Source organism: Entelurus aequoreus, linkage group LG05, assembly GCF_033978785.1.
Source record: "Entelurus aequoreus isolate RoL-2023_Sb linkage group LG05, RoL_Eaeq_v1.1, whole genome shotgun sequence".
Lineage (NCBI taxonomy): Eukaryota > Metazoa > Chordata > Actinopteri > Syngnathiformes > Syngnathidae > Entelurus > Entelurus aequoreus.
The window spans coordinates 53,311,339-53,372,286 of record NC_084735.1 but is presented as its reverse complement, the minus strand read 5'-3'; the positions used below and the strand labels follow the sequence as shown (position 1 = coordinate 53,372,286).

The following is a 60,948-nucleotide window of genomic DNA, read 5'->3' as shown; positions in this document are numbered from 1 at the left end:
ATCTTAATGCAATTTATTGTGTCTGTCTCTCCACATTTTGCCATTAGGTACTTTGAGCTCTTGTTGGTCAGTCACTCTAAGGTACATTGTTGCTGCCATCATAGCTAGCAAGCTGCCTGCAGATAGCGACATTTTGGTGTCCTTTGAGAAATATTAAGAAAGAAGACAAAAGTACAAGACATTGTACGATTACTATCTTTTTAAAATTATTTGTTTCACTGTGTGATTGACCGACTTTGCCGCTAGATTTCGCGTCTTTTGGCCATACCTGGCTAGCGACTAAAAACATCATTTAGCGACTTTTTGGTTGTGAAGATAAGTGGTAAAAGCAGATCTTCCTGTTGGTCTTCCCACATTTTGCCATTTGGTACTTTGCACTCTTCTTGGTCACTCCAAGGCATTTGTCCCTGCCTTCAGCTAGTCACTTGGCTCTTTTGGAATATATTTCACTGTAATTGGCTCTCTCTCTCTCTTTCTCCTCAGTACAAATCAGCCTGTTCCCTTGCCATTCATCACTGACCACTCTGCTCTCCTGTCTGTCAGACATTATTGCTGCTTGCAGATAGCTTGGGGTCCTTAGAGAAAATATCAGAAGAGAAAAGTACACAATTATCTTAATTATCTTTTTTATTCAGTCAGTCCTTCAGTGAGTCCCAGTGTGTTGGCGATTAAGCAACGTTGGCATTCAATTAGCGACTTTTGGCCATACATGGCTGGCGACTCAAAAAACTAGAAAAAAAGTACAAAAAGTTGTACAATTAATATCTTTATTATCCTTAATTCCCCTGAATCCTAGAGTGTGTTGCAATTAAGCAACTTTGCTGCTAGGTTTAGCGACTCTTGTTTTGGGCATACCTGGCTAGCGACTACAAACATTATTCAGCAACTTTTTGGCTGTTAAGATTAACGTTAATAAATTAAATCCTAATACAATTTATTGTGTTGGTCTCGCCATCTTGCTATTAGGTACTTTGAATTCTTGTTGGTCTCTGCTAAGGTATCTGGCTGTTGTCTTTGCCTTCAGTTAGTCACTTGGCTCTGGAATATATTTAACTGTACTTGGCTCTCTCTTTCTCCTCAGTACAAATCAGTCTGTTCCCTTGCCATTTAGACATTTTCTTGATTGGATCATCACTGACCACTCTGCTCTCCTGCTGTCTATCAGACATTGTTGCTCCCATCATAGCTAGCAAGCTGCCTTGGTGTCCTTTGTGAAAATATTTAGATAGAAGACTAAAGTGCACAAAGGTGTACAATTATTATCTTTTCAAAATATTTGTTTCACTGTCAGTGTGATTGACCGACTTTGCCGCTAGATTTCGCGTCTTTTGGCCATACCTGGCTAACGACTGAAAACATCATTTAGCAACTTTTTGGTTGTAAAGATAAGAGGTAAAAGCAGATCTGCCTGTTGGTCTTTCCACATTTTGCCATTTGGTACTTTGCACTCTTGTTGGTCACTCCAAGGCATTTGTCCCTGCCTTCAGCTAGTCACTTGGCTCTTTTGGAATATATTTCACTGTAATTGGCTCTCTCTCTCTTTCTCCTCAGTACAAATCAGTCTGTTCCCTTGCCATTTAGACATTTTCTTGATTCGATCATCACTGACCACTCTGCTCTCCTGCTGTCTATCAGACGAATCAGTTGATTCTCTGCTCTCAATTGTCTATGCTAGTAAGCTGTTATTCTCTGCTTTGGAGTGTTGATGCTGGGTTGCTAGTTTTCTAAATCACCTCACACACTTGAAGGAAGCAGCACCGATCATAAACACACAAACAAACTCACACACACACACACACACACACACACACACACACACACACACACACACACACACACACACACACACATAGTTGGTTTATCTGTTGTGATAGGCAAAGAGCCAATGTGCAAAGAAAGAAGGGAAATATGGATCATAAACGTTTAAGTGGAGGAGCTAGAAAAAAAATTCAGCAAGAAAAGAAAAAAAAGGAATCAGTTTTACTTGAGAGTGTTCCAAATATCTCCAGCTTCTTCAGTACAAAGACATCTGCTGAAAGCAATTCTATAAATGCTACTGCAAATTCAGCTAAGGTTAGCAATGCACCTGAGCTAGCATGTAGCTCCCAAGATCCTGAGACCACTACAAGTGTAGACACTGAACCAAATGCTTCTGATGCTTATGATTCAACCAATTCAGCAGTAGCCAGTTGCTCGGATGAATGTGAGGTCACTGCACCTCTGGACAGCATAGAAAATGAGCTGAATCTTTCTTCAACACCATCTACAGTGACAACTCTACCTAGTGATCCCGCTAAATGGGCTGAGACCCTCACTGAGTCAATGAAGGAAGTTCTTATTCAAAGAGGTGCAAAATCATTTCACAACGGTCACAGCCATTATCCAGCTTCTGTGAGGAACAGTGGGCTAGGAGGCAAAACCCGATGCCTAAACAATGAACATTTTACTTCACACTTGCCCAATGGACAACGAGTACAAAGAGAGTGGCTGATGTACTCTCCCTCTACTGGTAATGTTTACTGCTTTGCATGCAAACTGTTTTCCCCAAAAACGCATTCTTTTGTGACAGGCTATTGTGATTGGAAACACTCAGAAAGATTTGGTGAACATGAGCGAAGTGCTGAGCACATAACCTGCATGCAAGCAGTCTTGAACCGCGCCAAAGGTGCCACAGTTGATGCAGACCTGTTCAAACAGTTTCAGGCAGAGAGCAGCTATTGGAGGCAGGTGTTACAAAGAGTTGTTGCAGTCATTAAATTCCTTGCAGAAAGGGGCCTTGCATTTAGGGGTAAAAATGAATCGTTAGGGTCTCCTCTCAATGGGAACTACCTTGGTATTCTGGAGGTCCTGGCTGAATTTGATCCCTTTCTAAAGGATCACATCAGAAAGTTTGGGCAGATGGGTCGAGGTAATACCTCATATCTGTCCTCCACCATTTGTGAGGAATTCATTGAATTGATGGGTGCAAAAACCAAACAGGCTATAGCAGATGAACTGCAAGCAAGCAAATACTACTCTATCATTGTGGATTCAACCCCAGATTTATCTCATGTGGACCAATTGACATTCATATTCCGTTTTGTTAGCAAAGAGGGCAGTGTTGTTGAACGCTTTGTGGGTTTTGAGCCCATTACTAGCCATACAGGTGAACGTTTGGCTAACTGTGTCATGTCTGTGTTGGAAAATCTAGGGTTAGAGCTGTCAAATTGCAGGGGGCAGGCTTATGATAATGCCAGCAACATGTCAGGGAGGTATAATGGGTTGCAGGCTCACTTAAAGAAAAGCAACCCATTAATACACTATATTCCATGTGCAGCTCACTCTTTGAATTTGGTGGGAGTCAACAGCATTGACAGATGTGGAAATGAAGTCTCTAAGTATTTTGACTTGATTCAGTCTATTTACAACTTCACAACTGCATCCACACACCGATGGGACAGGGTATTTGGCAATTCCAACATAGATCTCACACTTAAAGCTTTATCCAACACGCGTTGGAGTTGCCGTGCAGAATCTACCAAAGCACTGTGGCAGAACTACAGTAAAATAAAAGCAGCACTACAGGTTATTTCCACTGATGACACAGAGAAACGAGACACACGAACTGAAGCTGACAGTCTAGTGCGGAAGCTGGATTCACTTGAGATGGCCTTCATGGCAGGCTTTTGGGACACTGTTCTGTCCAGATTTCAGGCCACAAGTCTGCAACTTCAAAAAGCAGACATGGACCTTGGTACAGCAGTTAGATTGCTGGAATCTCTGCGCACCTTTGTTCTCTCCCAAAGAGATCTATTTGATCATTTTGAGCAGAAAGCCTTAAACATGTTGGGTGGCACCCCATCTTACAGGGCTGAACGGACGAGGAAACGTAAAAAGTTTGCTGATGAATCAGCATCCCCAGATGTTGTGCTTGAGGGAAGGCAACTGTTTCAAATAGAGACATTTATTGCCTCTATTGATCAACTGAGTTCAAGCCTTAATCACCGTCTGGAGGCCTACAAACATCTGAACAATTTGTTCAGTGTCCTTTTCTCTTTGGATACAGAGTCCAATGCTTCAGTCCTTCACAAGGCCAAGATTCTCACTGAATCATACCCATCTGACCTCAATGAAAGTCTTGGACAGGAGCTTATACAGTTCAAATCTTTTATACAGCTCAACAACACTGATGAGGAGAGGACCCCTTCAGGACTGCTCAAAACAATAATACATTTTGGACTACAGCCTACGTTTCCTAATACATACATTGCGCTACAGATTTTTCTCACTCTACCGGTCAGTAACTGTGAGGGAGAACGCTCATTCTCTCTTTTGTCAAGAGTAAAAAATGAGCTGCGCACAAGAATGACTCAGAAAAGATTAAATGCGTTATCTCTAATGGCAATTGAGAGTGAGCTGACAAGAGAGTTGGACTTCAATGATGTGGTGGATGATTTTGCAAAATTGAAAGCACGAAAGAAACCCCTTGCTTAAAGGTGCACTGTGTAAGATTTTTAGGTTATTTCCAGAATTCACCCATTCACTAATGTTAGGCTACCTGTTTTCATGAATACTTACCACCACCATAAAATTCTAAGTATCCATTATGACTTGGAGAATTGCACTTTTGCCATTTCTGGGAAGTGTCACCTGGATTGTGAAGATAGGATTGACTTTAGGCAGAAGCTTGGTGCTTTCTCTGGCAAACTGAACCTCAAGCTTCATTCTCTGCAGCTTTGCATTCTTGTGCAGACTTTCATCCACAAGGAACTTTTCAACTTCCCCACTATCGTGAAGGGGCCATCAAAAGATTTCAGTGTGTCCAGCATGTCTAGTCTCTTACTCTCCTTTCTTTGAGCCATCTCTTGTTTCTCATCTGCCCTACTCTCGAATTTTGCCTTCATGAATTTACTCCAGTTGAGTTCAACCTCCCTTTTTGCTTGTGCTGCTGCCTTGAAACCTCTGAAGCTCCTGGCTCTTCTGTAAAATTATTGACCTATTGACTGCGTTCAGTGTGCCCAACTTCTTCAGTTTGTAGTCCACCTTGCCACATTGTCTCTCCATCCCAATGTTGTGCACAGGGGTGCCATCAATGTTACTAGCCTGTTCACTGACAGGGTCCATTGGGAAGGTCTCCTCATCCATCCTCTGCCTGGCCAGGACAGTCTTCAGATGGGGCAGCATGAGATCTGTCAGCTGCTTCACTTCATCCAAGTATTCGGCAGCCACGTCTGACACTGAGTTCAGGACATGTCCAGTGCCTGTCCAGCCACTATAGCATTCTTGGAAATGGGCTATCTTGACCTGCATGCAGCCCTTGTACCATGAACTGGCCTACACCTTTCTTTGTGGTGCTCTCCGATGCATGTTATCATTTTACCTTTCTCCTTCTCCTCAAGCTTAACCACAAATAGATACAGACTTTGAGCCTCAATTTGCTGCACAGCTGCCGTTATGCCAAAGTGTTTTCCTAAGATATTATTTTATTTTTAATGATAGAAGGGAGGAAAAGGGGGCAAAAATCATGTCCGATTTAGTTTTTTGGGTGGGGTGGGGGGTTTATTTCATGATAGCTACCAACTTCCAATACATAATATCTCTCAAATGACCCAATGCACCATCACTGAAGTGGGCGTAATCATTTTCCAAAATGTTTATTTTTAGGCCATTTATCCCCTCCCCCTGTGTCTGTGTGAAACCTGTGCTTGTCAGTGTCTGTGTGGTATACCTAATAGTGTGTGTGCAGTATGTGCACTCTTCTGTACAGTACAGTGTGCATGTCTGTTCACAGTATACAGTATTTCTTGCATAGTGCGTGCGTGTGTGTGCGCCCACACGCGCGGGGGGTTGAGGGGCCAAGACCATGTCAGGCCCAGGGGGCCAAAATTTCTTAATCCGCCCCTGATAATAGACTGTATTTACATTATTCACATGTAAAAATACGTAAATGTTTATTGTGAGCAAACTGTGGTGCTGAATTTCCCCAAGGGACATACTTGCCAACCCTCCCGGATTTTCCGGGAGACTCCCGGAATTCAGCGCCTCTCCCGAAAACCTCCCGGAAGAAATTTTCTCCCGAAAATCTCCCGGAATTCAGCCGGAGCTGGAGGCCACGCCCCCTCCAGCTCCATGCGGACCTGAGTGGGGACAGCGGCGACAGTGTGTTTTCACGTCCGCTTTCCCGCGATATAAACAGCGTGCCTGCCCAATCACATTATAACTGTAGAATGATCGAGGGCAAGTTCTCGGTTTCTTATGTGGGTTTATTGTTAGGCAGTTTCATTAACGTCCTCCCAACGCGGGTAACAACACACAACAACAGCAGTCACGTTTTCGTCTACCGTAAAGCAGTTCGTCTGCCGTAAACAGCAATGTTGTGACACTCTTAAACAGGACAATACTGCCATCTACTGGATAGCCTCCGGAACACTGAAATTCAAGTATTTCTTTTATTTATATGTATAATAAAATAAATATATATATATATATATATATATATATATATATATATATATATATATATATATATATATATATATATATATATATATATAGCTAGAATTAACTGAAAGTCAAGTATTTCATACATATATATATATATATATATATATATATATATATATATATATATATATATATATATATATATATATATATATATATATATATATATATATATATATATATATATGTATATATATATACATATATATATGAAATACTCGAGTTGGTGAATTCTAGCTGTAAATATACTCCTCCCCTCTTAACCACACCCCTATCCACGCCCCCTTCCCCCAACCCCACCCCACCCCCGCCCCGCCCCCAACCACGCCCCACCTCCCGGAATCTGAGGTCTCAAGGTTGGCAAGTATGCCCAGGGATCAATAAAATACTTTCTATTCTATTCTATATATTACATACCCATTAATGGAATATCAATCAATCAATCAATCAAAGTTTATTTATATAGCCCTAAATCACAAGTGTCTCAAAGGGCTGCACAAGCCACAACAACATCCTCGGCTCAGATCTTACATCAGGGCAAGAAAAAATTCAACCCAATGGGATGACAATGAGAAACCTTGGAGGGGACCGGTGCAATGGACGTCGAGTGGATCTAGTTAATAGTGTGAGAGTCCAGTCCATAGTGGGGCCAGCAGGAGATCATTTTGAGTGGAGACAAGTCAGCAGCGCAGAGACGTCCCCAACTGATGCACAGATGAGTGGTCCACCTCGGGTCCCGACTTTGAACAGCTAGCCCGTCATCTGTGGTCACCTAATCTGTGTCCCCAATATACCTTTTCAAATGATTTTTTGAAACTTAAATTTAACATGGAGGTTGACGGCTGTTATATATGTGGCGCTGTAGAGGATGTCAATCATCTGTTTGTGGAATGTGAGAGTGTACATGTGTTTTGGGAGGAGATCAGAGATTGGCTGAGAAACAAGGGTGTGGAGATGTCCCCATTCTCTATAGAAGAGATCAAATTTGGTATTTTTATAAACGACTGTAACATAGTAATGTTTGTCAACATTATTATGCTCCAGGCAAAAATTGTTCTACATAAATGTCGATTTATATGACAGTAAGGCCTACATTTTCTAATTGGCTTAATAATTTCCATGATGATTAAGAGTACAAAAGCCCTTAAATTGATATCTTTGTTAAAAACATTTAAAGTGATTTAGGTAGCCCTTTTTGTCTTTCTTATTTTTTACTATTATTATTTAATACTCTGTCTGTATTTGCTTTTGTTTTCTTTCCTTGACATGTTTCGCTGATGTTGAAAGTGCCTTGAATTTTGTGTGCATTATAAAGGTATGTTTGTCGTTCAATAAAAAAATAAAAAAATAAAATTAAAATTAAAAAAAGATTTAACCCAGAAATGAGGAAGTGCTTGGGTTTTAGAGTCTTTGGTATCACCTGTTTATATACAATTTCAGAAATTATAGCTGCAAATTGGATTGTTCAACCCATAAGAAAAGAAACATTTAAAACAAAGTAATAGGGGATGTATACGAGCACGGACCAAGTGGAACACAGAATAGTATATCAATTAGGCCTATTTAAAGATTACTCGTAATTTGCTGTCAAAGATGCTACATTTATCATGGTAAATGTTTTTTTTTTTTGAAACGCAGAACATAAAGTACATTCTTTGAAAATAATTATAACAGTCTCATGCTTTCCTTAGTGATTTTAAGGCAAATAGCCTGATAGCGATATTTTCATAGCTTGTTTTATATCAAGAAGAAATATAGTAGCAAGCGGTAGAAATGGATGGATGGTAGTAAGACCAACTGAAATGTAATATGTAACAGTGACACCCTATTAAAGCTTAAAGCCTTTTTATAGATTTTTATAGATATGCATGCTGGTTCTAGCTATTGAGCTGTTTCTAGTTTTATATTTTATTTATTTTTATTATCTTTTATTATTATTATTATTGTTACTATTTTCTTTTTCTTTTTTTTAAAAACTGTGGCACTTTGAGGTTGTTTGCTCAACGTAAAGTGCCTTTTACAAATAACATCTATTATTATTATTATTAGTATGGTTTAATATTTTTGTATTGTTTTTGTTTTTGTTTCAGACATGCTTAAAAAGTTACAATTGCCAATTGTCGGGATAGGAGTAGGACGAAGCATAGCCTATTTAATCCAACTATTTGTCATTGCCTGTTACTAATAATTCAGTCATGCAACATATTTTACATGTTAACACTAACAATTTTCATTTATTTAGATTTAGTCAATTCAATTATGTTCACTTACTCCAAAAAAGAAAAAAGAAGGTTGCAAACAATATATTAAAAAGCAAATAGGAGTTAAAAAAAAAAGAAGTATGGTACTGTTTGAATACAGTAGCTTGTGTAGCGGTAAGGAAAAAGCAAAAATGTGTAAAAAAAAAAAAAAGGAATAAAAACAAAGGTAAAAATTTGACGTAATGACACAATCGTCTCATTTGCATTTTTGACTATGATGCATTTGCAAAAAGTGAGTAAAAAGCAGGAAAACAAAGTAAATGTGTTTAGATCGACAAATTAACTTTCTTCTGACGCCTATGTATTTTTTTTTCACTGTCAGAAACAGGAAGCTTGTTAAGAAGAGCAAAATGTGCTTTTCATGTCAGTCGCCGAAAGTTTCTTCAGAAGATTTGCCAGTTGCTTTTTTGGAAAAGAATATGCTAAATAAAGTGACAGTGTAGTTAAGTTAGTACCATTTAAGGATGCAACGGAAATCGATAAACCGTGGTAAAAATTTTCCATGGATAATATTACCGTTTTAAATTAAAATGATCGTAAAACCATGATTGATGACACTGATGAACACACGGATCGGTGACACTGCTCATTTACAGTAGTAGCAAGGTAGCGCTAGCTATTTTAAATGCTGACATGAAAATAAGAGACATTAATGTCTTTCTCCATTAAAAACCAACAAATGCATCTGGGATAGACTCCTGGACCCCCGTGACCTTAAAAGGGACAAGCGGTAGGGAATGGTTGGATGGATGGATGTATTACCCAATCTAAATTTATATAAACACATACCTGTCTGAGCAACTAAGATATACAATTATGCACACTGAACCTACAAGCTGTGCTCACTTAGACAGAAAGATTGATCGATACAGGAAGCAACATGGAAGTGAATTTGCGTGACGTCACATAAACCGGACGTGACGCACCCAAACCATGTTTTTTTTCTTTATCGTTAAAAAAAACCCACAAAATCTTTTACAAATAAGACCAAAGATGATAAACATATTCAAGCACTCAAATAAAAATAATAAGAACAATATTATTATACAACATATTTATTCCGCAAAGAAAGTATATTGTGTGGCTGTTTACATGTATTGTATTTATCTTTTTAAAATGATACTTGTTTATAAGTGTGTGTGAGTACTTTTGGAGCGCATTCAACAATACGGTGATACAAATGATACACATGATAATTTTGGTGACAATGACCACGATATGAATATGATTCATATTGTTACATCCCTAATAAAATCAATCCTTTCCTGCTCTATCTCCATAGAGACCTAGCAGACCAGGTGCGTTACAACGTGTTTATGAGCGAGGAAGAACGGGAAGCACTACATTTATTTGTGGCTGTCCAAAGTTATCTGTGGCGAGCCGCCACGAAAAAATGAATGAATGTGAAACAAAAATGAAATAAAGGCAAGTAAAGCAGAGAGTGCATCACTACCGTAGGTTCTAAAGACAGTGGGAGACTAAACTCCCAGGAGCTGCACTAATAATAATATAATAATGACAAGTCAGATGAATATTTAAATTCATATTCTGGTTAATTTTTATTAAATTTATTTGCACTTTTTGTAAAAAAAACAAAACAAAACAAAAAATCATAATAATGACAACTTAAAAACTATTTAAAGAGATTTATTTATATATTTTCTAGATATGTTAATCCCATCTAAAGACAATATAACATACATCCATAAACGTGGATGCATATGCAAAAGTGCAATATATTTATCTGTACAGTAATCTATTTATTTATATCTGCACCTTATTGGTTTTTTTTAAATCCTGCACTACCATGAGCTAATACAACGAAATGTTGTTCTTATCTGTACTGTAAAGTTAAAATTTTAATGACAATAAAAAGGAAGTCTAAGTCTAAGTCCAAGTCTATCTTTAGAAATCAGAAACTTAATTAAGATTTTTACATGCAATTTTAAAAGGTTTCAACCAAATCCATGCAATAATTAGGTTTTCGTGCATGTAAACATAGCATTCGGGGGTTATTTAGGGGTTAAATAGAGTGGCACGGAGTCACTCCCCTGAGGCGATGCTGTGTTCATTTGTACTCAGATGCTGCTTCACCACAACTGCAGAAGGGCTCTTCACCCTGTTTACCAATGGTTGTCCTCAGGATAAGAAACTCACACAAAAGAAAATGTGTTTTTGTCTGCGTATGCGTTGCTGTCTTCTTCATGTACAGATACCTCGGGTAAGTTGTTTGCTGTAACCAACTTTATGGTCGTGTTTCATTCATTGGAAAATTAGATAGAAATATACTGGCCTATTTGAATGTCATCATTGCACTCACTTTTAGATCATGTTTGCCGAAGGTATTATGTATTATTTTTCCCACATGAAAAATAGCAGGGATAATGTAAATGCACCATTTTATTACTCACGTGTATATTTTAATGAAATACCGACTATGGCAAACACAGGGTGTCCTTAAAGTCTGGATGTAATATACACTTATAATTCAAATACATTATACCAAAGCATTTTTATTTAATGATAGATCATTATTTAAATTCTTATAGTACAAAAATACCAATTTTAAAAATGATAACTAAAAATATGGTAGACTTAATATCAAAAACATTTATGTATACTAATAAGACAAATTAAAAAAATAAAGAATGTAGTTATATTATATATGCTCAATACAAAATATAAAACAAATGGAGGACTGGAAGAAGCCAAAGTACTTGTTTTCAGATGAAGATGACAACATCTCGACACAACTCATAACTCTACAATAGTAACATGATTATGCCAGAGTCTACAATTTTAGGTAATACTAACATGAATTTACTATCACCAACCACCAGCATCAATTATACAGCACAATTAATTAAACAATGTCAGACAGTATTTAGTCTCAATATATATATATATATATATATATATATATATATATATATATATATATATATATATATATATATATATATATATATATATATATATATATATATATATATATATATATATATATATATATATATATTAGGGCTGGGAATCTTTGGGTGTCCCACGATTCGATTCAGAATCGATTCTTGAGGTCACGATTCGATTCAAAATCGATTTTTTTTCAATTCAACACGATTCTCGATTCAAAAACGATTTTTTAAAATGTTTATTTTTTTTTTTTAAATTAAAACAATACACAACAATACCATAATAATGCAATACAATTTCAAAATCAAACCCAATTTTGGAGTTCTGAACTTGTGATTTCTTGCAGTGTTAAGTGGTAATATTTCACATTTGTCCCAATTGACTTTATACCCTGATAAACAGCCATATTCAGTGATGACATTATTGATATAGTGTAGAGAGGAGTTAACATGTGACAGGTAGAGAATTATGTCGTCACAAAACATCGATAGCTTATTATACTGAGAGCCAATTTTTATAACATGAATATTATTTTCACTTCTTATTTTTGCAGCTAAGGGTTCAATAACCAAATTAAATAATAATCCAGATAGAGGACATCCCTGTTTTACTCCTCTTTTTAACGAAAAAGGTTCTGAAATATGATTATTGGTTTTGACTGATGCCATGGGCCTTGTATAAAGCATCTTAATCCATTGTATAAAATTATCTCCAAATCCAAATTTACGTAATGTGCAAGACATAAATGACCAGTTTATGTGGTCGAATGCCTTCTCCGCATCAACAGTACATACTGCTGTGGGATAAGGGAGACTTCTAGCATAGTAAATAACATTAACCAATTTCCTTGTATTGTCTGAAGATTGTCGACCTTCCATGAAGCCAGTTTGGTCAGTATGAATTAATTTTCCTATTACATTTGATAATCGTGTGGCTAAGATTTTTTCCCCATTCAAAAGGATTTTCTTTTCTTTCAATACATAGATTTCAGCAGGATCTACCCCAGTCTGCTGACATGCAAGCAGAGTAGTAGATTATTGTAAAAAGCTTTTATAATTGTAAAGGACAATGTTTTATCAACTGATTGCAATAATGTACATTTGTTTTAACTATTAAATTAACCAAAAATATGACTTATTTTATCTTTGTGAAAATATTGGACACAGTGTGTTGTCAAGCTTATGAGATGCGATGCAAGTGTAAGCCACTGTGACACTATTGTTCTTTTTTAATTTTTTTTATAAATGTCTAATGACAATGTCAATGAGGGATTTTTAATCACTGCTATGTTGAAATTGTAACTAATATTGATACTGTTGTTGATATTATTCATTTTTGTTTCACTACTTTTGGTTTGTTCTGTGTCGTGTTTGTGTCTCCTCTCAATTGCTCTGTTTATTGTTTATTGGTTATTGTTTATTATTCTGAGTGTTTCTGGGTCGGGTTTGGTTTTGGAATTGGATTGCATTGTTATGGTATTGCTGTGTATTGTTTTGTTGGATTGATTAATTTACAAAAAAAAAAAAAAAAAAAAAAAAAAAAAAAAAAAAATCGATTAAAAAAAAATGAGAATCGATTCTGAATCGCACAACGTGAGAATCGCAATTCGAATTCGAATTGATTTTTTCCCACACCCCTAATATATATATATATATGTATATATATATATATATATATATATATATATATATATATATATATATATATATATATATATATATATATATATATATATATATATATATATATATATATATATATATATATATATATATATATATATATATATATATATATACACACACTACCGTTCAAAAGTTTGGGGTCACATTGAAATGTCCTTATTTTTGAAGGAAAAGCACTGTACTTTTCAATGAAGATAACTTTAAACTAGTCTTAACTTTAAAGAAATACACTCTATACATTGCTATTGTGGTAAATGACTATTCTAGCTGCAAATGTCTGGTTTTTGGTGCAATATCTACATAGGTGTATAGAGGCCCATTTCCAGCAACTATCACTCCAGTGTTCTAATGGTACAATACAGCGGTATAGCTCGGTTGGTAGAGCGGCCGTGCCAGCAACTTGAGAGTTGCAGGTTCAATCCCCGCTTCCGCCATCCTAGTCATTGCCGTTGTGTCCTTGGGCAAGACACTTTACCCACCTGCTCCCAGTGCCACCCACACTGGTTTAAATGTAACTTAGATATTGGGTGTCACTATGTAAAGCGCTTTGAGTCACTAGAGAAAAGCGCTATATAAATATAATTCACTTCACTTCACTTCACAAAGTGTTTGCTCATTGGCTCAGAAGGCTAATTGATGATTAGAAAACCCTTGTGCAATCATGTTCACACATCTGAAAACAGTTTAGCTCGTTACAGAAGCTACAAAACTGACCTTCCTTTGAGCAGATTGAGTTTCTGGAGCATCACATTTGTGGGGTCAATTAAACGCTCAAAATGGCCAGAAAAAGAGAACTTTCATCTGAAACTCGACAGTCTATTCTTGTTCTTAGAAATGAAGGCTATTCCACAAAATTGTTTGGGTGACCCCAAACTTTTGAACGGTAGTGTATATATATATATATATATATATATATATATATATAATTTTTTTAATCATTTATTGCGATTTATTCATACACCTTCTTTACTTTCATACAAGAAGTGAATAATTGCTTCTCCTCCTTTTTGGATAAAATTAAATGTGCAAATGTAACCACGTGATGTCCCTTAATGTAAGTTGTTAACACGTCAGAGGCCAATCAGTCATAAATATGACCAGTTTAAATGTATTGTATGCATTTTTACCTGTGTCCAGACAGGGACATCCTGTATAAAGCCGAAAATGCAATATGTTCATACAAAAAACATTGTCAATTGCCATCAAGGATATTAATGTATGTGTAAATAAACTCAAATCCTTCAGCCTGCCAAGAGGGGGACAAAGAACAATCAGAAAATTTGGACTGAGCGCCAATTCGACCCAGTTCACCTTGGAGAGGCAGCCTTTCCGCATCCTTGGGGGATCCATTCATTATTTCCGTGTGCCCAGGGCATACTGGAGGGACCGCCTGATGAAAATGAAAGCATGTGGCCTCAACACACTCACCACGTAGGAATGATTTGTTTCATCGTACCTCTCTCCTCCCGATAAACGTTGACAGAAGTTTTTATGTTTCCTTGCAGGTTTGTGCCGTGGAATCTGCATCAGCCACAGAGAGGAGTCTTCGACTTCCGTACACAGCTGGATTTAGAGTGAGAAGTATTCTTGTTTTACAAACCCTGAAAACTTTGTAGTTTTTTAGGTACAACATTCAGACAATGCTCAGATTAAACAACAGTACAAAGCATTTTGACCTTGTGCAGTACCATGTGTGAAGGTGGCCCCCCTTATCAATGCAAAGAGTATAATAACACTGCCGTTTGTTTGTGTACCTTGTTAAAATCCCTCCAAACTAGTCCTAAACTTTTGTGGTATGTTTGTGTCGGTTTGTACTATAAAAAAGAAAAAATATGTTATTGATATTTCAGTATTAATCTGCACATCACCATGGGTGTAAATATAATAAGACAACAATAACATTAAAACCAAAAGAGAAACAAATCAGCACAAACGAAGCACAAATGTTTGGGACAAGTTTGGAGAGATTTGGTTATGGTGTGGGGATGGTGGGGTTGGATGCGTGTGAATATTAATAAAACAGAAAAAACATTATAATCATAGTAGCACACATTTTTTTTGAAAGCAGAAAAAACTGCACAAATGTAGCACAAACGTCGAGGACAGGTTTGGAAAGATTTGTCCAAGGTAAGGGCGAGTTATATGTGTATAATAAAACATTAATAATACTAATCAGAATCAGAATCAGAAGTACTTTATTAATCCCCAAGGGGAAATTAAGATAGACCAGACCAGACTCAGAAGGGCCAAATTTAGAGAAACAAAATGTGTCTGGGGGCCGGTATATCTATTTTTAGAAACACTAATACAAAACATCACAATAATGTCTGATTGAATGCTAAACACGTTATGACAGACCGCCTTAAAAAAAGGAATGGAATTTAAATTTTTTTTTACTGAATGAGACACCCAGAATGTACATGAAAATAAAAAATGTGGGATTTACAATATTAACTATGAACGATAAAACACTGAATATTGACAACACATGAACGTCACACCCACTCATGCAACAAAAATGCAACAAAACAGCGAAATATGAATGCAAAGGGTACAAATAAACCCACTTACAATCTGATATATCACTATGCTTTAGAACGTTGTTGTAAAAATCTCCTTCCGTGTCGGTCCCTGACACCTGCATTTCAGGCTGACACTCTGGAAACACTCTGTGGAAACGCTCCTCCACCCACACTGCTTGGTGCCTGCTGTGACTTAGATTACCATAGTAACTAGAATATCATGCAAAAGTGCAGATTCCAACAATTTCAAGACTTACGGTAATTTGAAAACATCACTGCACATCATAATGGCAGCTACACTTTCCATCTTAAAGATCTAAAAAAAAAAGTACTTGGGAATGTCCGGCGGGCCAGTATGAAAAGCTTAACGGGCCGCATGTGGCCCCTGGGCCTTAATTTGCCCAGGTCTGAGATAGACCATATTAGCAACATAGCACAAACATAGCACACACTTTTGGGACAAGTTTGGAGAGATTTGAACAAGGTGGGGGTGATGTTTGTGAATAATAACAAAACAGTAAAAACATTGAAACCATATTTGCACAAATATATCTTTTGACAGCTCAAACGCAGCACAAACATGTAAACAAGTTAAGAGAGAGTTGGACAAGGTGGGGTGCTGCGTGTAAATATTAACAGTATAAACATGAAAACCAGAATAGCACAAATATTTTTTGACAGCGCAAATGTTTGGGACAAGTTTGATGAGATTTGGACAAGATGAGGGGGTCGGGGAGGGGCTTGGTGACATCACTGGTCAGAAAATGTATTTTTAAGAATGAATGAAAAACCTTAACAGCACAAACTAAAATTTCACAGCAAAAGCATTGCACAAACAAGAGTGTTATTTGAATATTTGCAATGACAAGCTTCACACAAATTTCAAATGTCTGTCAGTCTGCATATTGGGAATACTCAGTTTATATTTAAGTCCCTCGTGCATCGGTGGTTCGGCACCACACCTGACAACAGCAGCATCTCCACAACAGCAACAACGCCTCAAGCAATTAACCGCTGCAGTGACTTGTGAAGCGAGCTGTGACTTCACAGACCATTCCCTTTGTTGCCAAGCACATTTGATGCTCAGCAAACAGCCCTGAGTTTGTGTTGGCTGATTTTCCAATGTCCTCTCTTGTGTTGATTTCAGAGCTTATATTCGTCTTGCAGCTGAACTGGGTTTGTGGGTGATTTTACGTCCAGGGCCCTACATCTCCTCAGAGTTAGACCTAGGTGGACTGCCCAGGTAAGACACTGTAGACTTTTAATGTCATTTTAAAACAGGGGTGTGCAAAATGAGACTTGGGGGCCATTTTCAGCCCACAACTTATATTTTATTGGCCCTTGGCATTAGGGGTGTCCCAGTACTCCTTTTTAACTTCCAATACGATACCGATATTAGACCTTTGAGTATATATCACAGTATGCAATACTGTGATATTGATCTTGTACGATATCATCCCGAATTATACATACCTGTATTTGTATTATTTTGTAATGTGGAATGTTAGAAAAGGCTTGATCAAGTACAATTACTCCAAGAACAATGGTAGGTATGGATAACATTAACCTTATGACATACTTATGCCATCTTTTAGTTGAAGAGGAGTGGTCATTTTTTGGCAACACTAAGTGGTTACACTAATTGATTAAGCTAAATGAATGATGCGGACATGTTTGTTACTGGATATGTTTTAATACGTTTCTGCCTTAAAGAACTATAGTTATTGGATATTTGTTTATATTGACAAATGTGCTGTTTTAGCCTGCAATATTGTTCAATGAAGAACACTTATTATGTATGTCTAGCTTGTGTGCTATTGTGTACTTAGCTGTTGTGTAACTGCTAGCTCCTAATAGCCTTTAGCTTACTATGTTTACGTTTTGAAAATGACTTGAGTAAAATACAAGAAAAGACGAACCTTATTGGAGGACATTTAGATGTTAACTGGCTGTCCATCTTTACATAATTAAACATGCTACAAGTCTGCTTGTATCGAGCGCTTATATCGGAGATTTTATACACACGTCGATGTCATCCAATCCTTTTTTTACTTTTTTTTCCTGATATCGGACCAATATCCTATATAAATATCGACTTGAGACACTCCTACTTGGCATATTGCAAATTGTTCAGATATTTTAACATATACAGTGGTACCAATGTTTGTGTTATTTGGCTTTCACCGAAAATGTTCTCTCAGTTTTCATTTACGTCTCTGTACCTTTGATGCTTTTCAGCTTCTCAGTCACAATTGTGACAATTCCGACAAATTACAACCAATCCCTGTGAATTATTGTGCAATTTTGTCCAATGTTCGCAACTTCCCTGCACACAAACGTATGTTTGTTTCTTGTGTAGCAGGTACAACAAAGTGTAACAAGATATCAACTCTTTGTTGATCAAACAGCGTAGCTCAGATCTACTTCTGGTTCCTGTCTGCAGGGGCGCCACTAACTATTTTTAAAGGGGTATGCAAACACAACACGGTTGACAGTTACAGTTTACAAATACTGTTAACATGTTAGTGTACAGTAATTGGAACAAAAATGAATGTTTAATAGGAATTTGAATCCTACAACAACTTATGATTTCATTTGATTCTGATTCTTGGGGTTACCATACCGATTCTTGCAATATACTGAATTATTTGGTATCATAAATATAATAAAACCTTTTCAAAACAGGTTACAAAAGCTACTCCTGGCTGCTAAACTACAAAGTACAAGCACAGCGAGTCAGCCAAAGATGGCCAAAAAATTTCTTTTTAGTAGTCGATTCTTAAATGTTTTTATCTTTTTTTACATAGATTTTTTAAAATTAGGAATCAAATCAGAATCTGAATAAATTCGGTTCCGATGTGAATCGATTTTTTCTTGTAGTGTATAGTGTTTAAGCCGAACAAACACTTTTGAAGCATAAAAGTCGTCCCAAAAAGCATAAATGTCGTCCCAAAAACCCGTTTAAAATCCAGAGGTGATCGTGCATTTTCTGCTGTGGGTCCAAAACTTTTGAATAATATCCCTATTGTTATTCGAACGGCTCCCTCTTTAATGATTTTTAAATCACGTCTTAAAACATATTTTACAATACATTTTTAATTTCCCCTCGGGGATTAATTAAATATTTCTAATTCTGATTGTGATATTTTTATTCTTTGGCTTTTAAACCAGCATGATAGTTGTGTGATTTTAGTCTATTTTATTTTCTCTGATGTATTTTATGTATTTATTCTTTATAGTTAAATGTTTTATATTACTGACTCTTTGTCTTAACTTCTGTGCAGCACTTTGTGAAAATTCTATTGTTTTTTAAAATGTGCTATATAAATAAAGTGGATTTGACTTGATTGGATTGGATAAAACAAACATGGAGAATGTATGCAATTGTGGATGACAGAGCAGACAACAGACATTAAGGAAGCCTTTGGTCGTGTTTATTTCTGCAATTATAATTAATTATTACTAGTATCAGCGAGGTGGGGTGTGCCAGGACCGGCCTCGAAGTCAGCGACAGGTGCGTAGTTGGCCCACCTGGGCCTTGTTATCTAATCACCTGTTGCTCTGTATAAGCAGCAACCGGGAGGAGAGACGTTGTTGGAGCTGGGGGAGAGCGAGAGCATGACGAACAATCACGAAAAAGACGATTGCTGAAAAGCACCAAGAGACTTGTTTGAAAAAAATAAAACTGTCTTGAAACGATGAAACAGGCTCGCCTGGAGATGCTTGGTGGTCTGGAGCAGTGGTCCCCAACCACCGGGCCGCACAAGAATTAAAAAAAATAAAAACATGTATTTTTTATTTCTTTATTAAATCAACATAAAAAACACAAGATACACTTACAATTAGTGCACCAACCCAAAAATCCTCCCTCCCCCATTTACACTCATTCACACTCATTCGCACAAAAGGGTTGTTTTTTTCTGTTATTCATATTTCTGGTTCCTACATTATATATCAATATAGATCAATACAGTCTGCAGGGATACAGTCTGTAAGCACACATGATTGTATTTTATTTATGACAAAAAAAAAACAACAACACCCCCTCCCCAATCCGTGGGACAAATTTTCAAGCGTTGACCGGTCCGCAGTTACAAAAAGGTTGGGGATCACTGGTCTGGAGGACCCACTGGAAGGCAAGTTCCACAAGTACATACCCTGAGTATGTGCTTTTATTGCCATCTAGTGTCTACTTTTAAGTTTATGCGGTATAAAACAAGTAAAACACCAATACAGTATTTGTTTGTCCAATCATTGTTGAAATCCTGTGTTCTTTGAACATTTAAAACATTTATAACAAATTCATTAAATCACAAGCTGAGTTAATGTTATTGAAAAACAAAATGTGGCTGAAAACATTGCGATAATTTTATGAAAAGCTGCCGCATATTTGGGCATTTCAGGTCGCTACAAACGCAAAAAAACCCAGGGACATCCTGAAAGGACTGAAGTATGACGATGGGGTCCAGATGGTTCTCCCCTCCCCTCCTGTTTCTCAGCTCATTAGATTTACATTCATCCTGATGGGGAAATTGTTTCGGTATTGGTACGTTTAGAATTTTTCCTGACCTTTTGGAACAAAACAAAAATTAAAGTACCACTGTATTGACTTACATTGGGTTGGTTTTAGCATATATCAAAGTGGTCCCCTACCATCGTTTTTTATGAATGAATACAGTTTGGACAATCTTCCGAGGGTATTTTGTGGTAAAATGCAGACGTCCTTGCACAAATGAATTGTTACGCTCACAGTACAAAAATGAACTTGCAGTGAAACAAACCATTCTGTGTTAAATTGAATGAGAGGGGGAAAGTCACGTCTCGCTGTAAGGAGGCCAGTGAAAGAAGCTTTGTCAGGAATGGTTGGCACACTGTGGCAGCGTTGTTTTCGCTGCATTTAGTCATGAGCAAGCGTTTTGTCTTTGTCTTTGCAGCTGGCTCCTTCAAGATGGCAGCATGAGATTGAGAACAACATACCCAGGATTCACCGAGGCTGTCAACATGTATTTTGACAAACTGATGCCAAATATGGTTCCTTTGCAGGTGTGTTTTTGTGTCTCATGTCTTATTTACAAGTCTCATCACTGGCTAAATGAAGTGTTCTTGTGATTTTCAGTATAAGAAAGGAGGTCCCATCATTGCAGTCCAGCTTGAAAATGAATATGGGTCTTTTGCTAAAGATGAGCACTACATGCATTTCATTAAAGAGGTAACATACACATTCACTAACCACAACATTAGGTACAGCTGCTGATTTAATAAAATCAAATATATAAGACTAAATATAACACTGTCATTGTTTTGACGCTGTCCCGTAATTGTCATTATGGGCTTGATATACAGTACATTAGGGGTGTCCAATTTTTTTTACAGGAAAATATATTTATGTGGAATGTTGACGCTTGATGTTCTTTGCCTTTGAATGGATTATTCAACCAGCTAAAACAAGGCCAAAGTAATTTAGGGATGAAACGTTAAGCGGTTTGTTGATAAACCCTGATTTAAAATTAAAAAAAAAAAAAAAAAAAATACAAATAAATTGTAATAAAATAAAATAAATACCTAATATACATTTTAAGTACAAATTACATTTATTGAAATAAATTGGGCCATTTGACTGAATCGTTGCCATTTGGTTGTTGTAATCTCTCAAAATAAACTGAGATTTCAGGTTTTTTTTGTTAAACTTTAAATCTGATAATAAAAAAAACACTTATTGAACTACTCAAGGAACAAAACAGCAATAACCAAACAGGCGTTGACATGGAACTCACAGGGCAAACTGGGAAGATGTCGTCTTGAGAACACCTGGAGAAGAAGCACAGAGCAAGAGTTCAAGAAGGAGGGGCTGACGTTGCAACAGCTAGATAGTATATATCTGTATCATGAATCAATTTTAGTGGACGCCGACTTAAACAAGTTGAAAAACTTATTCGGGTGTTACCATTTAGTGGTCAATTGTACGGAATATGTACTTCACTGTGCAACCTATAATAAAAGTCTCAATCAATCAATCAATCAATCAAAGCTAGAGAGGACGGCCCAAGACAGACGAGGGTGGAGGCGATTCATCAATGGTCTATGTTCCGAAAGAAAAACAAAGGCCTAAGTAAAGTAAAGAATAAAGCCAATTTTAAAAAGTGACAGGCAACAAATGCTATTTTTCCAGTGTTCCAATTAGTTTAAATATATTTTTTTTAAATTATAGTTTTTAAATATGCAATCAGATCAATGTGTGCAGACACTTTGCTTCATAAAAAACACGTATTTTACAGGTAATTATATTCTATTGTACATGTATACATTTTATTTCCGGGGAATAACATCCCTGCCTAGTTTTAATACCGAGAGGCATATTTTTAATATGTGGCCAATGCTGGGTTGCTTAACAGCATAAGAAAAACGTCCTGGCAGGGTGTTGTGTAATTCTACATGACAATAAATGCTAGGTTGTATGGCACAGCTTTGTAGTTCTTCTGTAAAATGTGTCTAGTGAATTACCATTCTGTTTATCGATCTAATATATTCTCATTTGGCATTTTTTTTGGAAGGCCTTACAGTCCAGAGGGATCAGCGAGCTTTTGCTCACATCAGACAGCCACAACACTTTAAAGTCAGGCGGCGTGGATGGAGGTACAGTACTTACCATCAATCAGGGTGTCCATTGTGTGGCGCGGGGAAAATGTTATATCAGAATATTATTTAATATAATTTTAGTACAAATTAACTAATTTAACATAAAACATACATTTGCAAACCTTCCTGACACAACTTGAACCCAGTATGTTTGTCTTACAAGAACAGCACTAACGCTGTGCAGCACAGTGGGAATTAATAGGGAAATTTTGTGCACACTTTAGTACATCTAATTTTTACTGGTGTACGTACTTTTCTGTATTTGAACGTAAGTCTATTTTTGATAAGAACGGCATGCAACTGTTGTTACATCAGGCCCCTGGTTTGACATCACTGCTGGTTAAAGGCCTACTGAAATGAATTTTTTTAATTTAAATGGGGATAGCTGTAACGACGGGGTCGCATCGTGGTGCGAGGTGTTCTCCCAGGAATGCAGACGGGCTCGGACACAGCTTGCAGCGACTAACAGAAAAAACACAAGTGACTAGAAAACGTAAACAGAAATATGATCCGGGCAGCGGATCATAACAGTACCCCCCCCCTTAAGGGACAGATCCCAGATGTCCCCTGGAAAAACTAAAAAATCCCCCCCGACTACAAGGCAGTTCACAAGTCAAGGGAGGGAGGAGGGAGGAATTGGCGGAGGGTCGCCAGGCCACGTGTCCCCAAATTCACCGGGGAAGGGTCAGGTGGCGGCGGCGAATGGAACGCCGAGGCGGGCGACCACGGAAAGACCACATTCGTGGCCGCCGAGAAGGTGGGCGTGAGTGGCGCCAGAAGTTCAGCAGCCTCTGAGTCCTGCAACAAAGTCTTGGATGTCGCTGCTGTTTGCGCCACTGGCGTCCATTACCTGACCTCTGAGAGAGCTGCTTGCGCAGCCGGACCACTCGAGGTCGCTGAGACGTCGCCGTGGAAGCGGTAGGTGTCGACGTCGCCGTGGCAGCCGGAGGAGTCGACGTCGCCGTGGCAGCCGGAGGAGTCGCTGTCGTGGCAGCAGGAGTCGCTGTTGTGGCAGCCGGAGGAGTCGCTGTCGTGGCAGCCGGAGGAGTCGCTGTCGTGGCAGCCGGAGGAGTCGCTGTCGTGGCAGCCGGAGGAGTCGCTGTCGTGGCAGCCGGAGGAGTCGCTGTCGTGGCAGCAGGAGTCGCTGTCGTGGCAGCAGGAGTCGCTGTCGTGGCAGCAGGAGTCGCTGTCGTGGCAGCAGGAGTCGGTGCTGGTGCTGGTGCGAGAACCTGCCGAGGAGTGGGTGCTGGTGCTGGTGCGAGAACCAGCCGAGGAGTCGGTGCTGGTGCGAGAACCAGTCGAGGAGCCGGTGCTGGTGCGAGAACCAGTCGAGGAGCAGGTGCTGGTGCGGGAACCAGCCGAGGAGCAGGTGCTGGTGCGGGAACCAGTCGAGGAGCAGGTGCTGGTGCGGGAACCAGCCGAGGCGCAGGTGCTGGTGCGGGAACCAGCCGAGGCGCAGGTGCTGGTGCAGGAACCTGCCGAGGCGCAGGTGCTGGTGCGGGAACCAGCCGAGGCGCAGGTACTGGTGCGGGAACCAGCCGAGGCGCAGGTACTGGTGCGGGAACCAGCCGAGGCGCAGGTACTGGTGCGGGAACCAGCCGAGGCGCAGGTACTGGTGCGGGAACCAGCCGAGGTTCCCGCAAAATGTCTATTCTTACTCCCCACTTGAGACTGGGTGGGAGCACACTGTAACGACGGGGTCGCATCGTGGTGCGAGGTGTTCTCCCAGGAATGCAGACGGGCTCGGACACAGCTTGCAGCGACTAACAGAAAAAACACAAGTGACTAGAAAACGTAAACAGAAATATGATCCGGGCAGCGGATCATAACAATAGCAGATATATTCTATTTGTCATACTTGATCATTTCGCGATATTGCCATATTTTTGCTGAAAGGATTTAGTATAGAACAATGACGATAAAGTTTGCAACTTTTGGTCTCTGATAAAAAAAAGCCTTGCCCCTACCGGAAGTAGCGTGACGTAGTCAATAGTTCACCTCCTCATATTTTCCTATTGTTTTCAACGCAGCTAGAGCGATTCGGACCGAGAAAGCGACGATTACCCCATTAATTTGAGCGAGGATGAAAGATTCGTGGATGAGGTACGTTAGAGTGACGGACTAGAATGCAGCGAAAGACATATCTTTTTTCGCTCTGACCGTAACTTAGGTACAAGCTGGCTCATTGGATTCCACACCCTCTCCTTTTTCTATTGTGGATCACAGATTTGTATTTTAAACCAACTCGGATACTACATCCTCTTGAAAATGAGAATCGAGAACGCGAAATGGACATTCACAGTGACTTTTATCTCCACGACAATACATCGGCGAAGCTCTTTAGCTACTGAGCTAACGTGATAGCATCTGGCTCAAATGCAGATAGAAACAAAATAAATAAATCCCTGACTGGAAGGATAGACAGAAGATCAACAATACTATTAAACCATGGACATGTAACTACACGGTTAATAATTCTCAGCCTGGCAAAGCTTAACAATGCTGTTGCTAACGACGCTAAAGCTAACTTTGCAACTTAGCAACCGGACCTCACAGAACTATGATAAAAACATTAGCGCTCCACCTACGCCAGCCAGCCCTCATCTGCTCATCAACACCCGTGCTCACCTGCGTTCCAGCAATCGACGGCGCGACGAAGGACTTCACCCGATCACAGATGCGGTTGGCGGCTAGCATCGGCTAGCGCGTCTGCTATCCAAGTAAGTCCTCCTTGTTGTGTTGCTACAGCCAGCCGCTAATACACCGATCCTACCTACAACTTTCTTCTTTGCAATCTCCATTGTTCATTAAACAAATTGCAAAAGATTCACCAACACAGATGTCCAGAATACTGTGGAATTATGAAATGAAAACAGAGCTTTTTGTATTGGCCTCAATGGGGGAGCCATACCTCTGTTCTACTGGCTACGTCACGCGCATACGTCATATCCAAAGGAGTTTTCAACCGGAAGTTTAGAGGGAAATTTAAAATTGCACTTTATAAGTTAACCCGGTCGTATTGGCATGTGTTGCAATGTTAAGATTTCATCATTGATATATAAACTAACAGACTGCGTGGTCGGTAGTAGTGGGTTTCAGTAGGCCTTTAAACTTTGCAGCAGGCTTCTTGTTCATCTGACAATTGACTCTGATGTAGGGCTCCTCTGCAGTAAATGGATGAATATTTTACAAGGGAGCCATCTGCTGTTCAAACAGTGATACTGACTGAGCTATCATTACTTCAAACTTACTGTGGAGTTTGACATTGGCATCTAGCTGATTTTGGTTGTTATTACAGGAGATTGTTATCACATTGTTGTTTTAGCACAGATATTTACAATAATAGAACATCACACAGCCCTGCTGTTCATGTTCACTCATGCTTTTGTAAATAATGTAAATAGTTCAATGTGATTATCTTGTGTGATGACTGTATTATGATGATAGTATATATCTGATAGTATATATCTGTATCATGAATCAATTTAAGTGGACCCCGACTTAAACAAGTTGAAAAACTTATTCGGGTGTTACCATTTAGTGGTCAATTGTATGGAATATGTACTTCACTGTGCAACCTACTATTAAAAGTCTCAATCAATCAATCAATCAATCAATCAATCAATCAATGCTAGGCTCTCTCTTTCACACACACGCGCATGTAAACCACCTGGACCCCCAGGGTCCAACAAATTAGAGTTGAGCGCGCTAGGCATTGAGTGAAAAGCCCAAGCTTCAACTTGGTGTCCAGCACAATTTCTTATAGTGTTAGGGAGTAAGGTTTACCTACAAACAGTTGGCACAGCCACACTGGATGGCCTCCGTTACACTCACTGTCATAAACCTCACTCTCATCCGGGTCACGGCACCAAAGTAAATATAGGACAGAATATACTTTAATCATCCTTCCATCCATCCATCCATCTTCTTCCGCTTATCCGAGGTCGGGTCGCGGGGGCAGCAGCCTAAGCAGGGAAGCCCAGACTTCCCTCTCCCCATGACATGACATAATCATCCTGCAATGTAAAAATTATGTGCTTGTAGTGCAGTTTCAAAAAGTCCACACAAATAGGGTAAAATCACATGAAAACAAGAGGGAAACATGAAAGAACACAAAGGACATAGAAGACATTTAAAGAGCATAGAGCTGATGCAGCCAGATACAACTTCAGCGGAGCCAATTCTACAAACAGCTGCACGAGTAAAAAGCAACAACAACAACAACAACAAAATAGCAATAAATTATCATGTATTGCACACATACAATATCACCATACATAGACAAACAACAAAACAAAACAAAAACACAATTTCAACACTCGCGTACTGTACACACTGTGGTGGCCTATGCAGTGCTCCACGCAATCGTCTGCTGGGGTGGGGAGCCGCACGCCCGAAGACAGGAACAGACCCAACAAAGCAACCAAGAGAGCCGACTCCGTCCTAGGCTGCACACTATCTCTCAGCCAATATCCAGTCCATGCAGGATGAGCGAGAATCTGTCCACGGAGACCAGTGTCCGATACATATTCATTTAGCCAGGACTCCATAAAGGTTGTCCATCTTGATGCTCAACGCTGGCTCTCTTCCTCAGCATCTCTTTCAGTGTGGCAAAGAGCCAGCAGCTAGTCTCCAGTGTAAACAAGGCCACGGCCAAAAGGATCCCCCAAAGAACTTTAACACATAGGACCTAGGGCAGTGGTTCTTAACCTGGGTTCGATCGAACCCTAGGGGTTCAGTGAGTCGGCCTCAGGGGTTCGGCGGAGCCTCCGCCGCGGAGGTAAAGAGACATCCGACTTATTGTGTAAATAAAAACTTCTCCCTATCAGCGTATTATGGATACCCCCAAACAATGTTCCCTCTAATTTTCCATCTGATTTGCAGGTTTTTTGATTGATTGATTGAAACTTTTACTAGCAGATTGCAAAGGAAGAGAATACACAGCACAGTTTACACAGTACAGTACATATTCCGTACAATTGACCACTAAATGGTAACACCCGAATAAGTTTTTCAAATTGTTTAAGTCGGGGTCCACGTTATTCAATTCATGGTAATGTGTGTAAGGTGTGTAATTTTTTGTGAGTTCATGCACTGTGATGGTTTTGTTCTTTGAACAAGGTGATGTTCATGCACGGTTCATTTTGTGCACCAGTAAAAAAACATACGACTTTTTCTTGAATTTGAAAAAAAAAAATATATATATATATATATATTTTTTTTTCACTAAAGAAGGGTTTCGGTGAAGGCGCATATGCAACTAGTGGGGTTCGGTACCTCCAACAAGGTTAAGAACCACTGACCAGGGGGATGAATTAATTTTTATTAGAACCGGCCCGCAGGCCACAGCCGCCTGCTGCTGTTTTGCACGCACCAATACTCCATCAGTGATGGCGCTATGAATTTTCAAAATGGTGTCCCATGGACCCCATCAAGTCATAAAAATGGGGTCCCACAGTAAATTTTTTGGGTCCCACTTTTTTGTAACCATTTTGAAAACAAATGATAAATGTATGCATTATCCTGTTATATCTCACATTCCTTATTGTGTTTTGGAAAAAGGTTGTCATAAACGTTACTTGATTCATTAAAAAAAATGATACAAAAGAAAACACATTTTTATGCATACGTAAATTTATTAAGTTATAAACTATCATTGACTTTCTTCTTTCCTTCATGGATCTCAGCGTTGCCGCTGCCGGTATTTTCTTTAAATATTTTTATTGTAATATTTTCAGAATGTGTTTGTTCTATTTTTGGCCAAAGTAAGACAAAGAAAACAATCTGAAGTTGTCTTTATTTTTTTTGTTTTAATGCCATGATTTTAATAGTCCGGCCCGCGTGTGCACAGATTTTCCTCCAAGCGGCCCCTGAGCTAAAATGAGTTTGACACCTCTGCCGTTGGTGGATCAAAGAGTTCACAAAAAAGCACCTAAACAGAAGAAGTCACAAAAGTGCTACCGTTTGTTGTGCAGTCCCAAAAGGGCCCGAACCAAAAGGCAAAAAACACATTAAAACAAGAGGGAAACATCAAGAAAACAAAAGGATACACAAGAGCACAGAGCTCCTGCAACCAGCAGCTACTCCGCCATCTTGGGGAAAATAAGAAAACCTGCTGAATACATTGGAACTGGACTCTATGTTGTGTTGTGAGGTAACAATAATAGACAGGAGACTTGAGTGTTGTTTATGGACACTGTTTACTTCCTAATGTGTAACGGAATCTGCACTGGTCGGTCAAGTGACAATATGAAGAGGAAGAAGCGTAATAGGCTATATTCGCATCTCAGCTAAATAACCAATCATTCAATTGTAATGAGCAGCGCTCCCCTACTTACTGTACCTTGACCTTGGAGTTTATGAACTGGCAGTTATAGCCCATGTCTGAGAGAGGGCGATATTGAGCTATCACATAAAGCCTCGTTAGAACAAGTGGAATCACAAATACATACAGTAACCCTGTTACACAAACACACACACACACTTGCACACACTTGAACCTAATCTCTGCTGTCCTGTAGCCATCAGAACATTGAAGCTGCAGAAAGTAAATCAGAGAGACATTCAGGATCTGAATGTAATCCAGGTTAGTGTCATGACACACATTGGCTGCAAAGGACATCTCATCACAGGCCATGTTTTCTATTCTGTCAGCCCAACAGACCAACCATGGTGATGGACTGCAGGACAGGCTGGTATGATGTGTGGGGTAATCTCCACCACGTGCTCCCCCCAGAGGGTATGTTTCATCACATTATTTTTGGTCTTAAATATGGGTGTACCGCAACACATATTTGTTCCCACAGAGTTCGTAAAACTATCCACATTTAAAGATGCATCTGGGATAAAATAGAGAACACTTAGTAAACAGTTCCGGTTACTTTCAGGTTCCAAGTAGTACTTTCCCTGAACAGGATAAAAACAGGATAAAATCGGACCAAAAAGAAGTCTCTTTCAAACCGCCAAATTCTGAATTCTGCTCAAATTGAGCTATTTCAAAGTAGAAACTACAGTAGACCTAACTTGATTTGTTGATAATGGTTTTATCCACTCTGCAAGCTCAAACAAATTATGCCAGTAGCCCCTTTTAGAATATGTATTACACCTTCTTGTTCTGAGTAATCTTAGGCTAAAATTGTTTACAGAAGTTCAATTAATTGTAAATCTACTAGCAGTAAAGTACAGCTGCAAGTACACAATGCTGTTTTAAATTTGTTTTAAAACACTTGGAAAATAAAGTGTGAGGTCAATCACATTTCTAAAATACTGTAGGTCAGTGGTTCTTAAACGTTTTTCACCATGTACCACTTCAGAAAACACTTGGCTCTCCAAGTACCACCATAATGACCAACATTAAAATACAGTAGTGTAGTAGACATAAATATTCATTAAAACAATTCAAAGGTTTTATTTAAAACATATATTTAATATTTTGGCAACTGGAACATTACACACAGTTTGAACAGTATCACTATGTTTGAATTCAAATAAGTGATTATTTGGCATCCCACTAGATGGATCCCGCATACCACATACCACAGTTTGACAATCACTGCTCTAGCCTAACCTTCCATTGAACAGATTATTTGGTAAATTTGTTATTTGTAACTTCTCTTGTAACATCCGTGTTTTGCATGCATAGTATGTGACATTGATCACTGATGTTTATTCAGTCAGTAGAGTTCAAAATATTTAAATTGACATATGTCATTTTTGAGATGTATATGGGCTAATAATCAAATAGCACACTGCCACCTTGCGGTTGGGTATGCTTGGAACACTTGAGTATGGAGGTGTTTGTGAGTAGAGATGGGTACTGAAATTCAGTTATATAATGGCACCTGTGCCAATGGTAGTAACCAGCCCAAAAAAAATTAAATTAGCTACCGGTACCTCATTTCCAATAGCTACTGCTGGTATTTCAAGTAAGGGAAGCTCATTTCCAGCTACTCTCTCACAAGTACAGTCTCCAAAAACATATACAAAATATAAAGATGCTAGATTTTACAAAGAAAATGGCACTTAGAGGATTCTAAAATGCATTCTAGCTCATATCTAATCAATAAAATGTAAATACAAAAGTACATATTTGGCCACTTATTTTCTTCGATAATTGACATTTTAGAACAGTCGCCGCTGTTCATTTCGGTGCTAAATTTTCAGTTGACATTGTGCAAGTAACGTCTTGTACAGTAAGTAATGTAGCAATCTGACAGAAGCACACCGATTCTGATGCTCTTTTTAAACTTAACTTACGTCAACCACAGTCCTCAGGTGCAACACAGCTACAGTAGCGACAGCCACAAAAGCAAAACACCTCCTTATTATGCCGCAATCGTTGTCACAGCAATGGAGGTGCATTCATTTTAAACATCAACATTACAACACAAGCAAGTCTTCAACTGGCTCCTCTAAATGTAAAGTAGCAATGAGCCACCGTGAGCTCCTCTGGGAGGACAGAGCACCTCATCCTATCTGTAAGGGTGAGTACTATGAAGCAAACTTTTTTTGGGCCACTTGTATCTGCGATCTTGCTCTTTCTGTCACTACCTAAAGCTTGTGACCATAGGTAGGAGTAGGAACCATCCATCCATCCATTTTCTACCGCTTGTCCCTTTCGGTTTCGCGGGGGGGGTGGCGGGGGGGTGGGGGGTGGTGGTGGTGGTGGGGTGGGGGGGGGGGGGGGGGCCTATTGGCCTATCTCAGCTGCATTTGGGCGGAAGGCGGTGTACACCCTGGACAAGTCGCCACCTCATCGCAGAGCCAACACAGATAGACAGACAACATTCACACACTAGGGCCAATTTAGTGTTGACAATCAACCTATCGCCAGGTGCATGTCTTTGGAGGTGGGAGGAAGCCGCAGTACCCGGAAGGAACCCACGCAGTCACGGGGAGAACATGCAAACTCCACACACGGAATTGAAAATACAAAAAATAAAATCTGTCTGGAGCTGCAAAAAATGTACAGCCTTATGTAAGTCTTATAATGAAGGTACCACAATATTTAAGTGTCTATATTAGACATAATAGCCTACTATCAAAACGACTATGTGTCTGACGCAAATTTTCATTCACAGAAATGTTAAAGTTTTAATATTTATTCTACACATTTTTACAACATTGGAAAACTTTAGTGCAACAGAGGCTTCTCAGAGGGTGAGATAACCCCTGGGAATTACTGGCTTAGAATGGCCAAAGGTATAGATGTCTGTGTTCAAGTTAACGGAAACAGCAGGCTGTCTTCTTCACATGGATGTATTACAATCTTGGGCATGCTGGGTAACGTTTGCTGTGGTCTGGAACAACATGGCACACAAACAACTATCAGAAATGCAACCAATATTACATATAGATAATGTGTCATGAGACATGCAAATATATATTAATTACACAGAGGACATAAGCAAAGGAAATTAAATGAACTCAAATATACCTAAAAGCGAAGCATAATGATGGAACATACATATGTTTGATTGATTGAGACTTTTATTAGTAGGTTGCACAGTGAAGTACATATTCCGTACAATTGACCACTAAATGGTAACACCCGAATAAGTTTTTCAACTTGTTTAAGTCGGGGTCCACAGATAGTATACAGAAATATACTATCAGATATATACTATCATCATAATACAGTCATCACACAAGATAATCACATTGAATTATTTACATTATTTACAATCAGGGGTGTGGAGGGGGGGGGGTGTAGGATATGGACAGCAAGTAGTGGACAGAGAGAGACAGAGAGAGAGAGAGAGGGAGAGAGAGAGAGAGATCAGAAGGCATAAGAAAAACTATCTGCATTTGATTGTTTACATTTGATTATTAGCAATCCGGGGAGGGTGTTAGTTTAGGGTGGTAGCTGCCTGGAGGTGAACTTTTATTGCAGTTTTGAAGGAGGATAGAGATGCCCTTTCTTTTATACCTGTTGGGAGTGCATTCCACATTGATGTGGCATAGAAAGAGAATGAGTTAAGACCTTTGTTAGTTCGGAATCTGGGTTTAACGTGGTTAGTGGAGCTCCCCCTGGTGTTGTGGTTATGGCGGTCATTTACGTTAAGGAAGTAGTTTGACATGTACTTCGGTATCAGGGAGGTGTAGTGGCTTTTATAGACTAGGCTCAGTGCAAGTTGTTTAACTCTGTCCTCCACCTTGAGCCAGCCCACTTTGGAGAAGTGGGTAGGAGTGAGGTGAGATCTGGGGTGGAGGTCTAGAAGTAACCTGACTAGCTTGTTCTGGGATGTTTGGAGTTTAGATTTGAGGGTTTTGGAGGTGCTAGGGTACCAGGAGGTGCATGCATAATCGAAAAAGGGTTGAACGAGAGTTCCCGCCAGAATCCTCATGGTGCTTTTGTTGACCAGAGAGGAGATTCTGTAGAGAAATCTCGTTCGTTGGTTAACCTTTTTGATTACCTTGGTTGCCATTTTATCACAGGAAAGGATAGCCTCTAGAATGGAACCTAGGTAGGTGACCTCATCTTTCCTGGTGATAACAATGTCACCCACTTTTATAGTGTACAAATGTACATACAGCTATCCTAAATAGCATGTTAGCATTGATTAGCTTAAAGTCATGCACTGACAAAAAGCCTGATTAGCACTCCACACATTAAATAACATCAACAAAGCTCACCTTTGTGCATTCACGCACATCATAAAATATTTGGTGAACAAAATGAGAGTGGAGGAATGGCATAAAACACGTCTTTCTGTGGCACGTCGGAAAAAGTTATACATGTAAACAAACTGTTACGTCAGAGTCCAAGGACAGTCAAAACGGCACTTGCCAAATACTCTCATCAGTGAAGCATGAACATAAACATATTAAACAGTGGGCTAACAATTAGGAAGGTTTATGTCATGTTTGTCGTCCTACAAAAACCATATTAAAACAAGAAGAAATATATTATTCCCACGTTATTTTCCATTTCCATACGTTTTGGAAAAATCTCCAGGGAGCTACTAGGGTGGCGCTAAAGAGCCGCATTGCTGCTCTACAGCCGTGGGTTGTCGATCCCTTGTCTAGGCAGAAAACAACATTCACTATGACAATTTCCTTTGTGGAAAATATACCTTTATTTGCCTTTGTAAGAGAAAAGCACGGATTGCTGTTGATGTTTCTGTAACTTTTCCTCAGATATGGTGTCCACTGTAAGAGAAATACTGAGGCGAGGCATGTCTGTCAACCTCTACATGTTCCATGGAGGCTCGAGTTTTGGTTTTATGAGCGGAGGGCTGGCTGAACCTTCCTACAAAGCATTTGTCCCCAGCTATGGTTGGTGCCTCATCGTCGTTCACATTGTCCAATATAAACCAGTGGCTTCATTCATGCAAACGTTGAGAGCAACCTCGCTCTGCCAGTGTCAGGATGCAATAGTAATCAGGTGTTCTGCAGATTATGACGCTCCATTGTCTGAAGCTGGGGAGTACACGCAGAAATACTATCTTCTCAGAGATCTACTCTCTCAATTCAACAGTAAGTTCAACAATACATATACAGTAGATGTAAATGGTGTTCCATGTATGACTCCATTTCTCACATCAGAAGGGACCATTTCTCCAGAGATGCCAGTGTTACAACACAAGGAAGCGTACGAACCGGCAATCACATACCAGCATTTGTCCTTATGGGATGCTTTGAGCTTTACTGAGGGAGTATGTTTTTAGATGTAAGATTGCTTGAGAACATGCATGAAGCAAAGAGTTGTTTTTTTGTCATGAAGGCTAAATTATTTGTTTTCTCCACAGCCATTTAAGTCAGTCAAGCCGGTGAACATGGAGAACCTGCCGGTGAACAACAGGAATGGTCAGTCTTATGGATACACACTCTATGAGACAACCATCACCAGTGGAGGAATACTGAAGTCAGGAGACAACGTTAATGACCGTGCTCTTGTGAGTCAAAACTGTTTTGAGTATCTGGGCCTGATTCCTTTATCTGTATACTGTGTGGAGGAATGAACAGGTGTGGCATATCAAGGTGTTAATTAGACTTGAAAGATTCCAGGATTTCAAAATGTTTTCCATACACAGAAGGCATACGGAAGAATTGTGATACCGTTCCTCTCTCAGCCTGTACTCTGGAGTACATTTTCAAGCTCGGCGAAATAGTGCTTGCTGAGTCCACGCGCACATCCAAACAGTCATTTCAAAATCCAGAAAAGGAAAAATGACACATTAAAAAAAAACATTTACACTTTTGTCAGCAAAACCACTCAAGTCCAAACAGGGAAAAAAACGGCAATGAAGTCCCTTAGACCAACAAGAGTCCCTAGTCACTGGTGACCTGTCCCTGGTCCTCCTCAGCTGGCTCTGCAGAAGCTCTTTGGGCCTTCAGTCTCTCCAGCTCCCTATCCCGGAGCCTCTCCTGGGAACCCTCCACGCTCATACCCCTGGGCTCTACAGCGTGCCTCAGCCGGTTGTTCTCTTCCTCCAGGTACTCCTAGACCACCAGCTGCTTGGTCATGTTCTGCTGGCTCTCGACGTAGTGCATACCGTAGGTCTGGGAAGGCTGGCCACTATAAAAGGTCACTGCAAAATGCACGCGTTTATCACAGCATAATGCCACAGATGTTGGAAGTGTTGAGGGAGCGTACAATAGATATGATGACTGCAGTGATGCCCACCACAGCTGTTGTTCGTAAATTGAATGTTTATTTCTCTACCATAAGCCATTTCCAAAGTCATCTCAAAGAATTTGGTAGTACATCCAACCAGCCTCACAACTGCAGACCTCCACATTCAGTATCGTCACCTCCAAGATAGTTTAAGACCAGCCATCTAGATAACTGCTGCAACAATCACTTTGCGTAACCAAGGAATATCCGCACACACTGCCAGAAAAGCATCTATGGGCAAATCATCTTCATGTTCGTCATTTTCATCAGGGTCTCGACCTGATTGCAGTTTGTAGTCGTAACCGAAATAAGTGGGCAATTGCTCACATTCAAAAGTGTCTGGCATTTTCTCTTCACTGATGAATCCAGGTTTGAACTGTTTAGGTCAGTTGGCAGACAGCCTGCATGGCGTTGTTTGGGTGAGTGGTTTGCTGACGTCAACGTGGATGGAGTGGCCCATGTTGGTTTGGGGTTATGGTGTGGGCAGGCAGACATTTTAAATGTACAGAGATACTCTGATGAGATCCAAACGCCATTTAATTACGACCATCATTCCATGATGAAGCATTGCCAGTATACTCTCCTGACATGTCACCAATTGAGCATGTTTGAGATGTTCTCATGGTTTGGTGTATATGAGCGTGTTCCACTTCTTGCTGATATCCAGGAACTTTACATCACCATTTAAGAGATTTAGTTGATCATCTGTGAACAAGATGAACATATACTGCAGGTTTTATGACTCCCAGAACCTCCCCAGTGCAGTACAACTGCACCTCTTGTAGTGGCCAGTCTGAAGCACACCTGTGCAATGATCATGCTGCCTAATAATCATCTTGATATGTCACACCTGTGAGGTGAATGCTCACTAACAGTTAGATTAGAACAATATTTGAGATAATTTGTTTTTTGTGTCTATAAAAAATAACAATGAACAATGGGAGGATAAACGAAAGTGTTGTGTTTATATTTTGGTTGATTGCAAATGACACATCTTTATTTTGACTTTATGGATTAAAGATTGACTATTGCTATCGATTATGAAAGTATGCAAATTGTAACTGTGGAGGAGCGATTATATTACAGTTGGCTGCCCTGTGCGCATGCCTGTATGCATGTGATTTGTCGGTTTCATCCACCCATTTCTGAAACAAACACACACAGGCATGCACAATATACATGTACAGAAGTGCATCCAAATTGTGTCTGCAGAGGAAGGGTTTAGTTTGAGTTGACGCCTTTTTATGCATGTGTGCACCTGTTTCTGTACACTGGATGTACACAAAATGATATTTTGCAGTCCTCCAGCCATATTTGAGATTGTATTAATCGGATAACTTTGGTTCCTTTCGCAGGTCTTTGTAAACAGAAGTTACATAGGGCTTTTCATACACCAGCATACAGAACTGGCTGTTCCAGATGCCAAGGTATGGCATTGACATGGACCATGTTATTATTAAAGCTGTCAAACTATTTAAATATTTAATCGCGATTATTGCATTTTGTCCATAGTTAACTCTATAATTAATTGCAATTGATTGCAGATACATTAAAAAAAATATTTCATAAGTGTACTTTAGACTAGGGATGCAACAATTATAGATAAGAAAATGTAAATGCCTTACTTACCTATCAAAGAGGAAATTAGGAAGTTTGGCCTCAAATGAAAAAATATTCTCCGCCTTCAATCGTCTCCATCTTTCAAAGACATCCCCAATACAAATCCTCGTTTTGTTCCTGGCTTTGTCATGAATAAGTTGAAAATCGTAACGACGCCTTTTAGATTTACTAAGGTCTGACATGTAAAGTAAACTTTACCAGTGGCAATAGCTCAACAAAGGTGATGGTGCGTAACTGGCAACCTGGATGTGACACACTCACAGACTTATTAATTGGTTAAGCGGTAGAGGGCGGGGCATCGAAATGAAAACAATAACAAGATTTCAGGGCTGTAAATCAAATTTTGAAATGAGCATATCCCGGCTGAACTACCGTTATCAGTTATAAAGGTATTCGAAAAGAACATGATTTATGAATGCCTTTTGACATATCAGGGCCATTTAATTATGACTTGACATGAAATTATTACATATGGCACCTTTAAGTTTCCGGAGATAATTATAAGGCCTTATAATATCAATAGTTGTGTTTTACTAGTCTTAGGCACAACCCCAAGTTTCCCAATCAAGATGGACATTCCTCAAGGATGTTTGTTATCACCATATTTGAACCTGCCGGCACGGAAATACTAGTCAATTAGCAGATGAAACAACTCTTTTCTTAAAAAGGTGTTATTGAAAAGATTCAAGAATTCTCTAATGTATTCAGGACTTTGCCTAAATCTTAAAAAAATGAATGTGTGAAAGAAAATATTTGCAGGGTCTCTGTAAAGTCTGAAGTGAAAAATGTAGGTATCAACGTGTCCACCCCATAATTAGTGCATTAATGAAATGTCGTGTTAGATTAGTTATGGAAGTAATAATGGGCAGTGCGGCAAATTATTTTTAAGAAGAAATACAAATTGTTGTTAGAATGGGATGAGGTGACAAGTTATATGTGTACATCATCTTCCCATAAGATACATCTGCTTGAGAAAGTATGATAATTTAAAAGGAAGCTTCTACATTTGAAAGTCGCATATCATGGAACTTCAATTCTTTTGATTTATCAAATATTTTTGGGGGTATGCAGTACCAGAAAGAATCCATCCATCCATCCATCCATCTTCTTCCGCTTATCCGAGGTCGGGTCGCGGGGGCAGCAGCCTATGCAGGGAAGCCCAGACTTCCCTCTCCCCAGCCACTTTGTCCAGCTCCTCCTGGGGGATCCCGAGGCGTTCCCAGGCCAGCCGGGAGAGATAGTCTTCCCAACGTGTCCTGGGTCTTCCCCTTGGCCTCCTACCGGTCGGACGTGCCCTAAACACCTCCCTAGGGAGGCGTTCGGGTGGCATCCTGACCAGATGCCCGAACCACCTCATCCGGCTCCTCTCGATGTGGAGGAGCAGCGGCTTTACTTTGAGCATCTCCCAGATGACAGAGCTTCTCACCCTATCTCTAAGGGAGAGCCCCACCACCCGGCCGAGGAAACTCATTTCGGCCGCTTGTACCCGTGATCTTGTCCTTTCGGTCATGACCCAAAGCTCATGACCATAGGTGAGGATGGGAACGTAGATCGACCGATAAATTGAGAGCTTTGCCTTCCGACTCAGCTCCTTCTTCACCACAACGGATCGATACAGCGTCCGCATTACTGAAGACACCGCACCGATCCGCCTGTCGATCTCACGATCCACTCTTCCCTCACTCGTGAACAAGACTCCGAGGTACTTGAACTCCTCCACTTGGGGCAAGATCTCCTCCTCAACCCGGAGATGGCACTCCACCCTTTTCCGGGGAAGAACCATGGACTCGGATTTGGAGGTGCTGATTCCCATCCCAGTCGCTTCACACTCTACTGCGAACCGATCCAGTGAGAGCTGAAGATCTGGGCCAGATGAAGCCATCAGGACCACATCATCTGCAAATAGCAGAGACCTAATCCTGCAGCCACCAAACCAGATACCCTCAACGCCCTGACTGCACTTAGAAATTCTGTCCATAAAAGTTATGAACAGAATCGGTGACAAAGAGCAGCCTTGGCAGAGTCCAACCCTCACTGGAAACGGGTCCGACTTACTGCTGGCAATGCGGACCAAGCTCTGACACTGATCATACAGGGAGCGGACCGCCACAATAAGACAGTCCGTTACCCCATACTCTCTGAGCACTCCCCACAGGACTTCCCGGGGTACATGGTTGAATGCCTTCTCCAAGTCCACAAAGGACATGTAGACTGGTTGGGCAAACTCCCATGCACCCTCAAGGACCCTGCCGAGAGTATAGAGCTGGTCCACAGTTCCACGACCAGGACGAAAACCACACTGTTCCTCCTGAATCCGAGGTTCGACTATCCGGCGTAGCCTCCTCTCCAGTACACCTTGGACTGTTTTTCCGTTTTTGTTTACTGGAAATCTTCATTTTTCTCTTCAAAACAAAAAATCGCTTTGTTTTTCTATTTCCTTTTATGTATTTTAAAAACGAAATTCAAATAAACTAATCGTTTTTTGTTTTTCAATATCCCTTTATGAAAAGATAATTGAAATACCAAAACATACACCGACCATTTTACCGTTCTGTGTTGGTTTTTGATAAATTGGACCATGAGTGTGTTTGTACACTTGTGTAATGCACATGGTCAATAATACTCGCTATCGACCTCAGCCATCAGGTGGCAACACTATTGCAATGTTTTAAATTTTAAATTTTAAAAATAAAATTGGGACAATCAGCGGGCTGTAGTTTGGGTAATTAAGCAATTATTTGGCATACCACTATATAAAGCCCTGGTACCACGTACAACAGTTTGAGAAATGCTGGTTTAGGCTAATTATATATGCAAAACAACTTTGTGGCTTAGGTTTTTACAAACGCTGATTGCGCGACCAAAAAAAATAGCGCTGTTAAAGGAGATTAGCATCAACTCATTATCGTTAACTTTGACAGCCCTTGTTATTAGTACATTTTCTTAGCATTTTGTAGTGGGATGTTTGTTTCCCCAGGCTAAAATCTGCAAATGACAAGCATCATAATGTCCCTACAGGGACAGCGAACTTTAAGTTTATTGGTTGAAAACTGTGGACGAGTCCAACGGGGACGGGACCTTGACAAGCAGCGCAAAGGTAATTATTAGACATGATGCGGAACCTTGTCGTGTCTGCTCTTACATACGATGTCATTCAAATGTGTGTCCTTGCAGGCCTTGTCGGGGATATTTTACTAAACAATATCCCACTACAGGATTTCATGATATACAGCCTGGAAATGAAACCCAGTTTTATTGATAGGTTTGTACACTTTTGGTAAATAATGTGATTCTTTTTGTGTAACAGTTTTTTTAAAACATATGTTTTAGTCTCTATCAGGCTTCTTGGAAAACTCTTCCTGAAACCCCCAGTTTTCCTTCCTTTTTCATGGGCCAACTGTTTGCATACGGATACCCCAGCGATACATTTGTGAAACTGCCAGTGGGTGAAACACATAATCAGAATCAGAATCAGAATCAGCAATACTTTAATAATCCCCGCTGGGAAATTAAGATTTTCAGCAGTGTATAATGTATTTATATCATAAATACTAGGGGTGTAACGGTATTTATTTGTGATTATGAGGTACCGTTACACCCCTACTAAATTGTAGTGATGAAAAGTGATTGAATTATATTTGGGTTCACAGGGTTGGGAAAAAGGTGTTGTTTTTATCAATGGGATAAATCTGGGATGCTACTGGTCCATTGGACCCCAGCAGACTCTCTACCTCCCTGGTCCTTTTCTCAACAGTGGAATCAACCAGGTATTTATGCGCACATTTTGGAATGAACAATACCTGTATGTTTGAACATTCTGTAATATAATCAGTCCTCCCAGGGTTTTTCAGGATTTTTTGGGTGATTGTTGTGGAATAAAATGCCTGAATTTAATGCAGCTTTTTTAGAAAGTTGCAGCAAAAGTTGCAATGTTTTGAGGCTTTTTTTTTAATGACATTCAACTATCTTGTGGCAGTCTTGCCTTCTTCCAAACTTGCTTCAAACAAGCCATGTGGAATTGGAGACTCTAGTGACATGTTTTGCCTTTGTTACTGTATATCAGTGGATATCTCCATAAATGACAGAATTTTACCCGAAGAGCTTTGAACAAGTTTGCCATTTTTATTCAATTTTAGGAGTGCAACAGTGAAACACAGTGTAAGCTATTGGGACAAATTCAACATCCTAATGGCCCACGGGTAAACACTGTTTTTAACTTTGTGTGCCCTGCTCTTGTGTGATGAAAATCTCTTCCCTGATGGCAGCAAATTGATTAAGTGATGACCAGGGTAAGAGCTGTCTGCCAGGATTTTCTTTGCTCTGCCAAGGCAGCAAGAACAAACAATGTCCTCCCGGGAGGGCAGAGGGTGACCGATAATCTTCTCCGCTGTCCTTGGGCCTTCCTGTCTGCCATTACATGTTATGTAATAATAATAATAATAATAATAATAATTAGCTTTATTGTCTCCAAGGAGAAATTTGTCTTGGACATCAAGACACAGCGTTTTACATACATACTGTACATACATACAGTTCATCCGACAATACAGTGACGACAGTGAACAGTGCGCAGGTATATCAGTTAGTTATGAGATCACACATTACAAACAAAAACCGTATTGCACACCTCCCGTATTCATACTTGCCAACCTTAAGACCTCCAAATTTGGGAGATGGGGGGTGTGTGTGTGTGTGTGTGTGTGTGTGTGTGTGTGTGTGTGTGTGTGTGTGTGTGTGTGTGTGTGTGTGTGTGTGTGTGTGAGTATGTTGTAGCGTCCCGGAAGAGTTAGTCCTGCAAGGGGTTCTGGGTATTTGTTCTGTTGTGTATATGTTGTGTTACGGTGCGGATGTTCTCCCAAAATGTGTTTGTCATTCTTGTTTGGTGTGGGTTCACAGTGTGGCACATATTTGTAACAGTGTTAAAGTTGTTTATACGGTCACCCTCAGTGTGACCTGTATGGCTGTTGATCAAGTATGTATTCACTTATGTGTGTACAAAAGCCGCATACCTTATGTGACTGGGCCGGCACGCTGTTTGTATGGAGGAAAAGCGGACGTGATGACAGGTTGTAGATGACGCTAAAGGCAGTGCCTTTAAGGCACGCCCCCAATATTGTTGTCCGGGTGGAAATCGGAAGAAATTCGGGAGAATGGTTGCCCCGGGAGATTTTCGGGAGGGGCACTGAAATTCGGGAGTCTCCCGGGAAAATCGGGAGGGTTGGCAAGTATGCCCGTATTGCACTATGCCAATATTGCACTCCTTATTATTGCATCCGGTTACTACAGTAGTTTTCTGTTGTTAAGTGCCATTGGGACAAAGGAAAATATATAACTGTTGAGTTTGTATGTTGCTGTTTTGTACCATTTACCAATTCGCATCAACACAATTTCACTATGGAGTATGAGGTGTGGGTCACGGGTGATTTTAAGACCCTGCTTCCTCACGGTCGTGTCGAATATTTCTTGAAGAGAACAAGGGGACTGCATGCCAATTATTTTACCAGCCCTCTTGATAAGGTTTTGAAGTTGGGTTGTGAGTCTGACAGACATATTTCCAAACCATGTGGAGATGCCATAACGGATAACAGATTCAATGTTTGCCTTATAAAACAACATCATGATATTGCTTGCCACACCGTGGACCCTGAGTCCACGGTGTGGCAAGTGCAAGCGCTGGATTATACGGGAGTGTAGTGGATTGTCCGAAGCTTAAACAGGCAACAAAAGTAGTTTAGTACAACAAATTTATTTACCCATTATCAGAAGTGCAGGTTGAATTAAGTTGGCCGTGCAGACAGACCACATGTTACTCCGGAGCAAACAAGACACACACAAGCCAAAATCACTGTCGAGTTCCGGTCTTCTGCCATTTTTTATATGTCTCTTGTGCGTCATTGTTTGTTATCTAAATGCGTCAATGTCTTGTTGTTTTTCCTATCTGTTCCATAACAACTCGAATCCTTTAGACAGTCAACACATTCTGTAGACAGGTTGGCACGACTTAATATTCACTTTTGTCCCACCACTGGTCCATTCAATGGCACAAAATACAAGAGAATTGAAAATGAGCGGACATTCTTAAAAGACAAGAAATATAGGTCAAAAGGTCAGAAATTCTACGACAAACAGAGTCAACTTGGTTGGCCCAAGTAAACTGGGAATCAAAACAAATACCCAAGTACTTATAGGAGGACACCTGCTCCACTCTCTCCCCATGGATAATGATCGGGGTGTGATCCCCACAGATTTGAGATAAAAAAAACATCTCCTTCGTTTTTTTTTCATTTAAAATCAGATTTTTCACCTCACACCACCTCACAGCCCCTTCGATCTCTTGTTTGTATGAGTCGATGTTGGAGGATAGTTTAGGCTTTGTCAATAGTTTGGGCTTTGTCAATAGTTTGGGTTTTGTCAGTAAACTAAGGCTGATAGTGAAACAACTATAAATTAGATTATATAGTTGTTTGGTTGCTGATGTATGTATATTTATTATACTTCCGGCTTCCAAGTTCTGCAGATGTGTCTCCGTTTGCTCCTGCTTGCTTGCTGCTTTATTTGCTTTTAAATTTTTTTACAATTCTGGATATAATTGTATTCATTTTATTTTAAGTGAACCAAAACTCTGAATCATTGTTATGCTTTTTATTTTTTTTTAAAATTTTGTGTGCTTTTTACAATCGATCCGACGAGTCAGCGACAACAACTCTCTCAACATGACTAAAGGAGTAACCCAAACAATGGCTACCTGTGCAAGCTGTTGGATACAGCAACAAGAAATGTGTGCTCTAAGAGCACAGATTTTTTTCCCTGGAAAGCGAAAAAAGACTTAATGAGACACTCCCAGTGGAATCCTGTGGTAAGAAGTCATCATTCACCTCCAGATCAAAGGGTTAAAAAACTGTTAAGCACAGCCTAAAGATAAATGATACCATGTTTTTCCAAGACTCTATAAAGTAACCTGCAATGGACTTGGTGCAAAACCAAAACCAAATCAGAATGTTGGTATCCATGGGCGATAAAGTTACCAAACAGATTTTTGCCACTGTCACAGCCAAATGTGACTAAATATCACAAACTACTGACAGTTATAAGTTAGAACCATACACTACTTTTTATTAGAAATGGCAATAGCGAAAGATTTTGGTGTGCATGTACGTGCCAGTCTGCCCCACAACAAGGGGATAGAGAAAAAGAAGGTATCTATAGACTACAACTTTGGACTACAACTAGATAAAAATGGCGCTTTGTGCAAATCTATTCGGGTAAACTGCTACCATATATGGAGATATCGCTGATGTAACTAATGTAAAATATGTCACTAAAGTCTCAAATTCCAATCAGCTTGTTGGAAAAAGGAAAGATTATGTTATTGTTTACCTTTGCAATCCAAATCATATTTAAATTTGACTATTTTCTATGAAAACAGATCATTGTTTTTGAGGAGCAAGAGGGCGACTACAAGGTCATTTTTGAGGATACACCTGATCTTGGAATGGCAGCAGACATCCAGTGACTCCCATCATCCAGCCTGTGTCATTAGAAAATTATACTTTTTTTTACCCCTGATTAACAACCTGAGCACTTCTGGTTCAGGTTGCCAATCAGGCTATATACCTGTATGCCTGCCTCGCCCTCCAGTCAGGGCTGGTGGATTGACACTGTAAACTGTATGCTGATGTTTATGTTACATGTGTTGCTGTAATCAAAATACTTGTTTTACCTGCACGTCTCCTGCATTTTGGGGTCACATTACCGCAGCGATGCGGGTTCCTGATAGACTCCTCGGGCCAATGAGTGACCTTGCGGCGATGTCCGTTGGAGTCATCCGTCTATTCTTGCTGACGTGGAGCCATCCGTCTATTCTTGCTTGAATATCATCTTTCACAATGATGATAATGCTCACCTATACAAGAGCTGCTAATACGCGATACAATATATATACTGTGGATGTAATATGTTATTTAGCAATGCTTTATGAGGAAACTATTACAAACTATGTACAGTCAGAATGATTGTAGGCACATGAATAAACATATTGTTGAATAGTGTGAACGACACCTGCCGTCGTGCGGGTTCCAAGGACCATCAAGGACAGACATCGCTGCGAGCATAGTTTGACTTTGTTTATTTTTTCAAATAATACTCAGTTCAGGTCGGGTCGCTTTTCAGCTCTCGCCTCTCAAACCGCTCGCTCTTCCGGTCGCTTTTCAGCCGTCCCCGGCGTCGTCTGTCTCTCGCTCTTTGTCGCGCGTGCTCCTCATGCACCACTGGCTCTCCACCTCCTTCTGCCCCGTCGTTCTCGGCTGTCGCCCTTTTACACATTGAGAGGGGATTACTTAATTGTGCCCAGCCGGGCGATTCCCGCACCTGAAGGTTCGCGGCGTCGAACCCAGCGCGCCCCACCTCGCTGCTCGCTCGCCGTCCACGCCTCCTCGCCGCCATCTTGGAGCGGGCTCCGGTGTGCCCTGCCTCGCTGTCGGACTGCCGGCCACGCCTCCTCGCCGCCATCTCGGAGTCAGCCCCGGCGGGGCACTTCTCGCTGTCGGTCTGCAGGCCCCGCCTCCCCACAAATAGATTAATACTTTCTGACAGTGTCAATCAAAACAGAATCAAATGTAATTATTATAGGGATCTACCTTATTACAGTGGAAATTTAGCAGACACTATTTTGATTTATTTCCTTCTTTACATGAATTGGATTGATTTTAACAGTGCCTCAGATGTCACGCTATGATGATACAGTGGGGACAATAAATATTTAATCCTGTGCTTCTGTAACAAACAGAGGAACATTATTTTATTGGAGGTTTATTTTAACAGAATGTAAAAAAAAAAATCATAAAAATTACATTAAAAAAAGCTTATATTCAGTGAAGTCAAAATGTTGATCCCCTGCCAACCAGGAGGCATTCTAACCCCCATAAAGCAGGTATGTGTCCATTAGATAAATGGATAGATAGATAGATAGATAGATAGATAGATAGATAGATAGATAGATAGATAGATAGATAGATAGATAGATAGTACTTTATTGAACACCTATATTGGAAAATATTACGGCAGGGACCCAGTTGAGTTTGTGTCGGAGTTGTCAATGAACGCAATGGGCCCCGCTGTTTTTCCCACACCGCCTGAATCGGAGAGAGACCATCGAACCCCAAACTTCAAATCCGTACAAAGAGAAACTCTGCGCGCATTCCTGGATACACTGGGCTCGGAACCATGAGACCAAGTATCGTGACTCTACTTTGCGGATCTACCAGGATGTCACACATCAAGCGAGCCTTGTACCAGAAGAGTATCAAGTTCCACATGTCGTATCCATCCTGGCTGCACATTACACATGGAGACAATGCAATTACACATTGAGACTAACCTTCAACTCACCTGATGAAGCACAGAAGTTCTTCAACCGGAGATACAGGCGACGGACAAAAATAGGTCATCACTTCCTTAATTACACACTCGATTATTACTGTTTGGATTTTGGACATTTGATTCCTTACTCTCAAACGCTCACAAAGCTGTGTTCGGATGTAAGGTATGGTGAACTTACTATTGTGGGTCGTTGCGACGCTACAAATAGTGTCAACATTTGTTGCAAGAAGGCTATGCACATTGAGCCATATTAGTTACTACACACGTGAACTCTAGGTGTCACACCAAATACCTTACTTGACGTGTCTCCTCTTTTTTTGCATTTAAACTGTGTAAATATTCCCCTTTTACATAGTTGGCTATTACAACATGTAACTGTTAAACGAGAAGTCTCGTAGAACAGCGTTTAGCCTGCAGCTAACCTCAGTGGGAGGGTTAGGTATAGGCCCAGTTCAAATGATGTACTGTGTTTTCTGTGTGTAGGGGGAATGGGAATGGGTTTTGGGAAAAGGCACCATCAGACTATCGCAAACAAGGCTTTTCTTTAATCACCTTAGAGGAATTTAACATATAACTTTTAAGTTCTCCCGCTTTAAGTATAATTATGAGAAACAACAATAATACAAAGAAAACTGCTATACGCTTTATTAGTTGGAACGTTAAAGGCCTACTGAAACCCACTACTACCGACCACGCAGTCTGATAGTTTATATATCAATGATGAAATCTTAACATTGCAACACATGCCAATACGGCCGGGTTAACTTATAAAGTGCAATTTTTAATTTCCCGCTAAACTTCCGGTTGAAAACGTCTATGTATGATGACGTATGCGCGTGACGTTAACGGTTGATACGGAAGTATTCGGACCCATTGAATCCAATACAAAAACGCTCTGTTTTCATTTCATAATTCCACAGTATTCTGGACATCTGTGTTGGTGAATCTTTTGCAATTTGTTTAATGAACAATGGAGACAGCAAAGAAAAAAGTTGTAGGTGGGATCGGTGTATTAGCAGCGGACCACAGCAACACAACCAGGAAGACAGAGATGGATAGCAGACGCGTTAGCCGCCGAACTCACCTTAACTTCCTCCGTCTCGCCGACCGCATCTGTGATCGGGGGAAGTCCTTCGTCGCACCGTCGATCGCTGGAACGCAGGTGAGCACGGGTGTTGATGAGCAGATGAGGGCTGGCTGGCGTGGGTGGAGCGCTAATGTTTTATCATAGCTCTGTGAGGTCCGGTTGCTAAGTTAGGTTCAGCATTGTTAGCAACAGCATTGTTAAGCTTTGCCAGGCTGAGAATTATTAACCGTGTAGTTACATGTCCATAGTTTAATAGTATTGTTGATTTTCTTTCTATCCTTCCAGTCAGGGATTTATTTATTTAGTTTCTATCTGCATTTGAGCCAGATGCTATCACGTTAGCTCAGTAGCTAAAGAGCTTCGCCGATGTATTGTCGTGGAGATAAAAGTCACTGTGAATGTCCATTTCGCGTTCTCGACTCTCATTTTCAAGAGGATATAGTATCCGAGGTGCTTTAAAATACAAATCCGTGAGCCACAATAGAAAAAGGAGAGTGTGGAATCCAATGAGCCAGCTTGTACCTAAGTTACGGTCAGAGTGAAAAAAGATATGTTTGCACTGCATTCTAGTCCGTCACTCTAACGTTCCTCATCCACAAATCTTTCATCCTCGCTCAAATTAATGGGGTAATCGTCGCTTTCTCGGTCCGAATCGCTCTAGCTGCGTTGAAAACAATAGGAAAATATGAGGAAGCAAACAACCGACTACGTCACGCTACTTCCGGTAGGGGCAAGGCTTTTTTTTAATCAGAGACCAAAAGTTGCAAACTTTATCGTCGTTGTTCTATACTAAATCCTTTCAGCAAAAATATGGCAATATCGCAAAATGATCAAGTCTGACACATAGAATGGATCTGCTATCCCCGTTTAAATAAAAAAATTTCATTTCAGTAGGCCTTTAAGGGGCTAAATCAGGGGTGTCCAAAGTGCGCCCCGGGGGCCATTTGCAGCCCGCAGCTAATTGTTTACCGGCCCGCCACACATTCTGGAAATGCTATTGCAAAAATAAAAAATAAACATTACAAAAAGTGGAATGAGGTGAAATCTAACAAGAAAAAGTTGCAATGTTGACACAAAGCTGCCATGCAGGCTGCTTTTTTTCTTTTGTCTATCTTTCTTTTTCTTTTTTTGCCATTGCTTAAAAAAAAAAAAAAATCAATGTTATAATGAATTATTGACCTATTCAAGGCTCCAATTATTTCAAATATTTCACTTTAGAATGTTTTATGTGGAAAATATTGCATATATTGTGTGGTTGCCTTACAAAAACATCAACGTTTTCTTTGACAAAAGAGCATAAAACAAACAAAATAATAGTTCAAACGTAAAATTGACAGAAATATCTAAAGTTGATCTCGTAACTTAAGTGTTGAAAGTAAAAAAAACCTAATACAAATGTATCACTTTGAGTGGGGCACCTTTTGTATCCTAAATATATTTAATGGGATTTTATTTATCTTTTCACTGTGATTACTCAAAATTAACAATGAAATTAATATCAATGGTGTCTTGCATTATTGATGTTTTTAAGGCTCTAATTACTTCACATCAAACACTGCTTTCTGAATGTTTTGGGCAGTGGGGGAAATACTGCATATTTCAGTTTTATTATAAAAAACAAAGTTGTCTTGACAGAAAAGGCATACAACCTTTTTGGTTTTTTAAATTTTATATCAACCTGAAGTTGATATACTGTAGAGATTTACTGTAAGCGTTAAATAAAAAAATAATTTGACTTGTTTTTAACATTTTAATAACTTAGACCCTTTATGGTCCCCGGGAGCCCTCAAGGTAAAAAAAACCTTGCTGGCCACCATGCTGTCCCAAAATGTCCTCTACAATCTGTGACGTCACGTGCAGGCGTCATCATACCGAAACGTTTTCAGCAGGATATTTCGGCTCGAAATTTAAAATTGCACTTTAGTAAGCTAACCCGGCCGTATTGGCATGTGTTGCAATGTTAAGATTTCATCATTTATATATAAACTATCAGACTGCGTGGTCGGTAGTAGTGGGTTTCAGTAGGCCTTTAAGTTCACGTCTTTATTTTTCTGTATACTCAGTCATAGTTCAACTTTGACTGAGTGGGGATGTAAATCTAAGCACAGTCCTGTTACCTTGACTATTCTTTTGAGGATGTTTATTTTTTATCACTGTCATGTGCTTATGGTGAACTTGCTATTACTAGGAGTGTTCCAATTCAACTGTTTCCCTTCTGATCTTGCAGACTTAAGCAGTGGCTGATATCGAGTCGATACTTTTATTATTTTCTAGTGTGGAATATTAAAAAAGGCTTGATCATGTGATACGGTGCACGGGCTCTGCATGCTGGATAGAAGAGCTTGAGCGCAGTTTGGAATGGACTGTATACTATTTAGTTGTTATTTCTTGTTTTCTTACACTTCTTAGTCTCATTTTTAAGTATAATTTCATTTCAATTGTCCTAAATGTGTTGCTGTAGTTAGGAAGTAGTCTTTGCCATCAAGTTGAATGTTCCTACCTTGTCTTTGATTCAGTCCTTGTTGTTGAGGCCATATCGCTCTTTCCTAGCTGGGGGGTTGTTCAAAAAGTTGTAGTATGGGGACCCAGAATGTGTTGCTCAGTGCATTAAAACGATTGCTACTGGACTGTTCAGTTTATTTTTATGTTTGACGTACTCATCGGAGTAGTCGTCATCAGAACGTGCTCACAGACTTAGAGTGAACAGGTCTTGGCTGAGCGCTTGGTGCCAAGTCTCATACTATTTATCCTAAGGGGCGTATGCACAACCAAAACATTTTCGGTTCTTTTGTGGTGTAAAAACTGTAGTAAAGTGACTCCTTACAATGCTCAACTCAAACTTTTAATGAAGCCCAACACACAGATACATTATACACAGCCGCTAGCGCTACTGCTGTAAACAATCCACTGGCCCCGTTGCCTAGGACCCCGCCTGAACCCCTGATGGTGGTCACGGTGCTGCCTGATCAAAAATGGCACATAAACATTACAACAAAAACGATTCATCTATACATAAAAAAATGTTAACCCTAGAATAGAATTGTGACAATAAAATATCTTCTTCTCCTTTACACTGTATCAAATTTTATGAAGTCGTTCTGTTTAAAATGAATCTCTTTTTTAATCGGATTGTCACCCTTCTTTCGAGCTAGATGCGTATCGAATGATCCATCACAGAGATGTCCAACCCTAATATAATCCGATTTTTATTTTTTTATTATTGTAACCTGATGGCACTGATTCTGAGTTGTGTAAGTGAAATATAGAAAATGGAAGCAGTCTTCTGTCTTGGGTACACACATGCGTTTCTGTAAAACAATGGGTGTGTTGCATTGGCCATCTTCATCCTTTTCTACAAAATGTATTAGTAGTAGGACCTTGGATGTAAATATGTGGTTTTCTTCTTTAGCTTGACTTGTCAAATTCTTGCCAGTTGAAAAGGAGTGGGGGGAAGAATTCTTCATCGGGGCTGACTTTTGCAATAGCTCGCTCATACGGAATCATCCGCTCGTGATGTTTACGTACGCAATTGACAATGCTTTTGCTGCAGTGAGACCAACACAACATTTAGCTGTGACCTGTTTAATTAAATGCTTGTGAAATCTTCCAGAAGAGACAACCAATGACGGTTCAAAAAAATATTGTTGGTCACTGGACCGTGAACCAATAGTTTCCGATATTGAAATTAACTTACATATTGAACCTATAAGTAAGCTTACTTACAGAGGTGGATAGAGTTATAGAGGGTCAAATGGGACAACATTAAATAAATAATACATCTTTAAATAATTACTTAAATGTGTCATTAATTAGTTATACAAACCCCGTTTCCATATGAGTTGGGAAATTGTGTTAGATGTAAATATAAACGGAATGTAATGATTTGCAAATACTTTTCAACCCATATTCAATTGAATGCACTACAAAGACAAAATATTTGATGTTCAAACTCAAACTTAATTTTTTTTTTGCAAATAATAATTAACTTAGAATTTCATGGCTGCAACACATGCCAAAGTCATCCTTGCCAACCTTGAGACCTCCGATACCGGGAGGTGGGGGTTGGGGGTTGGGGGGTGTTATGTATTTGGAGCTACTAGGGCTGCCGTAGTTGTGAGGGACGCGGGGAATTATGGGTAATGTTGTCATCACAATACTATACTCCTGGAGAGCGGGAACACGGCTGTATGTTCGGAGTAGTAAGCTACAATAAAAGGTTAACGATCTATCTGTGCCTGCTGCATCATTGTTATAGGAAGACATAACAAAAGTGGCGACGAGGACGAGTGAACCGACGCGTGTTGTCAGTGTTAAGAAGAGGAGAGTTTTCCTTGTCTCACGGGAGCCCCGAGCTAACGCTAATGCTAGCGCAGGTGTCCGCCGGCATTCCGACTATTCCTGCTGAGAGAAGAGGGGACCGGAGACCAGCGACACCGACCAAAGTCAAAAACGGAGCGCCATTAGCGGTAAGACGACCAGTAAGATGGCTGGAGTTATCGGCTCGATTGGCCCCTTTGATGAGAATGTCGAGCAATGGAGCTCATACACGGAGCGCTTTGACTATTTTGTCGCAGCAAATGGAATTGATGATGGCAAGATTGTACCTACTTTTCTGAGTGTGATCGGCCCGAAGACATTTACCCTGCTTCGGAGCATCCTACAGCCAGAGAAACCAGGGAGTAAAACGTATAAAAACATTGTGGACATTTTGACCAAACATTTCTCCCCCAAACCTCTGGTAATCGCCGAAAGATTCAGATTTCACCGGCGACATCAGGAAGAGGGTGAGTCTGTCACCATGTTCATGGCAGCTTTACGTAAACTGGCCGAACACTGTGAGTTTGGTGACACACTGAGTGATGCGTTAAGAGACAGGCTTGTATGTGGACTGGCAAATGAAGCAGCACAAAAAAGATTGCTTACAGAAAGTGATCTGACTCTTGAAAAGGCCATTAATATAAGTGTGTCTATGGAAATGGCATCTAGAGAAGCACAGCAGCTGCATGTGAAAGTGCACAAACTCAGCATCAACCAAGATGTGCAAGGGCCATGCTTTCGCTGTGGTAAATCTGGCCATCTTGCATCTGCATGTTGGTGCAAGGATATGGATTGCCATAAATGTGGGAAAAGAGGCCATGTGGAGCGGGCGTGCAGATATAAAAAGAGCAAAGAGGATGGCTCAAAGACTGGAAATAAAGTGAAAAGTGCACATTACAAGAAGAAAAGACAGGTTCACACAGTCAAATATGAAAAGGAGAGTAACAGTGATTCTTCTGAGGAGGACATGTCTACCACAGTGAATACAATACGGGTAATGAATGTGGGTGAGAGCTCGGATGGTTTCTGGGCCAAAGCCAAGTTGGAAGGACATTCCATAAAGATGCAAATAGACACTGGATCGAGGGCATCATTAGTGTCTTATAAAATCTACAGGAAACACATGAGACATCTCCCTCTACGTCCTGCAGACACTGTTTTCAGAGCATACACTGGACACACGGTGCACATGAAAGGAATGACCGATGTACTGGTGCAGTGTAACGATCAGACTGTGAGACTTCCAGTCTACATCACCCAGGGAGACTACGCCGCCATAATGGGTCGGGTGTGGTTAAAGGCGATCCATCTCAACTGGCAAGAGGTGAGAAAAATGTCAGACAGTTCTACACAGCTTCAGATGATACTGGAAAAGCATAAAGAGGTCTTTCGTGATGAACTGGGCTGCATGGAAAATATTACAGTAAAGCTACATGTCAAACCTGACACTAAACCTGTGTTTTTGAGAGCGAGACCAGTGCCGTACGCCATCAGATCAAAGGTGGAAACTGATTTCGATGCTTTGGTCAAAAATGGAGTCTTGGAGCCTGTAACGACTAGTGAGTGGGCTACACCCATCGTTCCAGTGCAAAAAAAAATGGTGGAATCCGGACATGTGGAGACTTTAAGGTGACAGTCAACCCTGCCTTAATAGCAGAACAGTACCCACTTCCCCTGATCGATGACTTATTTGCTGGGCTGAGTGGAGGTCAAAAGTTCAGCAAAATAGATCTCAATCAGGCGTACCTGCAGATGCAGGTGGATGAACAGTCACGTGAGATGCTGACTATTAACACACACAAAGGGCTTTTCAGATACTGCAGACTGCCTTTTGGTATCACTTCTGCCCCGGCTCTGTTCCAGCGAGCTATGGACCAGATACTCTGTGGTCTAGCAGGAGTGCAGTGCTATTTGGATGACATCCTGTGTACAGGAGCAAATGATGAAGATCACCTGCATAACTTGGATGCTACACTTCAAAGATTGAGAGAGTATGGACTAAGAGTTCGCAAAGAAAAATGTGATTTCTTTCAATCATCTGTGGAATACCTTGGACATGTGATTGATGCTAAAGGACTTCATACAGCACCATCCAAAATCACAGCCATCGTGGAGGCACCTCCACCTCAAAACATCAGCCAGCTGCGATCCTTTTTAGGATTATTGAACTATTACGGACGTTTTATTCCTAATCTAGCATCACTGCTACAGCCACTGCATGAGTTGTTACGCCAGGACAAGACATGGAAATGGACAGCCAGCTGTCAGGAGGCTTTTGAGAAAGCCAAGGGGGCGTTAACCACATCAGAGGTGCTGACTCACTTCAACCCATCACTCCAAATTCAGCTAGCTTGTGATGCATCCCCATATGGAGTGGGGGCAGTGTTATCTCACATACTGCCAAATGGTGAGGAAAAACCGATCGCTTTCGCCTCCAGAACGTTGAACAAGGCAGAGTCCAACTATGCTCAAATAGAAAGAGAGGCACTGAGCATTGTTTTCGGGGTGAGGAAATTCCACCAGTATTTATATGGGAGGAAGTTCACTCTCCTAACGGACCATCGACCTCTCACGACCATCCTGGGACCACACACTGGGATACCATCTCTCGCTGCATCAAGACTGCAGAGGTGGGCTCTGCTGCTATCTGCTCACGCTTACGACATCAAATATCGTAAGTCAGACTCCCATTGCAACGCTGACGGGTTATCCAGACTTCCTCTTCCAGTCACAAAGCCCGATTCAAAAACGGAGGACATTTTTTACTTTAGAGAGGTGGAAAAGGCACCTGTTTCAGCAGTGCAGATCAAAAAAGTGACTCGCAACGACCCAGAGCTGTCAGAGGTCATGGACATTGTTGTTAAAGGTCGACCTGCTGGTGACACTGTGCGCCTGAAACCTTATATGGGAAGGAGGTTGGAGCTTTCTGTCCAGTCGGGATGCCTGCTATGGGGGAGGCGAGTGATCATTCCACTGTCACTTCGAGAAAAAATGTTGCAACAGCTTCATGCAGGACATAGTGGAATAGTCAAGATGAAAGAAATAGCGAGAAGCTATTTTTGGTGGCCAGGCATGGACAAACAAATCGAGGAAATGGCTACATCTTGTTCAGCTTGCCACAAAACCAGAAATAACCCACCATTAGCTCCCCTGCATCCGTGGGAATATCCCCAAGAACCATGGCAGCGGGTCCACATTGACTTCGCAGGGCCAGTGGAAGACAGAATGTTTCTGGTTGCTATTGACGCACACAGCAAATGGCCTGAGGTGGCGATAATGAGATCTACCACCACAGAAAGGACCATCGAAAGGCTAGGAGAGATGTTCTGTCGGATTGGATCTCCGGTTCAGTTAGTCTCTGACAACGGACCTCAGCTGGTGTCGCATGAAATGTCTGCATTTCTACAAGCAAATGGAGTGCAGCATGTCACCTCAGCTCCTTACCATCCTGCCACAAATGGCCTTGCTGAAAGGTTCGTTCAGACTCTGAAACGTGCACTGAAAGCATCACAAGGACAAGGAACATTACACCAAAGACTACATACTTTTCTGCTGAACTACAGAAACACTCCTCACAGCACTACAAAGGCATCTCCTGCAAGCCTAATGTTCAAGAGAGACCTGCGTACGACCTTCGACCTGTTGAAGCCCTCAGCAGTAAAAGACACAGTTCGAGGCCAACAGGAAAAACAGATACAACGCAGGGAACGACAGGCGAAGAACAGAGTCTTCACAGCAGGCGAGACTGTGTTAGCGAGGAACTACAGTGGAGAACCTAAATGGGTTCCTGCTACTATCCTTGCTCAGACTGGACCAGTCTCCTACTCCGTTCAGACAGGTGACAGTGTCTGGAGGAGACATGCTGATCAGCTCCTGTCTGCGTCACCAGTGTCAGCAGAGCTGTCCTCGAAAGATCAGACAGATGCAGTGACCAACCCTTCAGTTCCTCTCCACACCCAAGTAAGACATCCAGTGCCAGATACATCTGTTCCAGCTGCAAGTGTGACTCCAGATGAGACTGAGACACATGTGCAGTTGAGCCCTAAAGACGGTTTTCCGTCAGTGGACAATAAGACTGATGCCCCTGCAGAGAGCAGGTATCCTAAAAGAGAGCGGCGACCCCCTACACGCTTGAGTCTTTAGAATAGTTAGCAACTATCCCAGACCATCAGGGGCAGAATAATCCCCTTGGGATCAGTTGAGGGATAGAGGCAGTCTACCCTCATCCCTGAGTTAGAGTTAAAACATATACCTGTTAGGTGTGGTTTAAAGAAAAAGATAAGGTTGTGACATTTAGTTGGTTGTGTTAAGTCACGTGTTGAGATAATCTTAGATACCAGAAATAAGTTGAATGTGTATGTTTACGTTCTTTGAAATAGTAGCAGATTATTTCTGTTGTTTTCTAAAAGGGACATCTGTTGTAAGAGGGGAGGAGATGTTATGTATTTGGAGCTACTAGGGCTGCCGTAGTTGTGAGGGACGCGGGGAATTATGGGTAATGTTGTCATCACAATACTATACTCCTGGAGAGCGGGAACACGGCTGTATGTTCGGAGTAGTAAGCTACAATAAAAGGTTAACGATCTATCTGTGCCTGCTGCATCATTGTTATAGGAAGACATAACAGGGGGGGGGGGCGTGGTTAAGGGCGTGGTTTAGAGGGGAATATATTTAAGCTAGAATTCACCAACTCAAGTATTTCATATATATATATATGTATGAAATACTTGACTTTCAGTGAATTCTATATATATATATATATATATATATATATATATATATATATATATATATATATATATATATATATATATATATATATATATATATATATATATATATATATATATATATATATATATATATATATTTATTTATTTTATTATACATATAAATAAAATAAATACTTGAATTTCAGTGTTCTGCCATCTACTGGAGGCCATCCAGTAGATGGCAGTATTGTCCTGTTTAAGAGTGTCACAACATTGCTGTTTACGGCAGACGAACTGCTTTACGGTAGACTAAACGTGACTGCTGTTGTTGTGTGTTGTTACAGCGCTGGGAGGACGTTAATGAAACTGCCTAACAATAAACCCACATAAGAAACCAAGAACTCGCCCTAGATCATTCTACAGTTATAACGTGATTGGGCAGGCACGCTGTTAATATTGTGGGAAAGCGGACGTGAAAACAGACTGTCGCCGCTGTCCCCACTCAGGTCCGCATTGAGCTGGAGGGGGCGTGGCCTCCAGCTCCAGCTGAATACCCGGAGTTTGTCGGGAGAACATTTCTGCCGGGAGGTTATCGGGAGAGGCGCTGAATACCGGGAGTCTCCCGGTAAAACCGGGAGGGTTGACAAGTATGGCCAAAGTAGTTGGGAAAGGGCATGTTCACCACTGTGTTACATCACCTTTTCTTTTAACAACACTCAATAAACGATTGGGAACTGAGGAAACTAATTGTTGAAGCTTTGAAAGTGTAATTCTTTCCCATTCTTGTTTTATGTAGAGCTTCAATCGTTCAACAGTCCGGGGTCTCCACTGTCGTATTTTACGCTTCATAATGCGCCACACATTTTCGATGGGAGACAGGTCTGGACTGCAGGCGGGCCAGGAAAGTACCCGCACTCTTTTTTTACGAAGCCACGCTGTTGTAATACGTGCTGAATGTGGCTTGGCATTGTCTTGCTGAAATAAGCAGGGGCGCCATGAAAAAGACGGCGCTTCGATGGCAGCATATATTGTTCCAAAACCTGTATGTACCTTTCAGCATTAATGGTGCCTTCACAGATGTGTAAGTTACCCATGCCTTGGGCACTAATACACCCCCATACCATCACACATGCTGGCTTTTCAACTTTGCGTTGATAACAGTCTGAATGGTTCACTTCCCCAATGGTCCGGATGACACAATGTCGAATATTTCCAAAAACAATTTGAAATGTGGACTCGTCAGACCACAGAACACTTTTCCACTTTGCATGAGTCCATCTTAGATGATCTCGGGCCCAGAGAAGCCGGCGGCGTTTCTGGATGTTGTTGATAAATGGCTTTCGCTTTGCATAGTAGAGCTTTAAATTGCACTTACAGATGTAGCGACCAACTGTATTTAGTGACAGTGGTTTTCTGAAGTGTTCCTGAGCCCATGTGGTGATATCCTTTAGAGATTGATGTCGGTTTTTGATACAGTGCCGTCTGAGGGATCGAAGGTCACGGTCATTCTATGTTGGTTTCCGGCCATGCCGCTTACGTGGAGTGATTTCTCCAGATTCTCTGAACCTTTTGATGATATTATGGACCGTAGATGTTGAAATCCCTAAATTTCTTGCAATTTCACTTTGAGAAACGTTGTTCTTAAACTGTTGGACTATTTGCTCACGCAGTTGTGGACAAAGGGGTGTACCTCGCCCCATCCTTTCTTGTGAAAGACTGAGCATTTTTTGGGAAGCTGTTTTTATACCCAATCATAGCACCCACCTGTTCCCAATTAGCCTGCACACCTGTGGGATGTTCCAAATAAGTGTTTGATGAGCATTCCTCAACTTTATCAGTATTTATTGCCACCTTTCCCAACTTCTTTGTCACGTGTTGCTGGCATCAAATTCTAAAGTTAATGATTATTTGCAAAAAAAAAAAAGCTTATCAGTTTGAACATCAAATATGTTGTCTTTGTAGAATATTCAACTGAATATGGGTTGAAAATGATTTGCAAATCATTGCATTCCGTTTATATTTACATCTAACACAATTTCCCAACTCATAGGGAAACGGGGTTTGTATTTTGAAATTAATACAAAAATGTTATTACTTTATGTAACGTAAAAGTATTAAATTTTTCAATCATTTTAATACTTAGACTTAGACTTAGACTTAGACAAACTTTAATGATCCACAAGGGAAATTGTTCCACACAGTAGCTCAGTTACAATGATGGAAAGTGTAAGGATGTAATTATTATTTTTATGATTCAATGACTAATTTGTTTCATGAACCCGTGTGTCAACACTTCATTGGGCAGTAGGTTCCGTATTGATTTTGTGTTTTTACTTTCATGTTGAGCCTGGGTTGGTTTTATACACAATATCGAATAATGAAAAGCATCACATTACATTACGTTCACTGAAGGCAACGTAATAGGAGACTGTCCCTATCCTTTTTGCTAAGCTGTCTGTCATGATGCCACGCCCCCTCTTGCTAAATTCAGGCTAAGAGCTTGAATCTGAAAAAAGAGAGAGATATGAAACGCAAAAAAGAGGAAAGATATGAAACTGAAAAAAATTCACACTGTAAAACATATTTTAATCTGCAAAGAAAATAGAAGCTCAAATTTTAAATGATATCAAAGTGGAAAATAATAATAAATTATTAGTTTAAAAGAATTAAAACCCAAAACAATTTGCACACTTTTTTTTATTTCTATATTTAACATTTTTCAGTGTCAAAGTTGATTTTTTTCAAGAACAAAACTTGTGTCCCTAGTTGAGCTCAATAGTTGTCAACATAAGCAGGAGAAACTTAGCAGGTTCCAGGGTAAATATAATATAATATAATATAAATACTTTGCAAATGACCTTTTTCTGTTAGTGGATGTCATGTCTCTATATTAGGGTCTGTAAACCCTTTCCCGTCCTTGAGTGCCAGGTTTGGCTTTTGTGTGCGGGTGTGCCACACTAAGACCTGCAGGTCAGAAGACAAAAACGCATCGTTTGTATTGTATGATTTCAAAGCCGGTGTGATTTGAGTATTTTGAGCTTGTTTTGCATTACCTTGGTGCAGTTTTGCGCTTTGGGCTCCAAGTCGTCAAGGGAGACCAGTTGGGTTAGTAGGCTGCTCTCCTGGCGTCCTCCCTTCGCTAGCAGCTCGAAATTAGCCGAAGGTTTTGACAGGATGAGATGCAGGTTGACTGCGAATCCAGCCATGTCAATGGCAAAGGGTCGATTAGGATCATATGAAACGTTCCAGCCGTCCACTTTACCCATGGAGTTTACTTTGGGGGACTCGTAACGAACGCCCCCCGCAAATGCGACGGGCCATACGGAGACTTTTGTGGTCCATCGCATCTGGTAGTTGGAGACAAAAAAAATTACATAACATACACTTTCTGCCACAAAATGTCCTCTTTTATATTCCTCAACTAATGCATTAGCATTTATTTAGGCATAAATACTACAACATTACAAAACATCCCCACAATCAAAGCATGATGGCAATGCAAGACATGTTTCATTTCGTTACTGTAGTTAGACCGGCTATGAAGTCAAGTGAAGTGAATTATATTTATATAGCGCTTTTCTCAAGTGACTCAAACCGCTTTACATTGTGAAACCCATTATCTAAGTTACATTTTTAAACCAGTGTGGGTCGCAGTGGGAGCAGGTGGGTAAAGTGTCTTGGGCAGGGACTAGGATGGCGGAAGCGGGGATCAAACCTGCAACCCTGAAGTTACTGGCACAGCCGCCCCACCAACCGAGCTATACCGCCCCGTGTGGATGTAACGCGTAGCGCCATTATTGAGAATAAGCCAGTTGTTTGTGAATGGTTTAACTGTAAGAAGAGGTTTTTGACGTTGGGACAAAAAATAATATTAAAGAATTCCTGCCTTTCCTTTCTGCTGCGCTTTTACCCCATCTTACTAAAACAATCAAAACAACAATCCACACGTTATGCGCTCACGGAAGTCAAATTCTTCCCCTGCAAGCGGTAAAGTGCGCCAGCACGCCTTTGCTCCAATGATGTTGTCTCATGGCGATCGAAGATAAAAGTATTTTCTTGTTGATGGCTTTGAACAGGGGATTTTGTAATGTGCCATTTACTTTGTGCATTTCTACTCGCTATTTTCGAGCTTGTGGCTCAACAGTAACTAAACGCCATTATTTTTCCCACGTTATGGAACGAACCATGGGTCAAAAAGGCGTCAGGACGCATGCGCGTTAATTGCGCGTTAATACAATTTGTGCCATCAATTTATTGTGAACATGTTATCATGTTAACTTTGACAGCACTCATAAAAACATTTTGGATTCATATTGTATTGTCCTTTTTTGCTCAAATTTCCTAATCAACCTCAGTCCTAATAAAAATAGCTTACATGTCATCTAAATAACTATATAGTTTAACCCTTGAATGCTCATTTCATCTAATTATGTATTTTATATTCTGAAAAAAGTGCATAAAATGAGTTATCATCCATATACATGTTAAAGGGCTACGGTACTGGAGTAAAGCTAATTCCTGACAGGACGTTTGCTATTTTTATTTAGGACTGAAGTTGCAAAAGAAGTAGAAAAAAAACTAAACTTTTTGTATACACTCTTAAAGGCCTACTGAAACCCACTACTACCGACCACGCAGTCTGATAGTTTATATATCAATGATGAAATCTTAACATCGCAACAAAACGCCAACACGGCCGGGTTAACTTATAAAGTGCA

The 60,948-nt window shown here is 40.3% G+C and overlaps 3 protein-coding genes across 8 annotated transcripts in view; 2 read left to right on the top strand and 1 right to left on the bottom strand.

Annotated features, from left to right (window-relative positions):
* Window positions 1–10,849: 10,849 nt before the first annotated feature.
* On the top strand, window positions 10,850–44,752 carry LOC133649777 (beta-galactosidase-1-like protein 2). Of its 2 annotated transcripts, XM_062046440.1 has the most exons (19): window positions 10,850–10,965; window positions 14,585–14,770; window positions 14,845–14,913; window positions 17,009–17,104; window positions 20,796–20,904; window positions 20,978–21,070; window positions 22,413–22,494; window positions 29,019–29,083; window positions 29,152–29,236; window positions 33,637–33,774; window positions 33,895–33,975; window positions 34,045–34,154; window positions 34,248–34,394; window positions 36,472–36,543; window positions 39,755–39,833; window positions 39,911–39,998; window positions 40,067–40,178; window positions 40,387–40,503; window positions 44,163–44,752. In XM_062046440.1, the coding sequence occupies exons 1-19, from the start codon at window positions 10,874–10,876 to the stop codon at window positions 44,247–44,249; spliced, it is 1,908 nt and encodes a 635-aa protein (XP_061902424.1). In that variant the 5' UTR covers window positions 10,850–10,873; the 3' UTR covers window positions 44,250–44,752. The 2 variants fall into 2 exon arrangements, with proteins under 2 accessions (XP_061902424.1, XP_061902423.1); XM_062046439.1 differs by having other exon boundaries at window positions 33,895–34,154.
* Window positions 44,753–51,293: 6,541 nt separating this feature from the next.
* LOC133650759 (uncharacterized protein K02A2.6-like) lies at window positions 51,294–55,895 on the top strand. Its single transcript, XM_062048375.1, has 2 exons — window positions 51,294–53,019; window positions 54,294–55,895. The coding sequence occupies exons 1-2, from the start codon at window positions 51,685–51,687 to the stop codon at window positions 55,659–55,661; spliced, it is 2,703 nt and encodes a 900-aa protein (XP_061904359.1). The 5' UTR covers window positions 51,294–51,684; the 3' UTR covers window positions 55,662–55,895.
* Window positions 55,896–58,791: 2,896 nt separating this feature from the next.
* Window positions 58,792–60,948, bottom strand: part of b3gat1b (beta-1,3-glucuronyltransferase 1 (glucuronosyltransferase P) b) — a 44,504-nt gene continuing 42,347 nt past the window's right edge. For 3 of the 5 annotated variants that reach the window (XM_062048370.1, XM_062048372.1, XM_062048371.1), the window contains 2 exons: window positions 59,284–59,577; window positions 58,793–59,194 (listed from right to left, as the gene is read on the bottom strand). In XM_062048370.1, the coding sequence (XP_061904354.1) occupies window positions 59,108–59,194; window positions 59,284–59,577 (381 nt within the window). In that variant the 3' untranslated portion in view covers window positions 58,793–59,107. Of the gene's footprint in view, window positions 59,195–59,283; window positions 59,578–60,948 lie in introns of all 5 variants that reach the window. The other 2 variants (XM_062048373.1, XM_062048374.1) reach the window with 1 other exon arrangement.

Bases quoted from the DNA above. Each gene is read 5' to 3' on its own strand.
- LOC133649777 (XM_062046439.1), top strand. From the start codon at position 10,874: ATGGTTGTCCTCAGGATAAGAAACTCACACAAAAGAAAATGTGTTTTT. The intron at 21,071-22,412 runs GTAACATACACA...TTTTTTTGGAAG, and splicing joins ACATGCATTTCATTAAAGAG to GCCTTACAGTCCAGAGGGAT. The intron at 33,775-33,894 runs GTTGGTGCCTCA...GGTGTTCTGCAG, and splicing joins AGCATTTGTCCCCAGCTATG to ATTATGACGCTCCATTGTCT.
- LOC133650759 (XM_062048375.1), top strand. From the start codon at position 51,685: ATGGCTGGAGTTATCGGCTCGATTGGCCCCTTTGATGAGAATGTCGAG. The intron at 53,020-54,293 runs GTGGAAACTGAT...TACTTTAGAGAG, and splicing joins CGTACGCCATCAGATCAAAG to GTGGAAAAGGCACCTGTTTC.